The 71,672-nt window shown below is 37.8% G+C and overlaps 4 protein-coding genes, 2 long non-coding RNA genes and 1 pseudogene across 14 annotated transcripts in view; 3 read left to right on the forward strand and 4 right to left on the reverse strand.

Annotated features, from left to right (window-relative positions):
* The first annotated feature begins 8,284 nt into the window (after window positions 1–8,284).
* Window positions 8,285–11,102, forward strand: LOC114295153 (SNW/SKI-interacting protein A). Of its 2 annotated transcripts, none has more exons than XM_028239350.2 (2): window positions 8,285–8,551; window positions 9,061–11,102. In XM_028239350.2, exon 2 carries the CDS (start codon window positions 9,107–9,109, stop codon window positions 10,898–10,900), a length of 1,794 nt encoding a protein of 597 aa, XP_028095151.2. In that variant the 5' UTR covers window positions 8,285–8,551; window positions 9,061–9,106; the 3' UTR covers window positions 10,901–11,102. The 2 variants fall into 2 exon arrangements, with proteins under 2 accessions (XP_028095151.2, XP_028095159.2); XM_028239358.2 differs by having other exon boundaries at window positions 8,306–8,551; window positions 9,052–11,102.
* A 576-nt stretch (window positions 11,103–11,678) lies between these two features.
* On the forward strand, window positions 11,679–12,929 carry LOC145790981 (SNW/SKI-interacting protein pseudogene; annotated as a pseudogene). Its single transcript, XR_014330489.1, has one exon. The product of XR_014330489.1 is annotated as an SNW/SKI-interacting protein pseudogene (transcript).
* A 296-nt stretch (window positions 12,930–13,225) lies between these two features.
* On the reverse strand, window positions 13,226–19,693 carry LOC114295169 (Leucine-rich repeat (LRR) family protein). Of its 2 annotated transcripts, none has more exons than XR_014330488.1 (6): window positions 19,261–19,693; window positions 17,060–17,290; window positions 15,614–15,760; window positions 15,331–15,473; window positions 13,923–15,236; window positions 13,226–13,733 (listed from the first exon to the last, which is right to left on the reverse strand). XR_014330488.1 is itself a non-coding variant. In XM_028239367.2 (6 exons), the coding sequence occupies exons 1-6, from the start codon at window positions 19,567–19,569 to the stop codon at window positions 13,653–13,655; spliced, it is 1,026 nt and encodes a 341-aa protein (XP_028095168.2). In that variant the 5' UTR covers window positions 19,570–19,693; the 3' UTR covers window positions 13,226–13,652. The 2 variants fall into 2 exon arrangements, 1 of the variants encoding a protein (XP_028095168.2); XM_028239367.2 differs by having other exon boundaries at window positions 15,122–15,236.
* Window positions 19,694–21,589: 1,896 nt separating this feature from the next.
* On the forward strand, window positions 21,590–27,498 carry LOC114294642 (Tetratricopeptide repeat (TPR)-like superfamily protein). Of its 2 annotated transcripts, XM_082870426.1 has the most exons (5): window positions 21,697–23,350; window positions 24,832–25,138; window positions 25,285–26,113; window positions 26,244–26,335; window positions 26,824–27,498. In XM_082870426.1, the coding sequence occupies exon 1, from the start codon at window positions 21,917–21,919 to the stop codon at window positions 23,339–23,341; it is 1,425 nt and encodes a 474-aa protein (XP_082726552.1). In that variant the 5' UTR covers window positions 21,697–21,916; the 3' UTR covers window positions 23,342–23,350; window positions 24,832–25,138; window positions 25,285–26,113; window positions 26,244–26,335; window positions 26,824–27,498. The 2 variants fall into 2 exon arrangements, with proteins under 2 accessions (XP_028094574.2, XP_082726552.1); XM_028238773.2 differs by having other exon boundaries at window positions 21,590–23,350; window positions 24,832–26,113.
* A 6,056-nt stretch (window positions 27,499–33,554) lies between these two features.
* On the reverse strand, window positions 33,555–36,379 carry LOC114295178 (uncharacterized). The gene is made up of 2 exons (XM_028239379.2): window positions 36,174–36,379; window positions 33,555–34,706 (listed from the first exon to the last, which is right to left on the reverse strand). The coding sequence occupies exon 2, from the start codon at window positions 34,665–34,667 to the stop codon at window positions 33,900–33,902; it is 768 nt and encodes a 255-aa protein (XP_028095180.2). The 5' UTR covers window positions 34,668–34,706; window positions 36,174–36,379; the 3' UTR covers window positions 33,555–33,899.
* A 2,877-nt stretch (window positions 36,380–39,256) lies between these two features.
* Window positions 39,257–71,672, reverse strand: part of LOC114294376 (uncharacterized) — a 46,206-nt gene continuing 13,790 nt past the window's right edge. For 2 of the 4 annotated variants that reach the window (XR_014330492.1, XR_014330491.1), the window contains 3 exons: window positions 42,064–42,143; window positions 39,908–41,878; window positions 39,257–39,567 (listed from right to left, as the gene is read on the reverse strand). This is a non-coding gene — a long non-coding RNA (uncharacterized LOC114294376). Of the gene's footprint in view, window positions 39,568–39,907; window positions 41,879–42,063; window positions 42,144–42,235; window positions 42,741–71,672 lie in introns of those variants that run through there. The other 2 variants (XR_014330493.1, XR_014330490.1) reach the window with 2 other exon arrangements.
* Window positions 43,255–71,672, reverse strand: part of LOC145790982 (uncharacterized) — a 37,548-nt gene continuing 9,130 nt past the window's right edge. The window contains exons 2-3 of one of the 2 annotated variants that reach the window (XR_014330495.1): window positions 44,654–45,455; window positions 43,255–43,617 (exon numbers count right to left, since the gene is read on the reverse strand). This is a non-coding gene — a long non-coding RNA (uncharacterized LOC145790982). Of the gene's footprint in view, window positions 45,456–71,672 lie in introns of both variants that reach the window. The other variant, XR_014330494.1, reaches the window with a different exon arrangement.

The following is a 71,672-nucleotide window of genomic DNA, read 5'->3' on the forward strand; positions in this document are numbered from 1 at the left end:
CCAACACTTGGTTACAAAAAGAGAGTACTAACTCAATTACACTTTAAGCCATTGGCTTGAATTTACATGTAATACCAAAAGAGAACAACAACAAAAATCTATCAGCCTCAAAGCCTTCCAAGCTACGTCCTTAGAGGTGGCATATCACCTGAACCTGAAAATGATGTCCCATATAGGGTGAGCCAATGCCCAGTAAAGATATACTAAACCAATTATGAGAAATGACTAAAACATTAGCATTTGATAAATGATTAACACTTGTAAATCAACTTACATCCCATTCTAGTTCCATGACAAATATGTCCATGTTTCATTCCACTTTCCTTTACTTATCCAATTTTCAATTCATAAACATGGCTCAGAACCTAGCCAGCCAATTAAATGAGACTACAACTCATAATGAACACTTTCTTTATCCACAAGTCAAATGAGACCACATCTCATGTTAAAACACTTCCAATACTTCAATTATCTACGTTATGCAAACGTAATCAGAATTTCGGGACTTTCACCCTGGACACTCCAGCCAACTTAGTTATCAATGGAGTCCATCCCCTATCTCCTCCCAAACAGGTTTGAGAGTCCATCCACTATCTCTTCCCACAGAACATACATATACAATGTATATAAACACTTATCATATACAATGATCAATCAATACACATATTCGATGTATTATTTCAACCGTCATATTCAATGACATATTCAATGTGATTAGTTTCAGTTTTTCCTAATCAACATACAATGTCTACAACAATCAAGACTATCCTCCACCGATAGCCCAAAGCAGTTATCTCTAAACAGATAAAAAGTTTATCAAACAGATAAAATATCAATATTTTCATAAGTGGGTGATAAATCAATCCAACCACACCATTCTACCACAATTCCATCCAATTTCATGATTCTCAATCCAAATTCATATTTCCATATTTTTCCCAAATTAATTATGCAAATTAATTTATCACATTAATTAAGACATTTTTCCTTTTTCTCAAATATTGATCTTAAGACCAAATTCCATCAATTTGACCCACAAATTCACAATCCCAAGGCTTTATATGCACATGGAGCTTTAACACTCAAAATCTCTCTTTATATAATTTCAATATAAACCCTAACTTTCCCAAGTTACCCAAACAACACCATTTATACAAAATACACAATATCTATGTCAAAACTCATAGAAAGGAGTAGGTTATCCCTATCTCAAAAGAAGAGACCAAATGGAGAAGGTGGAGAAAACTCGAGATGCTCCAAACCCAAAGATTTTCGGATCAAAATGTAGCCCACACCAAGCTCCACCCTTTTTACAAAGGAACTAAGATAAAAACACACTAGAGCTAGATGGATTTGAAGAGAGAAGATATGTAGAGAGAGAGGGAGCAGCCGGATCTAGGGTTTGAAATGTAAAGAGGACGAAAAAGTGAAGTGTAACCCGCTGCTACCAACTAATATATTCGAGGCTCGCTCGAGCGAAGGAGTGGTCGCTCGAGCGACCAGACACAAAGAAACCTCGCTCGAGCGCAGAAAGCCTCGCTCAAGCCAACAATTCGAAGCTTCAGGTCTGTAACCTAGAAGCATGCTGGAGCGAAGAAAAGCTCGCTCGAGCGAAGAAACCCAAAACATACAGCTCACTCGCTCAAGCGAAGGAAAGCTCACTCGAGCCAAGAAATGCAATCTTCAGGTCAAAAAGAGACGCAGACGCAAGCTCGAGCGCAAGACTCTTCGCTCGAGCCACCAGACACACCACTTAACTCTCACTCGAGCGAAGGAACCCTGGCTCGAGCGAAGGAACCCTGGCTCGAGCGAAGGAACCAAAACACAGAGCTCGCTCGAGCGACAAAATCCTTGCTCGAGCGAAGACACAAAAAACTAGACAGCAACCATTTATTCCCAATCACAACGAACCTGTTACAAACCTGCCCAACACATCCTAAAATTCAAATACAAGGAATTAAAGGACGGGAAAAGAAGCATATACAACAACAGACATCTACGGAACTGAGTCCGGGATACAATAACCAATGGAGGGAAAACCGGGATCGCTATATCGGAGTTGGTTAAATTCAGGCGTAAATTCGGTAGATAATTAAGGATACACATTTGTAGTTCCTTTTTGTTTTCTTAATAGATTGTTTTGTAGTTTTGGCCCATGATATTTTTTTATCACAATTGGAGGCGCTCCAATTGTGGTTTTTCCATGTTAAATCGGTGTGTTGATTTGTCTTTGATTGTTTGATTAAGATTATTATTCGCTATTTAAAAGTGAAACGTAATCTCAAATCAACATCTCAGGGATTTTGGTTTTTTCAATATTCAAACAATATGCTTTATCTAATCCATCTAATTGGGGTAAAGTCGGAATTTTCAGTTCAAGACTCAGTAAAATTCTCGTGAAATTCATCGAAAATACAATAATAGTCTCATAATTCCATGAATAAGGAGTGAAAGAGATTGCAGAATGAATTCAGATTAGTCTGAGAGGTTGTAATGGTGATTAATAAACTAATTTTTTTTTTTTAAAAAAAAAAAAAAAACTAAAGATTTATAAGAGAGTAGTTGAGTTGGGTACTTGGAAATTTAAGGAGGGAATGAAAAAATAGGAATTAATCAAATACAATGCATAAACATACAATAACTCACATGATATTCAAACAATATGCTTAATCTATTCCATCTAATTGGGGGTAAAGTCTAAATTTTTAGTTCAATCAAGACCTAGTAAAATTCTCATGAAATTCATCAAAAATACAATAATAATCTGATAAACCCATGAATAGAGAGTGAAAGAGATTGTGGAATGAATTCAGATTAGTTTGATAAGTTGCAATGATGATTAATTAATAAACTAAATTGATTAGAGAAAGTTAAGAGAGAGAGAGAGAGAGAGAGAGAGAGAGAGAGAGAGAGAGAGAGAGAAGTGAGACCTGGGTTTGGGTTTGGATTGAGAAGGAGAGGAAGTAGAAGGAGGAAGATGGGCGAATTTGCTACCACGAGAGCCCTTCTTTCTTCATCTATGAGTCCCTCCATGCTTCTCTCTCTCTCTCTCTCTCCACCATTGCCTCTGTTACGGCGCATCTACAAGAAGTTTATGAAACAATTCTTCATAACAAGACGACGTCGTATTAACCTGCCTGCTCTTCTCACAAACAAGGCTTTGTTTGGGAACAAGCTAATTTTAGCTAAAATATGAGATTAAAAAAGAGTTAATTACCTAAAAGTTCTATTTACAAATGTTATGATAGTTCAAGTTCTATCTAAGATTTTTTGAAATAGTAAGTCTTATTTAGTAAAATTGATAATATTATCAATTTTTCTCAATTTTTAAAACTAAGAATATTATCAATTTTGCATAGTAATATTTCAAATAATTGTTTCACTAATTCATGAAGAAAAAAAATAGAGTATGCTATTTAACTTTTTTACATTTCTACTTATTGGTTTGATTCAACTATTTAATAAAACTGAAATATTATCATTTTTTTTTCTAATTTTAAAACTAAGAACATTATCATTTTTTAAAATTTTTAAAATTTTTTGTTTTTCAGTTTTGCACATCAATGTTTCATCATCATGCTCCTTTATGAACATAAAATTTGCAGTTTTGAACAAAAAATAATTCAATTTTTTCATAGTTTTGGTCTTTAGAAAATTCTACTTTTTTATTTTTTTTTCTTTTTCAATGATTTTTTTAATATTTTAAGTAATTTTTTAATGTTTAGACACACCTAACATAAATATACTTAAAAAGTATAATATTTGTGGGAAAAAATCTTTAAAAAATTCACTAAATATCAAAAATACAAAAAAAAATGAAAATTCATTACATTTTTTGTATTTTTGTATATTTATTAATTTTTAACATATTTTTTTATAAATATTTTACTTTTTAGATACATCTAAATAAGGTGCATCTAAAAAAATAATAAAAAAATTACTTAAAATTTTAAAAATATTCACTAAAAACAAAAAAAAAACATGAAAAATAAAAAACTCAATTTTCAAAAAACTGAAACCAAATACATTTTTTTTTTTTTTTTGCACATATTTTTTTTTTGTTTTTTCAATTTTAAAATTTTGAAAATTAAAATAAATATCAAATCATCATGTTCCTTTATAAATAATCATAAATGATGAATAATCATTATTTGAAAGACAATTCCAACTATGAAAAGCTTAATGGGACTTGAAGGTCCAAAAAATCTTAATTAGAATTTAATGGAGTATAAGTTTATAAATTAAGACTTATGTGTAAATGCCTCCAAAAAATAGTATATTTGGGATAATTTTTTAAATTATTATAAAAAAAGTGTAAAAAGTAAATAAAAAATAGAATTTTTGACTTATTTTTTTTATATAGTTTATTAACTTATAATTTTTGGCTAGGGTTTGTTTAGAAAGAACATTTTTAGCCTAACTCTTTGACTTTTTGCCTAATTTAGCTTGGCTAAATTAGTAACGTTTGAAAAGAATTTTTTTAACATTTTTGTTTTTTTTTTTTAGAAAAAAGTGAAATAATTATGGTTTAAATATGACATTTTATTTTATTAACTTATTTAATCTATTTTGTCTTTTCGTATTTTTTTAATCCCAATTAAAAGCCAATCCATTTGCCAAAGGGGAGTTAAAATTTAAAGTTACCAAATGAGTATAATTTTAAAGTCGCCAAATTTTAGATTTAGTTAAAATTTTGATAAAACTTAGATGTAATCTATTCATCAAATTTTTAATAATTATTTTTACTTAAATTTGATAAAATTATTAACAGATGAAGGATTGAAAATTAATTTTTTTTTTCATTGAACTTGTTAAATAAGATTTTTAGATGTGTTAGGTATTTTTAAAAATATTTGATGAAAATTTTGATTTACACTCTTGGAGCAAGTTTTTGAAGTGAGCTATATATCAAGTCGTACTTTTAATTTAAATTGTTGAATAAATTTGATGAAACAAAATATATATAAAGAATTGGAGATGTTGCAAGAATAAAATAAAATAATTATCTTATTATATTCTCACATTTAATTTATTAAAAAATTATTTTAAATAAAATAATTATTATAATCAAATTTTGTCAACTAACAACGAATTTCACATGGCATTAAAACTTTCCCGTTGAATTTTAATTTGCCTCATAAAGTATTAAATTTTCCCACAATGATGTTTTTCTGGTCAACAACCAATTAAACCACATTGGCCTAATTTGAATAATATTTTAATTATCAAATTGAAGGAAAAAAAATTAAAAGGCTAAAATGGGATTTAATCAATACTTTAGATAATGCAAATGTAATTTAACAAGCTCTTGGAACTCGATTCCAAAAAACAAAAAAAACAAAAATTTACCAGTAAGTCTCAAATACAAAATGTAAAATTTATCTAGTCCAAAAATAAAATATTTGTATTAATTAATTCAACGTGTTTTTAATTGTTGCCTAAAAATCCTTTTTAAAAAAAAAAAAAATTAAAGACTGTTATATCTCACTACCGTCGGACTTCAATTAGATGGTCACTAAAAATTCGCCGAAATGTTCAACATTACCTAAAAGTTGTCGGAGTATCATAGAAAATTTGCCGGAGTATCACCAAAGTATTCCGAACGTTACTGGAAGTCGTCGAAATGTCGAGAACATTCTTTGAACGTCAAGAACATCGTCGAAGACTCACAAAATGTCCAAAATATTATCAAAAAAAGAAAGAATAAATAGAGAAATTAGAGTGAAAGAAATATAGTAAAATGTACTAAATATTAATAAACTGAAAGGGGAAAAAAAACATAACAACAAAAGACAATAATAATAGGAAAAGAGCAAATAATCTCCAATATTAATTAACTGAAAAATAAGTTTTGAAACTATAAAATATTACAGTTTCAAAGCATAATTCTATTAAGCATTTATCTTTATTAATCAAACTGAATTCTAAAACTCGTTATGAAAATGTAAAATTTTACAATTTTAAACCATGATTTATTTTAACACCAAAAAAATTAAAATTGTAAAATTTTACAATTTCACTGCTTATAACTAAAACTCAAAAATAATTTGTTCAGAATTTGAAAATTTTCTCCATTAAAACAAGAAAAAAGAACTGTGTAATCTAAGAAAAGAAACAAATATAGAAAGGATTGTACTCTGACAACTATTTATGGTTTAGATTTAACCAGATATGGTGTAAATCTACTCACATCTAATGTAAATCTAAGTAGATCTACACATCTTATTCGCTAGAAACTTATCTCCTTCGCCATCAGTGAGGATAAAGCAAGAAGTCAAATGTCAGTGGTTACCGGTGAATCCCAATCGATGGTAATCACTGGTCGTTGGTGACTATATATCAAAAAGAGAAAGAAAAGATAGACATGGTCGCCGTTTACCGAAAATCAAGAAGAGAAAGAGACAGAAAAACAAAGACACCGAGAAAGAGAAAAGAAAAACATGCACAGGGTTTTTGGATATAAACAAAAGGTTATGGGACTAAATAGAACACACCTTTTCAAAAAGGAATTGAAGGTCATATGCCTTAAAAAAAAAGGATCGACAAAATGAGAAAAAAAAAATTTACAACACGAAGATTAACAACTGCAACATCAATCACAAGTCCATGAAATAAGCATAAGAACAATTCCGACCATCTAATATCCATCTCTGGTTTATTTTTATTCCACTCTTTTCTACCAATAATAGCATAGAAATGTCAACTGGTACTTAGTTTCATGGTGTTCACAAAAATGGCAGCTGTGGAAGCAACACACAATTTAGTCGAGATAACAATTTGGGAGATGAATAGAGTAGGGGGCAAAGCCCAATCCTTGCAATTTACAAGTCTCTCTATCTACCGTCTAAGATGGTAAAAGACCAGGCAAATATGCAAAAGGCTAATCCAATGGTATATTTGGGAAAGAGGGAAAAAAAATGGAAACAAATCATTGAGGGTGAGGAAGCTTTCCACAAAGGTACAGCAGTGATAGTTATAGAAAAACACAATTTGGGTGGAAAGCCACCATTACTAGCCCCTAAAGCTGTTAGTCCATCCACTAACTGAGCAAGAATCTGAAGATGTCGCCAATTGTTCTAATGCATTCTACACGCTTGCTGCCAGCCTCCACAACAATAAGTTGTCTAACCCCTATGAAGAAATAATGAAAAATGTAATAAATACTTGATTGAGATATATGAAATATTTCCTTTGGGATGATCTTAAAAGCCAAGTTATTAGCTTAAAAAACTCATTTTGATAAACAAAGCCGACTTTAGCCACTAATTGGCTTATTTCCTACCCAAAAGCCCAATGAACAAGTCAGCCCAGCCAATTTTGATATTTTCCTATTTTGGCCTTATCCCATCTTCCTTATTCCATCATTGGAATTCAATATCCTGGTCAAATTGGTCATTTTGTATTAAAAAAAAAGCCAAAATGCTAGCAAAGGTTACCTAATATACCTATGTTAAAAAATTATCAGAAAAGCCAAAAAGCTAGCAATGTGCCAATCAAACTAGTTTTTTTAGCAATGCCTTTTCTGTAGGTTTATTTTAATCAATAAGCTAGTTTTTTAGCTAACTACCAAAGAAAGTGGCATAACTCGGAGTATGTTGTTAAATCTAGAAAGACCTGCACAAGAAAACCATGTAATAGATATTTGATATTACACTTATCATTTGGAGTTATCCATGGCTACAGCTACACTACAAGTAAAGGTAGCATTTGGTTTAGTTTTAGAATAATGATTTGAGAATGGAGTTGTATTTTGAGTTTATGAGTTGTTGAATCATGATTTAAAAAGAAAAAATTTGTTTGGTTATTAGTTTTGAAAAAAATTTTGAATTGATTTTTGAATTTTTGAAATGAGTTTTGAAATAAGAAAAGTTGTTTGATTATAAGTTTTGAAAAGAATTTTCAAAACTTAATTCAAAAACTTAGAACTCATAAAGAAACACACAACTTAAAACTCTATTGAAAATTCTATTCAAAACTCATAATCAAACTCTTTTTAAAATTTAATTCAAAAAAATAATTATTGTATTTTTTATTTAAAATATTAAAAAATATATATTATTTTTTATTAAAAACAATATTCAGCTAGTGCTTTAAAATTATTTTGATTGTATATTTGATTGAAAATTTTATTTTAATTGTTTTGTTTTAAAATATTTTTTTATGTTTTAAAAATTATTATGACAAATTAATTTTTATTTAAATTTTTTTTTATTAATTTTAAATAAATGACCAAATAATTTGATCACATTATTAAAGTCATTATCAAAGCTCTAAATTTAAAACTATGAATCATTGCTTAAAAATTAATTCCTTCCAAACGAAGGCCACGGCCAAAATAAAAAGGCTTTCCGGGTCAGTTTCGGTGGGATCTGAAATGGTGAGTGTAGAACCCGAGTTACAAACGAGTCAGGTCTGACAATTATTTTTGTCATCAACTTTAAAAATAGATCCAAAACCAAAACCTAGTTTGAGAGCCAGACGTTGAAGAAGGACCTCACGATTCTGTGTTGCGTCTTGCCGTAGGTGGAGCTCGATTCACACCTTTCACCACGTATGCTTTGATTTCTCAGATCATTCATCTTTGGTTCAGTATGAAGATTATGTTTTTGATCTTAATATAGGGTTCACACCTCTAGCAACTGTCGATTCATGATTGTTTTTTTTCTGTTTTGATTTGTTTTCTATTTTTATTTTTTTTTGTTTTGAAATCGAGTGTTTCGGTTAGTTTTTTTTCGTTTGTGCTGTTTGTTTATACGGCTGTGATCGATTAGCTGTTGTTATCTTCTGGTTCTAGGGTTTGCAGGTAATGAAGTTTGATTTTCAGTTCATTCATATATGCATATTCATTGTTAGTTATATTTAGTTCAGTATAAAGATTATGTTTTGAATCTTAATTTAGGGTTTAGATTTCAGTTCAATATGCAATCTCTAGTGCTTTTGTACTGTTTTGACCTTCTATTTATTATTCGTGGTGTTGTTTTTTAAATTAATAGTTTTGGTTAGTTTTGTTATGGGAGTGATCGATTAATTGTTGTTACCTTCTGGTTGAAGGGTTTGCAGTCAGTGAAGTTTGGGGAATTTTTTGGATTTGAGGTTTGGGTTTTCGATGGCGGCTCTTAAGGAGCTTCTTCCTCCGGCAAAATCATCGGGGGCTACTCATTATGATCACTCCAACGATCCGTGGTTCAAGCAGAGGTACAGTGCTGCCGAGGCTGATCAATCTGTGACAGTCAAAGTCAATCTAGTGCCTCTGTATCGAAAGCGGGATGGCTTTCGACCCTCCAAGCCTGAGGATTTTGGTGATGGTGGGGCATTCCCTGAGATTCACTACGCGCAGTACCCTCTTGGTATGGGTAGGAAGACTGGTGCAAAGCCTGGACAGAAGACATTGCCTGTTACGGTTGATGAGCATGGTAATGTGACATTTGATGCGATTGTGAAACAAAATGAAAATGCTTCGAAGATTGTATATTCCCAGCACACGGACCTTGTGCCCAAGTTTTTGAAAAATGAGAAAGAGGAGGATGAAGAGGAGAAAGAGATTGACGAGACAACCCAACAGACGAAAGCAGAGCTTGAGAAGATTGTCAATAGGAGATTGAGCGCTGCTCAACCAAAAAACGTGCCAACACAATCTTCTGATTCGAAATTCATCAAATACAAGCCATCGCAACAGTCTGCAGCGTTTAATTCAGGTGCAAAGGAGAGAATTATCAGGATGGTTGAGATGCCTGTGGACCCATTAGAGCCTCCAAAGTTCAAACACAAGAGGGTTCCTAAGGCCTCTGGTTCTCCACCCGTGCCAGTGATGCACTCTCCGCCTCGTCCTGTGACTGTAAAGGACCAACAGGATTGGAAAATTCCGCCATGTATTTCGAACTGGAAGAACCCAAAAGGGTATACAATCCCACTTGACAAGCGCTTAGCTGCAGATGGTAGGGGGCTTCAAGAGGTTCAGATTAATGATAATTTTGCAAAGTTGTCGGAAGCGTTGTATGTAGCAGAACAGAAGGCTAGAGAAGCTGTTGCAATGAGGTCAAAGGTTCAAAAAGAGATGATGATGAAGGAGAAGGAAAGGAAAGAGCAAGAATTGCGTGCCTTAGCTCAAAGGGCGCGATCTGAGAGGACTGGTGCAGGACCCCCGGCTGCTATTCCAATTCCTTCTGACAAGAGTATGATGGAAGATGCTGATATGAGGGGGGATTATGAGCGTGTTAAAGAGAAGGATATCCCAAGGGAGAGTAAGGAGGAGAGGGAAGAGCGGTTGCAGAGGGAAAAAATTCGTGAGGAGCGGCGGAGAGAGAGGGAGAGGGAGAGAAGGTTGGAGGCAAAGGATGCAGCAGTTGGAAAGAAGAGTAAGATTACTAGAGATAGAGACCGTGATATCAGTGAGAAGGTTGCTCTTGGGATGGCCTCTGCTGGTGCCGGAAGAGGGGGTGAGGTTATGTATGATCAGAGATTGTTCAACCAAGAGAAGGGGATGGATTCAGGGTTTGCTACCGACGATCAGTACAACGTCTACGATAAGGGTCTGTTTACTGCTCAGCCCACTCTCTCAACTCTGTACAGGCCGAAGAAAGATGCAGATGCAGATATGTATGGAGGTGCAGATGAGCAGCTGGAGAAGATTATGAAGACTGACCGCTTCAAACCTGACAAGGCATTCGTGGGTACCAATGAAAAGGGTGGTCCAAGAGACAGGCCAGTTGAATTTGAGAAAGAAGCAGAAGAAGCTGATCCGTTTGGTTTGGACCAGTTCTTGACAGAGGTGAAGAAGGGTAAGAAGGCCATGGACAAAGTTGGCAGTGGAGGGACTATGAAAGCAAGTGCCGGGTCATCGATGAGAGATGGGCATGAAGGATCAGGCCGGACTCGTATTGGTTTCGAAAGGGGGCGTTAAAACAACTCTTCATCGGCTTCAGATTCCCTGCTTTATTTACATCTTTAATGTTGCTTCATTTGTGTTGCCTGAATTTATATAGGTTGGGCGGAGCTTAAGCATATGAAGTTGTATGTTTTGGGAAATGCTTGTACTTGTGTTTGGTAAGTAAGATTCTCTTTACATTTTACTGGTTACTGCAATAAACTATTAACTTTCTATAGTGCTGTTCTATAGTTTTTCTTGCAGTTGGCTACAGTCAATTATTTTTGTCTTTCTGCTATCCTGATTTGTGTGAGATCAAATTTACCTGCCATGTTGCTACTTCCATCCCCAACAAAATGGGAAAAAGAAAAACAAAGAAAAGACACGGCCCAAACTGATTATAAAAAGTGAACAATTCGGATTACTAAAATTGATCCCAAAATAGATCTAAACCTAAACTGTTCTCTCAAGTTGGATGGCCAACTTGAGAGAATTCAATGTGCCATTTTGGTTTTACAGATTCAACTGACTCAATTTTCACCCTTCATTTTAGATTTTATGTCAATTGGTTCAACTTATAATGTTGTTGGGATTTTTGACAAAAAAAATTTTCTAAAATTATCACTGACTTATGTGAGACTAATTCACTAAGTTGATCAAATTTATATAATTAGAAAATTATTATTAAAATTTTATATAATTTTGGTAATATTGGGCTTGATCAGCTTATTGAGTAGAAACGCTTAGTTTGCATTTGGTTTAGTTTTGAAAGTACTTGATTTAGTTTCGAAATCAGTGTTGGGTTTAGGATTTTTAAAAATAGATTTGAAAATTGAAAACTTATTTGGTTATAACTTTTCAAATTAATTGAGTTTTATATTTTGAAAATAATTTTTAAAAATTTTAAAAATTCAATACAAAGATCATTATGCTGCGAATAGATACCTTTCTGTTTCGTCATGGGTAGGAATACAAACGCTTTGAAAATTGTCTATTCGCAGCATAGTGATGTTGTGCCCAAGTACTTGAAGATTGAGGAGGAGTTGGAGAAGGTGATTTATGATACAACCCACAAGATGAAATCTGAGCTCGAGATGATTGTGAATCAAAGATTTGGGCATGACACAATCTTCTCATTCTCATTCAAAATTCGTGAAGTACAATCCATCGGGATTGAATGAGGGGATTGTTAAGATGGTTGTAATGGCGGTGGAGCCATTAGAGTTACCAAAATTGAGGGTTCCCAAGGCCTCTGGCTCTCCACCCGTGTCGGTTTTGCATTCTCCGCCTCAGCCTGTGACTGTCAAGGACCAACAGGATTGGAAGATTCCACCATGTGTTTTAAACTGGAAGAATCCAAAAGGGTTTACAATCCCACTCGACAAGTGCTGCCAGGCGAATAGTAGGGGAATTCAGGATGTTCAGATCAATGATAATTTTGCCAAGGTTTCAGAAGCATTGTACGTGGCAGAACAAAAGGCTAGAGAGGCTGTTGCTATGAAGTTGAAGGTTGAAAAAGAGTGATGAAGGAGAAAGAAGGGAAAGTGGAGGGATTGCGTGGTTTAGCGCAGAGGGCACGATTTCAGATGGCAATGGAGCCGGAGAAAAGGGAAGGGCAGTTGAAGAGGGAGAAAATTCACATGGAGCGGCGGAGAGAGAGAGGGAGAGAGAGAGAGAAGTTTGGGAGAGTAGAGAAAGATTACTAGAGAGATATAAAGGCATGTTGAGATTGGGAAAGTGAAGAAGAAGCTGATCCATTTGGTTTAGCTAGTTCTTGACTGAGGTGAAGGGTCAAGCATGAAGCTGTATGTTTGGGAAATATCCTCGTACTTTGTTTGGTAAGTGAAGATTTTACAAGTTCATTTAAAAAAAATCCGGGCCTTCCTTAAATCTCGGTGAAAAAAGGTTTCATGGTTTTTTCTTTATTTATTTTTTTCTTTTTTTTTTTTCCCACAAATTCTGAGAAAAGCTGTCAAAAATATTTCCAGCATTTAGTACTGTTCTATAGTTTCTTTTCTTGTAGTTTGCTAGTACTGTCACTTATATTTCATTTTTTTTTATGTTACTTTTGTGTGACATCAAATTTATCTTTGCTTCTTCCACCACCACTCCCGCAACAAAACATGAACAACAAAACAAAGAATTCTTGAGTTTTTGCTTATAATTATAGCTAGGTACATGAAAATGGTGGCAAATTCAGGAACATTACCAGTACATAAAATATTCTAAGCATGCTCCCATTTTGATGGAGTGTGGAAAATATTTCAGGGAATCAATATATAGATGATTGTATTTAAGTGTCCACAGATATGCCAGTTTTCCAGTTGTTACAGACACTAAAACAATAATAATAATAACAAATAAATAAAAAAACAAGATCATATCATAAAACTGAGGAACTTTTGAGTTCATGAACTTGAAATTTTCTGTGTATCAAAAAAGAGCTCCGAAACTCCACCAGGGACAGAAAAAAAAAACAAACCAACAAAATTCAAAAACAAAAGTGTGTTTTCAACTAGGAAGTACAATGGTGAAAGGGAAGGCCAATACTTTAACAGTCTGACCAGACAGTTAAAATTGCCCTGCTTGCATTGTCCCCTCAAAATACCGAAGTCAACTTCTAGGCTGAACTTCCAAACCACAAGCTTCACAGTAAGCTAATGTTTTGCACGAAAGCAGATTTGCATGATAAAATCAAAGGCAACATTTAATTTGCCTTATTCAGCTAATACTTCCCAGAATCAACTTCCTCTCTGCGGAAAAGTTCAAATTCCAGGCAGACAAACTTCTATGCAAATACTTCGGAATCAATTTGCTGAATATTTGGAAAGGCTTGTCCCACAGTGGTCATGTAATTCGGAGATTTTGCCTGCAGAGTGTTACAGAAATACAAGTAAGACGAAAAATTCAAGGAAGGGTTGATCAAGAGAAGATCATAGGCTTTTATTAATATACCATAACAATGCTACTAACACAGGAACTGAACACAGAATGAATCACAAACAATCACATAACTATAGGGCTGTTAGGTGCAGCTTAATTGAACACCTGACTACACCTGTTTGTGTCAAGAACACCACCAACATGACTGAGAGAGAGGGAGAGAGAGATGACTCTTATCATCACCAGCAGTACAATTGCTTCCTCATTCAACTCTGCCACCAGCACCAAGACAATACCTCCACCACCAATTCCTTAAAATTATTAACATTCATCCCCCAATAATAATAATAATAATAATAATAATAATAATAATTTCACATTTTGTTTTGGTAGCTAAACTCAGAGATGCAATCTAAACAAATTCAGTTGAAAGACATGTCATAGGGACAAATCTGTTTAGCCAGTTCAAGCACAGCTTGAATATTGTTATCATATATATCATTTGTTCACATTGAATTTGTTTTCAGAAATTTTAGCTTGTAAATATCCATAAGAGAGGATTTTCCATCACATCTCTAATACTCAAAAAACTGGCTGCTATAGCATTTCAAATCTTTTATAAAAGCTAGAAGATGTTTTTAATGTGTATATAAAAATAACAATAAAAAACGAATAAAAATTGAAAAGAAATTACAAAAGGAGCATACCACCCAGATAATTACAATATGCAATTATCACCTTTATACAGTCACAACACAAAATGAAGTAATTTTCTAATCCATAACAACTTGAAATTCATTCCCCCTGCATAACACTTGTATTCCTATTCAATTAAAATAGCCGAACAAAAATTATTGGAATCTTCTGAAATGTTTACCGATAAATTCAGTATAGGCTGCCTATCAATTCCCAGAACTGTCTAATGATGTATTATTTTCCCGTTCCATATGTTCTGAGGTTTCCTTATAAATTGACTACCCCAGGGGACTGAAAATAAGTACTACAAAAAGTAAAGTTGAGGAGGTTCATCAAACATTTCAATTTAGAATTCAGAAGAATTTTCTGGTTTGGTCCATTGCAACATTTTCAAAACATAAAAAATAAAAATTGAAGGAGGAAAGTTTGATGAGTATAGTAGTATAACTAGAAGAAAACAGATTTCAGATAAGATCTACATAAAAGAACCATGAAAATTCCACACAATCCTGAAAGGACCATAACAATTCCAAACCAGAGCATATCTCTCAAAAGAAAGCCACGTAAGAATAAGCATATAGAAATAGGAAATAGTTGAAAACAGAGTCAATGTATGCAGGTAAAGGTGAAAAAGGAGGCTGTAGTTTATAAGACCCATTGAGTATGAAATAACCGTACACATGGATTACGCTCAAGGTAGATGGTGGTGAGCTTGTCTCTTGAACCAGCAACTGCCTCAGCAATATCTTCGAGTGATGTTATTTGGTTGTCATTAAGCCATAAATCTTCTAATCTGCATTACAAGTATGCGGGGTACTGAGATCATTACAGTATAAATTGGATGACAAGATCAATCCATATGTATGAGAAGGGAAGATAATTCATACCGGGGAAGGTTTTTAATGTCATCAATTGCTGTTAGCTTATTTGATGACACATCCAAGACCCGGAGATTTATCAAGGTTGATAGGCCTTCCATTTTAGCAATACCATTGTGGCTCATGTAAAGTTCTTCTAGAGCAATGCATTCCTGGAAAACGGGGGAACAAGATCCCAAAAAAAAAAAAAAAAAAGACAAAAATCTTATCTGCACTTCTAGCTAAAAGCACTTTTATTTTCTTAATGAATCTCGTCTCACTCTAAACATCATTATATTTAACAATGAAATACCTCCAATCCTGCCATAGAAGTTAAACGATTGCTTTGCAAGCTAATCTTCTTAATGCACTTGAGCCCACATAGGTTAATAGCTCGAATTCGATTCCGACCTAACCATAGCTCTTGTAAATTTGTGAAATTTTGTAAATTCTCCATTACCTGGATAAACAAAGTACATCAAGATTGAGCACATATTCCAGTAAAAAAAAAAAAAAAAGAGAAAACCGTAACATATGCCCACATTCTTCCATTTTATTTTTGCCTCCAACTCTCCTTTTGCATAGATACACACATAACATGTGGTGAACGTTTTATTATTCGTAGACTGACATCATGCAATCCACAACCACCTAAGAAGCATGAACGCTTCATAAAAAGTGGCGTGTACGTGTCAGACTCATCAAAACGTGTCCTAATTTTTAAAGATTGTTTAAGATCCGGACACTCCTTGGGCACTTGGAAGACACACATATCCATCATTTAAACACACGCATCCATCGATTAGGCACACATAAAACTAATTATAAATTTGAACAAAATAACTTAGGAGATAATGATAAAAGAAAAACAATGAAATTTATAGAAATTAGTGTTATATTGCATTTTTTATTATTATCTATCAATACTATATTCATATATATCATATATAATAAATATATAAAATTATATATTTTGTACATGTCCACGTGTTGCGTCCTACATTTTTCGAAAATTGTTGTGTGTCCGTGTCTTGTTCGTGTCCATGCTTCTTAGACAACCACATATGAAGTAGAGATATGGATACAAGATAAGGGTATGACACGATTCAGACACTTTGATATGACAAATCTAAAAAAACTAGAATATGGGAATGTCAAGGATAAAGTAGTATATATGACATGTATGTATGTATTAAATATACTTTTAAATTAAAAGGCGAGTTTGTCATAATACATTCACAGCAAACTATTTGCTTTTATTTATCAATTAAATATTTTCAAGTTCAAACTTTTAATATATTCACACATAATAAAGATTAAGGTCATATTTTGCAGACACGATCTTGGACCAAACTTTACACACTTTAATCTTTTTGTTTCTAATTCTTTCATATTTCTCCTACCATTATTATTATTATTATTATTATTATTTTTTGATAAATATATTTCTCCTACCATTATACTCTAATACTACACAAAAACATACCACATCTCCATCTCAAGCAAGGTCATATTGCGGCCTAAATTATACGATACATCTTCAAAATAAGGGGAATTAATTATAGATAGTTAGGAAGTATCCAATGCGTAACCTCAGGTATTCAAGGAGTTGGTATTTTGATATGGACATGGTATTGACACAACTCCCATCTAAAAGTACTTGTGCTTCATGGACACCTAGAGATGTAGTAAACAGTTAGTATTTGAAACAATTGTTAGTTTGTAGCAGACGCATGCTTCAAGAGATCAGAGTTCTAACCCGTAATCTGTTTGAACCCAGTTCAAGAATTCGTAGTTCATGAAAGTGATCAATCTCCTCCATCTTAGTAACTTCATTTTTAGACACATAGAGTTCCTTGAGTGTGTTGGAGACCTTAGACAATCCATTCAATGATGAGATCTCATTGAAAGATATGTCAAATACCAAAAGCCTTCTGAATATGCTAACATCAGGTATTTTTGTTAGTTTATTATCCCTGAACACAAGCTCCTGCAAAAACAAACATCTTGTAAATTACTTCAACAATATAACTGAAATGAAAGCACAAAAACAGAAAGAAAGAAAGAAAGAAAAAATAGTATAGGACCACATTTGCCAAATTGCAATAGTACATATAAATATGGACATGGGTCTATTCATCATAGAATTTGGAAAAGAGATGCATATTGTCTCAGTCCATAGAATGTTCACTCCAATCAATAAACAACTCATCGTGCTTGTGTTCAAATAACGCAAGGAATCATTCTTACACAAACACTGTTTGGTGACTGAGAAAATTAAGGAAATGTTAACAAAGTTAATAGTAATACCACAGTCATGGTAACAAAGAATAAAATCTTAGCCATATCTTATTTCGTTACTTCAAGCAAGTTGAAACACCAAATTGGTCAGTGGCATCTGAATATCTCTAGTCTAGTGACTAAAATGCTCTTCCATTTTTTCAAATGAGAATAAATGCTTTGGTTTCCATGAATTCCACACGCAATGTGGCAAACTTATCCAATTTGAGTTCCAAGTCTCTTTTTATGTTTCTTTAGGGCTCCGTTTGGTATGGTAGGCGAGAATTTTTTTATATATAAGATTATGGTTTCTCATGAGAAAATAAAAGAAATGACAGTGGTTTCTCACCATTTTGTTTAGAATTATGAACAATGAATAAAGGAGGACAAATGTCGGTTTATTTTATTTGCTATGTTTTAGAAAGGTAATGTAGGTATTATAAAATTTCTACAAAGACTACATGAGTTTTAAGAGATTTCTCTTTCTCACAATTTTTCTTATTTTCTTACCATTTATCCATACAAGTGATGAGAAATCTATTTATCTCCATTTCTTTTCTTTTCTCACTAAACCCCTCCATCAACGGGCGGCAGTATCAAGATCCAAACTAAAAAGGAGTCCCAAAGTACAAAATTCATACATAAAACAAAATTTGTATTTACATTTCCCACAATATTTTCCAACAAATAAACGATAAACCCTAGAATAATACTATCAACAAGGATAAATTAACAGCATCAAATAAAGGATAAACAGGTAAAACATATAAAACTCCTAAACCAGTTCAGATAGTTTAATACGTTCAGCTGAGTGAATGCTTTTGTTTTTATGGGGGTCCTAATTCATAAAATTCACAGACAGAAAACAGCGATTCCTCTAATTTTCCAAAATTTTCTTGGCAACCAAACATCAAACCCAGAAAAAAACAATAAAAAAAGGGGCTAATTACATTTTTAGTCCCAACGTATATTATTTATCATTTTGGTCCAAATAATTAAATTGTCTTAATTTAGTCAACAATGTATAAAAAAATATTTCAATTTGATCTCCCAACCTAATTCCATCCATAAACACCATTCCTTCCAATTAAGGGTAAATATATAATTTTAGAGACTAAATTGACACCATTCACATACTTTGAATAATTTTTTTGGAAAAATTCTATTTGCACACCACAAAAAATATCAATACACACTATTATTCAGACAAAAACTTATGAACAAAAATAAATTATTCAAATATACATTCCGTTTAACTATTTATATCCGAACAGTTGCCTTTTGTTCAAAAATTTATACCCAAATGACAAATGGATTCATGTTGTATAGAGATTTTCTGTGGCGTGTAAACAGAATTATTATTATTATTATTATTATTATTATTATTATTATTATTATTATTATTATTATTATTATTATTATTTTAGGTGAGTTTTCGCATAGCATATTTTGGGACCAAAAAGTCCAAATTTTTAAATGAATTCCTACATTCATCCCTAACTTTAATTATAACTATTGACAGAGTTAGATTGGGAATCAAATTATAATATTTTTCAAACATTGCGACTAAATTGACATAGCTCAAACATTGGAACAACCTAAAATAAAATAAACCAAAAAAAAAAAAAACCATAAAATCAATAATAATAAAAATTAGGGTTTGAGATTGAGATTGAATACTTCAAGGTCCGAAATTTCGTGCCAGCCAGAAATAGGGTCGATCCCGGCGTCGTGGAAGAGGTTCTGGCGGAGAGAGAGCTTCCTGAGGTTGGAAAGGTGGGCAATCCGGAGGTCCAAGGTGGAGAGTCGATTGGCGGTGAGGTCCAACTCTGTCAGACTCGGTGGAAGCTCGACTGAGTCGAGATCGTGTAGCTGGAAGCTTGTGAGATCGAGGACTGTAGCCGATGATGATTCATCGTCCTCGTCCACCATTGCTGCATCCTTATTGGGCTCCGATGATGATGATGAGGGTTTCCTTTGATCGTCCATTGATTCGGTACGGAGTTTTCTATTTTGAAATTTCTCTCTCTTTTTTTGTTTTTGAAAACAAGGAGTATTTTTTTTTTTTTTTTTTTGATGATATTGGGATAATTTTATCTTAGGACACTATGCTTTGGTTATCATTTTTTAAAAATATTTTTAGAAAATTTTATTTTTTTATTTTTTGTATTTTTTTTCTTTTATTAAATTTTTTTAATATTTTCAATAATTTTTAGGCATACTTAGGCCTTGTTTGGGAACCCTCATTTTTAGTTAAAAAGTTACTAATTTAGTCAAAAAACCAACAACTCACACCAAAAAGTCAAAGATTCTATTTTCTCTCTACTTTTTGCACATCTTTTCGTAAAAAACTAAAAATTCATTACAAACATATTAATTTTTTTTAACTCATATTTTAGCTAAATATCGAAAAAGTTACTAAATTAGTCTGTTCCCAAACGAGGCCTTAAAATAAATATACCTAAAAAGTAAAAAAAAATTGAAAAAACATCTTTTAAAAATTTACTAAATACCAAAAATATAAAAAAATACGAGAATTCAGTACATTTTTTGTATTTTTATGTATTTATTAATTTTTAAAAATATTTTTTCACAAATTTTTTACTTTTTAGATACATCTAAGTAAGGCGCATCTAAAAACGTAAAAAAAATGTTTAAAATTTTAAAAATATTCACTAAAAACAAAAAAAAATACAAAAATCAAAAAATTCAATTTTCAAAAAACTTAATTCAAAAAACTCAAACCAAACACACTTTTTTTTTTGAATGTTTGTATCTCAATAGTATACAAGATATTCTTATATTCTAATAAATCCTATTATTTAAACATTTGATCTACTAAATCTTAATTTTCATATTTAAGGTATTTTATGAATATTTTTATCCTTATAAATATTTTTTAAATGGTTAACAATTTGGTGATATAAATATTCATATTTTACAATGTAAATATTCACATTGATAGTGTGAATATTCACATTGACATATTAATATTGATTGTGTAAACATTCACATTGACGGTGTGAACATTCACATCACAGAACATTCGCATTGACCGTGTGAATATTATTAGGAATATTTTGATAATTATATCACGCATTAGACTTACATAAGAAAATAACATGAATTAAATAAAACATAAATAGGTAAAAAAAATTATAAAAAAATACCTCTTTATTTTATAGATTAATAATTCAAATTTGTTCAGTCCGAATTGTCTCATGAGGCTCTTTCAGAAAAAGTCTCCCACGAATTTTTAAAATGAGAAATTCTTATAAAAAAAGAGTCACAATTCAAACATACTCATATGTATGTGGTGATGTAGCGATTATTTTTTTATATATTTATAAAATGACACCAGTTAAATTAGAAAAATTTTAACATATACTTTCTTTAAAATAACGTACCATATGCAGATTAGTTGTATTATTTTCTTTTTTAATTATGATTAATTTTTTTATTTATGATATTATTTTAGTTATAATTTTTAAATTCTTTAATTATATTCATATTTTTTTAATTATAATTCAGAAAATATAAAATTATATTCAGTGTGTTTGGTTTCAGTTTTTTGAATTCAATTTTTTGAAAATTAAATTTTTTATTTTTTATTTTTTTTATTTTTAGTGAATATTTTTTAAATTTTAAGTAAATTTTTTTTTAGATGCACGTTACTTAAATATATCTAAATAGTAAAATATTTATGAAAAAATATTTTTAAAATTTAATAAATGCACAAAAATGCAAAAAAATATACTAAATTTTTATATTTTTCTTATTTAGTGAATTTTTTAAATATTTTTTCACAAATATTATATTTTTTAAGTGTATTTAAAAATTAAAAAAAAAATACTTAAAATGTTAAAAAATTCATTAAAAACAAATAAATACAAAAAATAAAAATAAATAAAATTTCTTAAAAAGTGTTTTTTTTTTTTTTTTTTTTTTTTTTTTTGTGAAAATCAAAATCAAACAAGCTATAAAATGATACACCATAGTGTTCTCCGTCAAATTATCTTCAAAAGGTTAAAAAAGTCATCGTCCTACTGTTTCTTCAATCAATCCATGTTCCTGTTTTTGCCCAAAAATCACCATATAATTTTTCTATAAAAATTTCAAGTCACCCCATCCTAGGTTGTGCCACGTGTGATCCAAGTTGTCATTCATCAACTTTTGGGCTAATTACACAGATTTCCTTAAACTTTCTGATAAATACAAAACCCTCCTTGTAATTTTAATTTTGAGCTCTAAAGTTCGATTCGATGAACTAGTTATTAACTAACTTTGTTCTCTGCTTGATCCAACCCTCCATTTCTGTTAACCACACGGTAAACACATGACCTCGTCTCATCGTCCCATGCTTAGGCTGTGGAGAATCCAAGAACCCAAACACGTGTCAATTTCTCAGCATCTCAATCACAGTCTAGCTCCAATTACCACACTCAATCCTCAATCACCAACAAACATGGCATTCCTGAATTCTACCCAAGACCCAGCCAAAATCATAGCTACCCACTTGTCAAATTGCTCAAATTTATCACAATTGAATCAAATTCATGCCCATATCATTCGAACCCACATGCTAGAATTCAATTCTGCTCCATTTCACTGGAACAACATTATAAGATCATACACTAGGCTAGAAAAGCCTTCCAAAGCACTGTGTATATTCATTTCCATGTCTCGTGCCGGTGTCATGCCCGATTCTTACACATTGCCCATTGTTTTGAAGGCTTTATGCCGAGTTTTCGATATGGGTTTGGCTCGGCAAGTTCATTCGGTTGCCATAAAGCATGGTTTGGAGGCTAATGAGTTTTGTGAGAGTGGTTTCATTAGTTTGTGCTGTAAAGCGGGCGAATTTAAAAATGCACGTAAAGTGTTTGAACAAAATTGCGAAAGAAAGTTGGGTTCTTGGAATGCCATTATAGGAGGGTTGTCACAAGGCGGTCGTGCTAAGGAAGCAATTACCATGTTCACGGAGCTAAAGAAAAGTGGGATCGAGCCGGATGATGTGACCACGGTTAGTGTAACTTCGGCTTGTGGAAGCCTAGGAGACTTGAATTTAGCTCTTCAGTTACATAAATGTGTATTCCAAGCTAGGAGCTTTGAAAAATCAGATATTTTGATGTTGAATTCACTCATAGACATGTATGGTAAGTGTGGTCGGATGGACTTGGCACACAGAGTATTTTCAAGGATGGAGCAACGAAATGTTTCTTCGTGGACATCCCTGATTGTGGGTTATGCAATGCACGGCCATGTCAATGATGCACTTGAGTGCTTTCGTCAAATGAGAGAAGTTGGAGTGAGGCCTAACCATGTGACTTTTGTCGGGGTCTTGAGTGCATGTGTGCATGGTGGGACAGTGCAAGCGGGAAAATATTATTTCAATATGATGAAGAATGAGTATGGTATCAAGCCTCAGTTACCACATTATGGCTGCATGGTGGATTTGCTTGGAAGAGCTGGGTTGCTCGAGGAGGCTAGAGAGATGGTGGAAGATATGCCAATGAAAGCAAATGTAGTAATTTGGGGGTGTTTGATGGGCGCTTGTGAGAAATATGGGCATGTCGAGATGGGTGAGTGGGTGGCAAAGCATTTACACGAACTAGAACCTTGGAATGATGGGGTGTTTGTGGTTCTATCCAATATATATGCAACTAATGGTTTGTGGGAAGAAGTAGAGAGGGTGAGAGGCATTATGAAGGAGAGAAGACTTGCAAAAGTTCCTGCTTATAGCTTGGCTACAAGTTCAACTTGAATCAACAAGGTTTAATATATTCATGACATTCTAATTGTTATCCTCTTATTCTTGTTCTTTTTTGCTTCACGATTGTTCTTTTTGCTAACACCATAAAATTGTTTTAATCTATCAAAGGTTTTAGAGTGTTGTTAAATACAGATTTATCATAAAGATGATTATCAGTGATTGGTTTCTTGTTTATTAGTGGTAAGATGGAAAAATGGTTTTCTGTCTTGCTTATCAAATTTTAGGACAAAATCAGATACTAAATAAGATTTTAAGCTAGCAGCGAAATCCATTAAAAATTTCAGACTTCAACATTGTGTAATAAAAAATTTTACTCTACCTTATATCTTTAACATATGGATTCAGTCTCAAACTAATGCCAAAACTGAGGGCTCTTAGGATCACTGTGCTTGATACGTATCACATGAATATCATGTTGATTAGCAGGGGGAAATGGTTGATTTTTCAGATTTATACAGGCAAAACTAATTGATCAACATTCAAAGTCAAAGTCCATTTCAAAGAAAAGGATCAATTCTACACTGGTGAGCAAAGGCAATTCAGTGTTTGAACCTCTTGTGCCACTCCTCTTTTGCTTTCATTTTCTCCTCGGGTGCATCTGACTATTTTTGAAGTACAATTAAAGTTTTAAGGGTAATTCCACACCTTTCGGGGGATTTGTAGAAAAGAAATTATGTAGATGAAATGTTTTTCAAATACATGTAACGGTGCTATTATATGACGGTATTATCATTAAATAAATAATCTTAATTTACAATAAATATCACAACAATGTTGAATTAGATAAGACTTATTCTCATTTTGTAAATTTTTATTGGTTGATAACACTATTGTCCGGTGACACTATGTAAAATAATCTCATCTTACTTTCAATATATTTTGCCCAACACAGGCCCACTTGCCTGCCTAATGGGTACTTCAACAAACATGCCGTACCTATATTGGGTACTGGTACTTTGTATGATACTTCTTCACATGCACCGGATACACAAAACACGTATCTAAATTTTTTCTTATTAATTTTTCTTATAACCAGAGATACTTAGCATATACCCAAGCCGTACGTCAGCCGGAATAGTTTTTTCTTTTATATAGAAGTAACGTTAATTTCATTGGACTTTTTTTTTTATATATTTTTTTAATTCTTAGCATCAAGCTCTTGTTTGTAATTTATTTAATGTAATGACATTTAATTTTGATTTATACCTTACTTTTTATTAAATGTGAATTGTACTTTAGATCTTATCCAACTAAAACATTTAACTAATTTTTGCATTGCTCCAAATTAAAAAATAATACTTTTTTTATTTATGAATGTACCCAGCCATGTCCGTACTCTACTTTTTTTCTTCTTCAGATTTAACCATATCGATGTACCCCTGCACGTGTTTCATAGTTCCACACATACCGTTCACAATGTTCATTTTGACATTATACATAATTTTTGTCGTATCAAATATCATAAATTTTGATAATTGTAGGTATCTCCTACACACGACACATGTTCTGGGCAGTGATGTGTGGCTAACACGTCGGCATAAGAGCTACACATGTTAGCCTCTGAGGGATACATGTGCAGCCTGTGTACCATGACCGTGATACTAAAGCCCCTAAGCCAAGACGCAGGGCTTCAACACACTGATGTGTGGTCGGCATGCATCATGAGACCGGTGGTTGTTGTGACTTGGAGGCTAGAGACGGTGGTTATGCTCAGCATGGTGCCCTGTGGGACATCACTGCCTTTGCAACTGCATTCAAGATTTTCACATGCACACATTCTTTGTGGTTGTGAGTGTGATCCTCTTTTTTCTTTTTCCTTGTACTTCTAGTTTGAAGCACAAGGCTCACTTTTTTTCTTTAGTATATTTTTTTAGTAAACCCTATTTCATTTTATTAGCTTTGATTGTAGTCTTGGGTTATATCCTTCTTTGCAGATATGTAGCCTTGAAGGATTTTGAGCTACCATAAATTCAGAATACTTTGGATTGAAACAAGGCATTGTAACGCACATTATTCTGTTATAATCATGAGAAGCCTGAGTTTTCAGAACACCCTTTCAAGATAGCTTTCCAAATCAATGCACATTATTCTGTTACAATGTCTTATCTTGGGACAGCTTATTTTCCTTTCCTTGAAGGTTGGAAGGCTGTATTATTCTCCAGTGTGAAAAAGCAATATTCTCTTCTATGGATGTCTGAATTTTGTTTTTGTCTCTACCATCTGACAGAAAAGTAAGGAAGTGTGGGTGATGATGGAGGAAGCAATTTTAAAAGTTAAAAGCAAAAAATAAAAAACCCGCTTCATAGGTATTAAGAAATCTTGTATCCGTGTAAGCATACTAAAGTTTGATGAAGTTTTAAAGTCCTAGAGGAACTCAAAGAGTATGCCCTTGTGAAGATAGTGTGTATGCTTTGATGATTTACAAGTGGAGTGCATATTAAAGGCAAGGCCTTGCTTCATTTTGTTCTGCCTTGGAATTGAAATGAAACTTAATTGGAAAGCTTAATCTCCATGGTTTGTTCACTGTTTGGGCTAAGAATATCAACTGATTTCATGTTTTTGTCACATTTATTTAAATTTTTATTGGATTTGATTCATGGAGCAATTTAATTTTTGCCATACAATCAAATTTTCTCATCTCTCATACTTGCGACGTGTTGAAAATTGAGAAGTTACAGGTACCAGATGAAATGGTTGATACCTTTTGAATCTACATGGTACAACACCTACTTGATTCTGACATATTGCTGGGCTTGGAACAGGGTAAGTGAAATATTAGATATGTAGGTCAAGTTGTACTGTAGACTAGAACCGGGATTTTTTTAAAATTCAATATGATTCCCAGATTTGATTCTACCATTCCTGATTTAGTGTTCTATATTTCCTGTGACAGATTCCACACCGCATCCCGTGGTTCAATTCAAATGAAGAGTTGAACAATGAAATTGATGAAGTCCAATTTGAAACTACAATGATGTTGCTAAGGTAGTTTTTGGTAACGTTTTCAAAACAAACAAAAACAAAAACAAGAAATCATGTTAAGTGAGTTTCTGGGGGTTGCGGGGCTGCCAGAGGTGGTGGCCAGAGGGTGGGGGTTTTTGGAGGGGGTGGGGGTTTTTGGAGGTGGTGGGCAGCGGCGATTGTGGATGGCTGATGATGGTGGCCAGAAGCGACAAAAGGGGTGGGAGTGGTGGCCAAAGGGAGAGGGTGGCTGGAGGTGGTGGGAGGAGATGGGAGGGGGAGGAGGAAAAACCTTGTTTTCAACAAAAAGAAAAAAAAAAAATTTAGTGACAACACAATTTTTTGTTAACTGTTTACATTTTTTTTGGAGGCGATTACAGTTGCCAAACATTTTTCCGTTTACAGTTTACACATTATTTGAAAACATAAACAGAAAACATGACCAAATATTCAAACCTAATTGACAGTAGAAATAAATTCCTCAATTCGCTTTGCCATGCCATGTATTGCAGAATCATAGAAAACAACCAAATCCTCAAGCCTCCATCTTTCTACGGGATCCACAACAAATGAACATTCCATTTCGCAACCTTCACTGTACGACTCTCCAAAAGGAAGGAACTTCACCGTCGCAACAAATGAATTGAAATCAATATAGTTATCCAAAATCTCAAAGCTATAGCTCCAGGCAACCGGATGAATGGTTAGCAACTTCTCCAACCCCCATTTTGTAACCGTTCTTCGGACCTTGTGAAGGAGTTCTCTGTGGTTGTGCAGTACCGGACGCATCCGGGTTGACCGGATAGACCTTTAACTCGATAGCATGTTTCCATTGTTGGGACCAACTTGTGGAGGTTGAAGAAGTCCTCCAAACCGTGCAGCCGGTTATCTTGGCTTTAACTCAGCCTCTCAATTTGTTGTCTGCCTCAGTTGCCATGCTTGCTCAACTGTCGATGGAGTCTTGTGATTGACTAACAAGCAAAACCGAATGTCAAACGGGCGGCATTAAAATGGAACATTTTATACATTTTTGGAGCTGTTACACATGAAGTCTGTAATAAAATAGTAGTGTATTGGTCAACTCCAATTGCTTTCAAGTTTCTTCAACTTTGGCAACAAACTTCTGCTGAAGTGTATTCGGGAGAGAACTTATCAAGGTGACAATAAGAAACACTCGTTCTGAAGTACATTATCGTTTCAAAAATATTTAATGATTCAAACTAACCCAATTTTTTTTTCTTATGTATATATTCTTAAAAGTTTCCCTTTAGAAGCAAAAACAAAATCAAATATAGTGAAATAAATTATAGACGGGAGCTTTGGCATGACAAACTATAAAAAAATAATGGGTCATAATGCTCCTAGATTTATGTTTTACAATAATCACCTATTCTTATTGAATGTCTAATTATTAAATGGAACTTGATTGTATGGTGTTTATACAAGCCTACTCATATCGTATCATATTTTCGAGCATATAGTATATATGTTTTCATTCTTGTTTCTCGTGAATGATTGGTATTGAAACAACATGTGATTCAAAATAAAACACTGTATGGGAATGGGTTTCCCATTGACGACTGATGGTGATAATTACAAATAAAATACCAGAAAATACAAATAATAAAAGTTACAATAACTATTATAAGGGCTGAGGCACGGGAAATTTGCTCTCTTTAAGGAGATTCAAGCCCTCTGTGGTTAGGCAAAGTTTCACACCGGTGCAGCAGAAAAAACCTGGACTTGTCCCCCCAGGATACAACAGCCAGACTAAGTCGTATGGTGCACCAATACTGCATGCACAATTGGTTGAACCCAAAACTTTATCACATACACCCTTTTTATTTGCCTGATAATCTCACACAAAACATAATAAAGCAACAAAAAACTTTTTCTTCTTCTAAGATAAGAAGTTAGAACAATATATATAAAAGTGAAAACTTGTCAGGCAAGTGTTCTTGGTGAAGAAGTTTTCTGGGCGAAGACTTGACTTGGACTTGGAAGACTTGATAGGTAAACAAGAAGACTTGATTGGTGGGCAAGCAAACTTGGTAGAAAAGAAAAGAAAAACAAACCTATAACACATTATAATATTAAAATATCTGCTAACATTCCCCTACCTATTTTAATATTATAGGTAACAAAAAATTGAGATTATTAGGCAAATAAGGATATTATGCATCATGGTAGGTGTGCTCTGCATTGAACCTCCATTAGTGAAACAATAATATCTACTCTAGAGCCAATAGTATGCTCAGCATTGAACTATGACTACTTAAGGGAAATAAATAATTATTGCACACACATAATATTCCAAGTGTTCACATAAGCTTTAAAAGCTAGCACGTTACGGCCTTGTGCGATCCTAGGATTCATGAGTGCGTTTGAGAATTAGCCCAAATCTCATAGGTAGCGGCCCCACTACCACACTCACATAGGTGAATTCTGTCAAGGGTGCTCCTGTAACTATGACACCCCCACTCAATAAGAGCTACAGAAATTCATTAAGAGTTTTTTAATAACTCAACCTCTACAACGTTACGGGATAAATGCACTTATATCATATGGATGGGTAAAAAGTAATTTAGTGCATTTCTCACGGCCATCATATGATCGTTTTTCTCATTGAACCCAATTACAGGATCTCTGGTCCCTAGGTTGAGTATCCTCATACATGGCTCCTGCTATATTCAATGGGCTTCAACCCCATCCCTCTCAATGTATTCCAGACTCTATCTCTTGCTAAGGCCTTAGTTAATGGATCTGCAAGATTATCACCAGATTTAATATAATCTACATTTATGATGTCATTATTCATATAAGATCTCACAGTACTGTGTTTTCTTCTGATAGGTCTGGATTTACCGTTATAATAACGGTTATTAACTCGACTAATTGCTGCGGTGCTATCACAATGAATCAATATAGGTGGAATCGATTTTTCCCAACAAGAGATTTCATTTAACAAATCTCTCAACCAATTTGCTTCTTCACTAGCTATAGCTAAAGCAATAAACTCAGCCTCCATTGTTGAATTAGCAATAATGGTTTTTTTTTTTTTATTTCCAACATATAGCACCACCTCCCAATGTAAATAAGTAACCAGTGGTTGATAATGAATTACCTGACAAAGTATTCCAATCGGCATTACTGTAACCTTCAAGTACTGCAAGATACTTATTATAAAACAAGCCATATTTTATGTTACCAGATAAATATTTCATAATCTGCTCAATGGCTAGCCAGTGATCACTGTCAGGCTTGCTAGTAAACCTGCTAAGTACTCCAACTGCATAGGCAATGTCAGGTCTAGTACAGTCAATCGCATAACGCAAGCTACTAATCATACTTGCATATTCCTTTTGATTAATTGCATCCTCATCATTTTCAATAGGAAATAAACGCACATGAGGATCAAAAGAAGTAAGAACATGCTTGCGCTTATAAAACTTATATTTTCTCAAAATTTTCTCAACATAATGCGATTGATCAAGAAATATACCATCACAAGTTTTGGTAATTTTCATTCCCAAAATATAATTAGCCTCACCAAGATCTTTTATATCAAAATGGCTACTAAGCATATTTTTAGTTTCCACGATGATATGCAAATTAGAGCCAAATATAAGTAAATCATCCACATAGAGGTTAATAATGACATGTGAATTTTCTTCAGATTTATAGTAGATGCATTCATCACATTCATTCGTTTTATAGCCATTCTCAATCATGTAGGAATCAAATTTCTCATGTCACTGTTTAGGAGATTGTTTTAAGCCACATAGGGATTTAACTAGCTTGCACACTTTGCTTTCTTGACCGGGTTCCACAAAACCCTCAAGTTGATCCATATAGATTTCTTCACACAGGTCTCCATTTAAAAAGGCCGTTTTAACATCCATTTGATGAATCTTTAGATCATGAATTGTAGCCACTATAATTAATAATCTAATGGATGTAACTCTAGTAACCGGAGAAAATGTATCAAAAAAGCCAAGATCTGCTTGTTGTTTAAAACCTTTTGCAACAAGCTTTACTTTATATTTATCAATAGTTCCATCTGGTTTAAGTTTTTTTCTCAAAACCCATTTACCACCAGCCAATAGTTTTACAACCTGGTGGTAAATTTACTAATACCCAAGTTTTATTGGATAATAATGATTCCATTTCATCATTTACAGCCTCGTTCCAAAAAATAGAGTCAGGAGATGCCAAAGCTTCTTGTAAAGTTAATGGAGTTTCCTCCACATTAAAAACATGATAATCAGGGCCAAAATCTTTTTCTAATCTGGCTTTTTTTACTCCTTCTAGGTTCAAAAACTACAGTGTCTTGATTTTGTAAAAGAGAAGTAGAGGAACCAGTTTCAAATAAAACATTTTCTTGATAATTTTGACCCCCACCATTTTTAGATTTAAAAAGAAATTTTTCTTCATGAAAAATTGCATCACCTGATTCAAAAATTATTTTGTTTTCCATGTCAAAAAATCTATAAGCTGTACTATGTGTTGCATATCCAAGAAAAGCACAAGTGGCAGCTTTCACACCTAATTTAGGTCTTTTATGGTCCACAAGTCTAACAAAAGCTAAACAACTCCAAACCCTCAAATATCTCAAATTTGGCTTATGCCCTTTCCACAACTCAAAAGGTGTAACTTTTGTTTTTTTATGTGGCACTCTATTCATAACATAACATGCAGTTAAAATTGCTGAAGGAGCACATGCTTCAATTAGCATAACATTTGCTAAATCAGTTAAAGTTCTGTTTTTTCTTTCTACTACACCATTAGATGCAGGTGAATATGGTGGAGTAGTTTCATGGATTATTCCCAAAGACTGAGCAAACGAGTTGAATCCAAAAGATTCATATTCCCGGTCTCTATCACTTCTATATCTTTTAATCTTTTTACTAAATTGATTTTCAACTTCAAGAAGGAATTCTTTAAATTTCTCAAAAGCATCACTTTTATTTTTCAACAAGTATACATAAGTATATTTTGAAAAATCATCAATAAAAGTGATATAATATCTATTTCCACCACGTGTTAAAATTCCTTCAAATTCACATAAATCAGTGTGAAGTAATTCTAACAATTCAGTATTTCTCATCACACTTTTATGAGGCCTTTTAGTTATTTTTGCTTGACTGCAAACTTCACATTTCTCAAACTTATTTGTTAGTCTGGGAATTAATCATAAACTACTCATGACTCCCACATATCGGCTATTAATATGACACAAACGAGCATGCCAAAAATTCATAGAAGACTGCGTGTAAACAGAAACATGTGCTTTCTTATTCTCAACGTTTAATTTAAATATTCCATCACAGGCATACCTTTTCCCCACAAATATGCCTTTTTTAGTGATTACATATTGGTCAGATTCAATAGTCTACTTGAAACCAGCTTTGTTGAGCAAATAACTCGACATCAAATTTTTCCTCATGGACGGTATGTACAACACATCTTTTAAAACAAGCACACGTCCAGAGATAAAATTCAGCTCAACATCCCCACACCCGAGCACCTTGGTTAAACTAGAGTCACCAAGCATAATAGTCATCTCCTCATTAAAATGAGTAAAATCTTTGAACCAATCTTTATCATAGAAGACATGCCTATTGGCACCAGAGTCTGCCCACCACCCTTCCACAGATTGAACCATAAAATATCTGTAATCATTGCCACAAATGGTTCCTCGGTAACATTAGCATGTGGTTAAGACTATTGTTTCCGAAATTTGCAAGTTCGAGCAATATGCCCACTTTTGCCACACACAAAACATGTCACATTTGTCAGATCTTGTGAAAGGGGTTCTTGGTTCCATTTCTTTTGCCTCGGGTAATTTTTATTTTGTGGCCTTCCAGTATTTTTCTAGATTTTCTTAACTGGCTTCAAGTGACTATTTTTATAAAATCGACCTTTAGGTAAAGTATTTCCAGAAGTTAAATTTACCTTTGCAGCGAAATGCTTTTGTGTCATAAGCGCATCTTGTCCTCGTGCTTCCTCCTCCACCCGAATCCGTGTGATTAGAGTCTTCAAGGATGTCTCTTTTTGCTTGTGACGCATTGATTTCTAGAACTCCCTCCAAGATGATGGTAGTTTGTCAACAATACTTGCTACAACAAGATTGTTTCCAATTTTGATGCCTTCGGATTTAACTTCAACCACTAGTATCTGAAAATCTTGAACTTGCTCCACCATTGATTTTCCATCTATCATCTGATAGCGGAAAAATGGCTTGCAGCATATTTTTTAGCGTCTGCCTCTTCAGTGTCATATTTATTCCGCAAGGCTTTCCAAATTTTCTTGCCAGTGGTGTACGTAGTATCATAATAATCATAAAATTGATATGAAAGACAATTCAAACGATAGTATCAACATTTATACTCATCTGTGTTGTATTTCTCAATTTTTTCAAGATGAGCAGCATACTCCTCGTCGGTCATCTCTTCAGTGGGGACTTTGTTCGGATTTTTCTCGGTCAGGATATAGGCTACCTTGAGGAGACTGAGGTAGAAAAGCACCTTGCCTTTCCATCTCTTGAAATGGGTTCCCTTGAATCGGAAGGGCTTGTTGAGATCGCCGGTATTCTCGTTGGGTTTCTCCAGTACTAGCTCCATGACTTTTTGTTATTGAATCTCCTTAAAATTGATGGTGATAATTACAAATAAAACACCAGAAAATACAAATAATAAAAGTTACAATAACTACTATAAAGGTTGAGGAGCGGGAAATTCGCTCTCTTTAAGGAGATTCAAGCTCTTTGCGGTTAGGCAAAGTCTCACACCGGTACAGCAGAAAAAACCTGGACTTGTCCCCCACAGGATACAACAGCCCGACTAAGTCGTATGGTTCACCAATACTGCACAATTGGTTGAACCCAAAGCTTTATTACATACACCCTTTTTATTTGCCTGATAATCTTACACAAAACATAATAAAGCAACAAAAAACCTCTTCTTCTTCTAAGATAAGAAGTTAGAACAATATATATAAAAGTGAAAACTTGTTAGGCAAGTGTTCTTGGTGGAGAAGTTTTCTGGAGACTTGACTAACACTTGGCGAAGACTTGACTTGGACTTGGAAGACTTGATAGGTAAACAAGAAGACTTGATTGGTGGGCAAGCAAACTTGGTAGAAAAGAAAAGAAAAACAAACCTATAACACATTATAATATTAAAATATCTACTAACAACGATTGTGAGCATAAGTGCTCTTAATCAGCAAAGAAAATGTTAGATGCCTAAGAATGCATGACCAAATCAAGTCTTGTGTCCCAATAAATTGAAGTCAGCTGTGTCTAAGATGCATAAAAAATAAATAAAAATTCAAACTTTAACTACATTCTAAAATGCCATAAGTAATGGCAGAAATGCATCTTGTACTTTGAAAAAACATCAGAATTCAGTCTTTCTTCTCAATCACGTGAAAACATGCTGAGAGAACGAGAATTATCCGAGACTATACACATCTTTCTCATCCTTCTTATGAAGCACAAGAGCGATTGATGCTTTTCATATATCACCTCAAATGCCAATTCACAGGTTTAATCCCTTCTTCAGCTGCCTTGACAATTTTTGAGTCTTCAACGACACATAGTTATCGTTTCACCTTTAGTCACATTGTTTCCCTCTTTAGATCCAACCACTTCTTCTTCTCCCTTGTGCAAGCTCTCATTGACTTTATTGTGATCATTCAAACTCAAAAGCCCATTTTGACGCAAAAACTCTTTCTTATCGTCACTTTTCTCATTCGACATGGATTCCAAATTGTTGTTGACATCTTGTGGAACACCATTCTCATCATGGAAGGTATGCCCTCCGTCTTCCATTTTACTATGGCCCGAGATAGTGGCATTATCAATTCCACTTGAATTCATTGAAACCATCTTTTCAACAATACTACTTCCCTTGATCGCTTCATTTTCCTTTCTAGAAACTTCTTCATTATCCGACTTCTTGTTGTCATAAATTTGGAAATTGTCATTTTTTCTTTCTGGTTCCTTCTGATCCTGTTCCCCTCCATTACTCGCAACTTCCTTAGGGTAAGATTCTTCTTCAGAATTGTCTGTTTTTTTATCAAACCCATCGTATCTAGCACCTCCATCTTCAAAATTAGAGTCACTTTCCCCGCTTGACAATCCTAAATTCCCTTTACGCCCCAAAATGGAAGCACCGTGTTCTTCACTGAGCTTCCTTTGTATGTTTCTTCCATTGTCCTCTGTGTTATCGTGCGAGTGCTTGATTTGGTACAACAACCAGATACAGAAAACCAAGAGCAATGTGAATTGAAGGGCTCGCTTAACCTTGAACCCTTTGGGACGCGGGTTTCTTGAGGCAGACTGGTAATTCATCACGCTTTGTTCCGCGTTCTTCTGAATGTTATTAGTAATCTAAAAACCAATACAAAAAAAAAAAAAAAAAGAAAGAAAAGAAAAGGCCAAAAAAAAAAAAAAAAAACACAAATGACAAGTTAAAAGAATTTTTAAGACAAAAGGACATAGTTATGCGTACTTGAAAGTTTCAAAATCAGTTGTATAGAGTCTCATGCATTCAGTCACCATTTATTTATTATTATTATTATTATTATTATTATTATTATTTATTCGTTCTTGCTTTCTTTTTTCTACTTTCCATGCTTCGAATTTTACGGATATAAGAATCAAAGAATTATTAGTCTGATGAGAGTGAAAAGGTTTTGTTTCGCAGGTCAAAAATAATAACAATTATTGCTACAAATTTCAGCAACCAAGAGAACAGAGTATATTACTGAGGAGATTCATTTTAAAAAAATATTTCTCAAGCCTTGGTATGAATCTGATTGTAATGAAACCATTTGATCTCATAAATAAATAAATAAATAATCACAGAAACGTGCGAAAAAAATCAATGTGCAGCCTATATTCATTTGGGGTGTGGTCCCCCCCACAGCTAGAATGAATATGGGTATACATTTTTCTAATTTTTTTTTTTTTTACAAGTGACATTATTAAATATTTAAAAATAGAAAAACTTTAAACACAAATAGAAATACAAAAACAATCACAGATGTGAGATAAGGAGTGAAACCCACACACGATAAACAATCCCACTCCTTGAGTGTTTCTATATTTCAAATTCTGTGTTCCGAGCATTGTTGTTTGGAAATAGGTTTTATGTGAACTGATTTTCATCTGGTCTTTTGCTATTGTCTCTTTGGTTCAAAGACCATTCCAATTCTTATGGTTACTTTACTCTCTTTAAAAAGTCTTGTTTGTTTCCATCTATTAATTTCTCTGAAAAAGTTTTACTCATTCATTAAAACCTAGATAGTCTACAGACTCAATCACTATCACTTTATTTATTTTCTAATCTATCTTTCTTTTCTTCCTCACTTTCTCCAGAAAATCAAACAAAGGAGAGGATTCTATTTCCCTTGCCATTATTTTCTTTCCTTGCACTTTCACCAGTAACCGACCAGAGTTCACACAAACTCCTGCTATGTTTGGTTGCCAGGAAATATAAGAGGGGAAATTGAAAACTTTGAATCTTGAATAATTTAGAATTTGACTGTTTGTAATGAAAACGTTTAGCTTGGTAATTTTCAGGAAATCCAAACCACAAGAACTACAGGTCCCAAAACTTCACCTTCTGTATTGTTCCCCTTCATTTTCTCAGTAACCAAACAGACAGTAAAATTGGCAAATCAATTACAAACCAAAAATTAATCACACAAAACTTACTCCAGTTTCCACAAGTAATCAAAATTATTAAACCCACACAACGAATTCAAAGTACAATTACACAAAACAAACATATAAATCACAAAATCATAGGCAAAAAAACAGAAATGTATAGAGAAGAAACTGCAGAAAACTGACCTTTTTTCGAAGAATAAAAAATTGAAGAGTCCCAGAACGATAGAATTGAAAAGTACCCAAAAATGATAACAAAGTGAAGTATTTGAAATGTGAATTTTCTTTCACTTTCTTTCCTTTTCTTTAGCTCCGAGAAAGGGTTGGGCGTTGAAACTGAGGATATGGTTGACAATTCCAAAGCTGCGGTTAATTTCTATTCTTATATTCCTAAAATACCCTTTCTTATGGAAACAGAATCACTAAATTTAGAAGTAAATAAAGCGACATGTTAAGGGTAATTTTGGGAACTCGATTTATGGCTGTGCCGCCAGAGTCGCCTTCAGTAACGGCTACACTAACATGTTCACTTTAGGCTGTTGAGAGTTAGGCGTTCTTGACCAATACTGTGTTGCCACGTGGATATGTAATATATATATATATATATTTTAAAGAGGCAAGCTTACTGTTATTGGATATGGATTGGGTTGCTCTCAAGCAAGCCCAATGGCAGCCCTATTGTCCTGTGCTTTGTTTGTTGTGTTTTGTTTTATTTTTTTTTTCATTTTTATATTGTATAAACAAAATCAAGGAAAAAATTGAAAACACTCAGTCCTTTGTTAATGTTTACAATTTATTATTTTTTTTAAGTAAAAACTAAACAAGAAACTTATTCAGTGCACTCATATATTTTTATATATATATATATATATTAAAAAAAAACATAAAAAACAAGCAAGAGATAGTCTAATGGGATATGATGGTCAAAGAATTGTTGGTAGCTAAGAGATGGTAATAAAAAATGGTTGTTGTCTGTAGGAGATGGTTGTCAACCGCTAAAAGTGGTAATTGAAGTTAGTTAGCAGCGGCTAGATGTGATTGTTCACTAGAAGAACTAGTTGTCGAATAAGGTCATCTATAACAAAGGCAGAAGGTAAGGGTAGCCAAATGTGATAGTCAATGGTGATGATGAGTAATAGGTGGTGTCTTGAAGGCGGGTGAGGAGAAAAAATTGAAAATAAAAAAATAAAACTCTAAACAAAAAACTTTTCTTTTTTTTGTAATTACAAAAAATTAATAAATGTTGCAAACTATTTATAAGTTTTAAAATGAAAATAAGTACCAAATGAGTTTTTATTTATAGTTTTAATTTTTTTTGTAAATATAAATAGAAAACAAATTAAAAAATGAAAACAACCAATAAATTGCCTTCTCTTTTTTTTATAATAAAAGAATCCTCAAAAGTATAGATAATTTGTGAAATTTCTTGAATTTCCCTGGAAAATTTCCCTTTTGTAGTGTTCGTTGTTTATTCATAATCCCTTAGTGGGCTCAGCCCAAACCAATTTGAAAGACAGAGAAAGCTGGGTTGAATTTTCAGTGATAAGATTGGATTGATCTATGAAATTTCAGGGTTTATGAAACTAAACCCAATCCAACACCAAATAATTTGATGCTAACTTGACACCAACTTTACTATAGTGCAAGTAGGAATATATGAGTGGAGTTGAGTAATAGATTTTTTAAGTTTCACTTATTTACTTTTTAAATCGATCTGAAACTAGCTTTTTAATTGAACCAATCATAAGCTGTGCTTGAGTAACTTTTTTGTTTTTTTTTGTTTTTATAATTTTTATAATGCACATAATTGAATTCAGTCGAGTAATAAGTTTTTCAAACTTATCTTGAAAATTTAATGAACTTTAACTGTCCAAGTTTGATGTATTCACAAAACGAGTCAATTTCAAATAAATTTTTAACAAGTCGAGTCAAGTTGAGTGGTAGGTTTTTCAAGTTTAGTTTGTTTACCTTTCAAACCGATCTCAAACCAGGTTTAATTGAGCTAGTCACAAGCCAAGCCTAGGTAACTTTATTTTTTTATAATGCAAATAACTGAGTTGAACCGAGTCAAGTAATAAGTTTCCCTAACTAAGCTTAATTTTATTTTACGCCAATTAGGATTTGATTGCTTGCAATCCCTATCATTGAGTTACATTACCATTTCGACCAAGCTAAGCATTGAAGCTCTAGTTTTGACAAGATGATGGTGAACTAGACCTAATTAAGGTTGTAAATAAACCAAACTATTCATGAATAAATTCGGCTCAGCTCGGCTCGACTCAGCTCATTAAGGTTCGTTTAGTAAATGAGCCGAGTTCGAGCTCGTATAAGCTCGGCTCGTTTATCTTAATTTATAATATGTAAATAATATTATAAATACATTATTTATATATTAAATAATATTTTTTATTTAAATAATATAAATAATATTAAAAAAAATTATTGAGCCGAGGTGAGCTTGAGCTCAATAAACGAGATCGATAAGCAAACGAGTTGAGCTCGAGCTCAGCAAAGCAAAACTCGGCTCGACTTGGTTCGTTTGTAGCTCTAGACATAATGAACCAACAAAAATAGCCTTTGCACTCATGACACATGGCAATTTTTAACCGCTTACGACACGACAAAGCCTCACATAAAAGTTGTTGAAGTTTGGAGGATTAAAATAAAAGAGTCTTAAAATGTTAGTTAATATACGTGTTTCAATATTGAATTGTTTCAATGACAGATAAGATGATCATTAACAGAAGTTTACTAAGAAGAAAATTGGAAAGAACAAAGAAAATGACATGAAAGCAACATCCTCAAGTATATTAATTATCCAAAAGTTTGAGCCATCAATTATTTAGAACTCTTGAACCTTATTAGAGGGTGAAGAATTCGAATTTCTTCACCTTTATATATTGTATTTAATTTTTATTGATGTGGTATAATTATCATTTTAATAGACGAGATGTCTAATCTACAAGAAAAAAACAAAGAATTTACAAGGAAGAGAAGGAATCACTGCAAGAAAATCAAGCGTTAGCGGCGTTTTAAAAACGCCGCAATAGGCTAGAAAACGCCGCAAAAATAAAAAACGACGCTTATAAAATTTGTCGATGATGCGCCGTCATTGTATCTTTGTGACATTTTAAAAATACCACTAAAGACTTTAAACGACGTTTTCTAAAACGCCTTTAAATCTAACAGCTGTTAACTGTGCACGTTAGAGGAGTCATCTCTGATGTAATCATGACGACATTTCGCGACGTTTTTAAGAAAAAAGCCACCATTTCTGTCATTTAAAAAAAAAATGAAAGATCATAATTAATGATCTTCTAACTTTTGTTCAAACCAAACCTATATTATCCATTACCTTATCCATCACCATTCTCAAAATATATAAGCATTCATTTTTCAATTTTTCATAAAAAAATAAATAAAATAAATAAAACCCCTTAAAACACAATATGACAATACAAAAAAAAATAATAATAATAATCAGTGTGCTCTCCAAATTCTCTGAAAATAACTTCATCCACAACTCTCTTCAGCTTCCATCAAGTCATCCATCATCTTCACCAAAATGATGATTATATACCTGAATCATCCAATTCCATTAGCACAACTTCAATAAACTTGAATGATTGGAAAATCTACACTCTTGCATACCATGTCAAGAAGGCTAGAAAGATAAGAAATTATGAAATTTCCAAGTGCATGTAGAACGAAAACTTTTTTATTTATACATTGTATTCACAATATGCAATATAGATTGTGCACAAAATAAATAAAATAAAATAAAATAAAAACAGAAGAAAAGATGAGAGCTATAATAACCCTTGAAATACAATTCAAACTACATGGTAAATTGATCTGTAAGTAGGTATAATACAGAATGAGCATCCTAGGGAACAAAAGTGAAAAAATGGAAGCTTTACCTTTAGAGCTGCCACCATCACCCAAAAATCAAATGAATTAGAATCAACATCAGCACGACTATCATTAATTATACGCTGTAGATTTGAACGTGACATGCCAAACATGAGATAAAATTAACCATCTAATTATGTGCTACAGGTATGATTCACAGTTAATTACAGTAGGATGGAAGCTCCATAAGCCATATTTGCCAACTACTTAAAATTAAGAATTCTGCTCCTATAACATCAGGCTAAATTATTAAAATGTTACTTGCCCATAAAAATCAATTAAAAAGCATGCCCAAAAAAAAATCACATTTCCCTATCATCTTCAAGCGCAAAGCAGACTGCATAATACACACAAAGATGCTCATTGCATACTTTGAATGCACTAGGGGGGTCTGAAAATCTTTATCTGCCACATATTACAATCATGATTGAAATCTCAAAGCTTCTTGATGATTGGACAAAACACAAGAACAGTCGAATTTAAATAGAATAAAAAACTGCAAGGTTGGGGGACACTTATTGGAGGCAGACTTGCTAAACCAACTGAAAAAACAATGGTAGAAAAATATTTGATGAACCATGAGAGAAATGAAAAGTACTCAAGGTAGAATATAAACACAATTCCTTATCATTGCAATTGTAAAAAAGTAGGATTTATTCAAATAAGTTTAATTCTCATATTCTTCCATAATCTATAAGTTCAAAATACCAAGACTTGGCCAAGTGACAACTATTTTTCTCAATACTAGATTCCGCCCTAAGAGGGCTGATTGTCTATAGAAACAATGCAACAGGTTCACACTGACAGAGGTTAGCATATAATATATTCACCATGCCTCAACAACTATGCATGAATTTCTTCACACTAGTATCGCTCCGAATAAATTAGACAACATCCCTTACCAGCAAGTTACAGCTTAGTCCAGTGTCCAGGTGGCATTACAGGTGATGACTTGGCAACATGCAGAGAGAACAAACCAACTCAACTCAAGTGGGTTTAGGTTTGTTTCAAAAATTGTATTTTTGTGATGTAGATGGATATATAAAATTGAAAAGGAATTTAGACCTTAAAATATTAATCTATGTAGTTCTTATTTGGAAAACGTGTATAAAGTGCATTTAAATTTGTAAAATTGAATAAAAATATGTAAAAGTGATTTGGGATATTTAAAATGTATGTTGGGATTATAAATATTTTGGCATTATGTAGTTCTTATTGACAGACGTTAGAGCTGTCATTAGTAAGACCCTTTTCCAATTCCAATAAATTTTTGCATCAATTATATGTACCATATCAAGCCATTTTTTAAACCATTCTATAGCTGAATTCTGAAGATGTTAGATGCTCAGATCCTGATCTTTAATTAATTTATTTGCCCTTGTGTGGAACAAGAAAACTTCCCAAGCAAAACCATTTGAAGTTTAGAGTTTTCTTTTGTGTTAGGCAAGATTGATATTAGTTTCACTAGTTTTTTTTTTTTTTGGAACCTCATTGGCATGGGCCATCATAACGACAGCAAATTCAGTGATCAGATCAGAGGCCCACACTAGGCTTAAGGTCAGTCCTAATTGCGAGCCATTGATTGGCAGATTACATGCTCATGCAGATAAACAAGGGTAACATGCATTAAAATCATGTACTTACTAATACCCCGAGGAGCAAATACTTTAAATGACGCCTCAACCGCTTCTTTGTAGCTGTCTTTATCCATTGCTCTCATCCTGGCTCTTGTCAGTTCCTAAGATGTTCAACGTCCCAATCAAGCCACCGTAGCATACAACAATAAAACAAAATGGATAAGATGAAATGTGGGACTAAATGCGCAAACCTTGAACTCCTTTTTCTCTTCCCTGGTTGATGGAAGGCTTCCACCATGAGTTTTGGCCCACTCATCTGCCACTTTCAAAAGAATGATAACATATGGTGTGTGTTTATAGACAACAGAATCAGCCACATTCAAGTCAGTTGTTTCTGCAAAGCTATCATTGATAAACATGCAATCAGCTTCTCACTTAAGATGTAAGCTGCTTAGGTACATGGTAAAAAATAAAATCCATTAGCTTTTACAGTTCAGTAACTGATGTGCCAAAATAAAACACACAGAAAAACCAAACCCAGAGAGAGAGAGAGAGAGAGAGAGAGAGAGGGGTCTTAAGACCCATACCTTCTCAGCTCAGGCCATGGGCTATTTAGCAAGAGATCATCTAGAAAATGATCAGGCTTTGACTCGATCACTGTATGCTCCTGCCTCACAGAAGCAAAGTAATATTAGCACCTCCATTCTAGAGAAATTACAAATCTGATAATTGAGTTTTTGGACACTCCGTTTCTATTACATTATGAGGAGAAAAAAATGTGTGAATTGTGACAATCTCTCCGGATAAGCCACCATGTATTTCTCCAAATCAAGGTCCAAATATTCAAAATGGATATACCATTCATTTTTTATATTGCTTCATACATCCAGCAGCCTGTTAACCTAGCTTTTGTTAAGAAAGTATATAATCAAATATATAAAGTAAAAAACAAAGACATTGATTAGATTTTTAATGGGTTTTTTTTTTAATCAGAACTCCAAAGAAATAACTTACTTGACAATGTTTATGCGATCCATCTCTGTCAGCATTAAGATTTCTAGGATTGTTGTATATGGGACACCATTTTTGCAGTTAAAAAAAAGTATGCAGTCTCTTTATTGCTACAATTTGATTAGTCTCAAGATTAAGACCTTTGTGAACAATACCATAGGCGCTGAGTCCAATAACCTTTACCCAGCTTTTACTGCCAATTCAACGGCTTTAGTTTATTGACAACACACAACATATATAAATTAATTCATGATGATTACACTACAAGAAAATGTACTTTTGGTGATTAAAGTTTTAGTCGCCAAAAGTAAGGTTTTTAGTCGCCGAAGCCTTTTCCCGACTAGATTTGTCGCGGAAAAATGGTCGGAGAAGGTTTTGGCGACAAAAAAAAATTTAGTCGCCAAAAGTTTTCAAATAAAATTAATTTTCATTTTCAGCGACTAAAACTTTTAGTCGCCCAAAGTATCATTTATTATTAGCTACTAGATATTTAGTCGCCAAAAAAAATTAATTTTCATATTTTTTGTTAGCTACTAAACTATTTAGTCGCCTAAAGTCTCATATATTTTTTACTACTAAATTTTTAGTCGCTAAAAAACCTCTGGTTTGTTTTTGGCTACTAAATTTTTAGTAGCCAACAAGTTTTATTTTGTTTTTTTGGCTACTAAACATTTAGTCACCAAAAACTTTATTTAGTGTTATTTTTTTTTATTATTATTAATTTCTGCACAATCTGTATTTATTTCGTGCAACCTGCACCCTGTATATAAACAAAACAATACATAAGTCTATTTCTATTTCACTTTTAACAATCCAAAAATTTGGTCTTGTAACATCAAATTCTATACAAACCAAATATAATCCAACCCCAAAAAATAATTCCATACAAACAGATAATCATACAAAAATGATGTCCTTCGTATACAAAAAAGAAATATCCACTAGCAATCTATACCACCAGAAAATAACTTCATCTCTGTTGGATCAACAACTATTGCAGTAATTGGTAGTGAAAAAGCTCGAGTTTGTAAAAATCTTCCAATAACAAGGTCCCATACCTACAATATGAAAATAAGTCATTAGATAATTCACCCATCGAAGTCTACAACTTTTCCCAGACCTTAACAAACCTGAAAAATGAGAAAAAGAAAGAAAGGACGTGTGTTAAGTGTAAGACAAACAAATGCACGTTATGTATTTAAAATTGCTTTTTTTTTTTGACATTATGTATTTAAACTAGTAATGTATTAATTTTACCACCTTTTTCATCACTCAAAAGAAGTCAGTTTTACAGGTTGGGAGAAATAGTATATAATTATTTTTATTATAGAAAAGAATCAAAGCCATGCCCCAAGAAAGCTTACATGTATTTGAGGAAAGGTAAGAACAACCAACCCATTCATCTGAATAGATCAACTGCCATTCTTAACACTCAAAAAACTCGGACAACTTCAAGGACGTTTAATGATTGATATAAGAATCATCACTCCTCATTACAACTAGTGTCATCAAATAAAGTTGGAGAAAAACCAAAATATTTTAATCACATTTTTTTTTAATGAATTGCATTAGAAGTTAAAATTCAAAGAATCAACAAAAGCTCACCAATAATCAAGAAAAATCATCAAAAGATGTAATTGATGTCGAACAATCTAAGATCATCCATATTAATCATACAGCAGATTGTATATATATTACCAATTTGAATTCACAGAAACCTGAATAAAATTTCCATGGAATATCTAGGCATCCACAAAAGTATAGCCAAGTAGAGACGAAATGGATACTGGACACATGAAGTGGGAGAATCAACAAATAATTTTGAAAATATATGCATCATTTCATAAGATGCGAATCGAAAGACACTACTACATATACAAATATTTTTAAAAACCACAGAAAATAAATTATCAAGCAACACCTTCCTTCGCCATTTCTTCAAGAACATTTTATTTATATATTTTTCTCCATCCCCAAAAGTCTGCCATACAGTAATTAATAGGAAAAATGCAAGAAAGTATTATGAACCAGCTTGACCAACATTTAACTTAGTGCTATTTAACAAAAAATAATAAACTCACAAAAAAGATAGAAACCATCTGATGCTAAGAATTTAAAAGTAAACTGTAAGCAATTATTAGTAAGAGAACCAGATGGCTTTCATACCAACGTTGTTGCATCACTTGAACATTTCAAGAGAGAGTGTGGGGCAATATCCTTCAGTTCATCACGGTACCTAGCTGCATCTTGGAAAAAAGGAAAAGTCAAAAACAAGAAAACAGAACAGTAGAAAGTTAGCAGATGCAAGGGCCTCAAATGAACATGCATCAGATTATAAAACATATGCTAAGTACATATTTTCTAGAACTCAAAAAATTGTAATGTAGTTCGTGTCCCCAAACAAGGGTTGCAGTTAAGAGTCAACATTTGGTTGCATGCTCAGCCAGATTGAATAAAGATTAAAGAGTGATACTACGAATTAAGAGACAAAAATATTGACATGTTTCAAGAAACCAGCAATTTATGCAACTTCATTGCTGCAAGAAATGATATTCTAGCAAGATGTATAATTTAAGAAAGAAATTAAGAGACTGAACCTCCAATTTGTGTGCATCACCTCCAAAGAGACTTAATCTCATTGTGTGCATCACTTGAACACATTAATTATCTAAAACTAAACCAAACACTGCAGTAAAAAATTTCTCTAAGTAGACCTTTCCAATCATAATTAGAGCATTAAAAATGAAAGTCCGCTATTCAAATGCCACACAATCAAATTGTTAATAAAAGAATGATCTTTGCTGTACTTGAAGAAAAATGGCATTAAGGAATCATAAGCATACGATACCTCAAACCTCTCATCAGCAATGGCCTCATTCATCAACCTGCGCATGCGTAAAATCGGCTCCTCTTCCTCAAATAATCTCAGTGAATCATGAAGTCTAGCAGCCTCGTGATTATTAAATTCCTAATAAAGCTTAATAGAGCAAAGATATCCAATATGCAGAATGCCCAAAATAAAGTTTATTAAATCGGCTCCTCTTCCTCAAATAAAGTTTAAATTCCTAACAAAGATATCCAATATGCAGAATGCCCAAAATTGACTTCTTTTCATATGATTAAACTAACCAACTGTAGACACCCTATTTTTGACCGACCTTGAGACTCAGACGTCACCAGTTGAGCGCTCGGTGATACTGCATGTCGTGCTCGTTCAGAAGTTTCAGAGTCTCAGTTGCAAGCCTTGCCTCCGGACTTCTGGACTCTTTTGTGCTTTGCCTCGGTTTGCGAACCAGGCTCGATTTTCTCTGTTTTCTCTTTGCGAAGGGAGGGAGAGGTCTGGTAGATCATCTCTCAGTGACCGTAGGCTACGTTTTGTGGTCGTAGGCCACTTTGCCCGTTTGGAGTCCGGTTTCCTGTTTTTCGGAGCCGTTGGCCGTGTGCCTCGGTTCGGGACCGCTTAACCACCTCCATTTGCTTCGGTTTTTGGCATACTTCTTATTTGCTCCCTTTTGAGGGACACTATGGCCCGGGAAACCGACTTCGTGGTCAAACATCACTCTCGGTGCCTAACAGCCAGTTTTCGGGGCCTCGAACTGCGTGTTTCGGCCCCCGAACCTTCGTTCTGCATTGGTTTTGGTTCATTTTTGGCAGGGACTTCTGTTTCATTGGTAAGCAGGCCGTAGGAGGATGGGAGGCCAGTAATTGTTCTGTCAGCCGACTTTATCCCTTCATCGCCCTCCGTCGCCCGATTTTCCTCACTTCAGAGCCAATGTTGACCATCCTTGGACCATCTTCTTGAACTTTTAACCACATATTTGTGATGTACACACCTGGGAGGCCACCAATATTTGGTGGCCGGCCAGTAATCTCTGTTGACCCTTTTGAACCCCTTTGAAAAATGGGTTGTTCTCTCTCCTGGTTCACTTTTTCCAATGTTCAACCATAGGGTTGTGTTGTGCACACATGGGAGGCCCTCTTTTTGTGGTGGCCGGCCATTAATCACACTTGACCCTTTTGACCCTAGCCGGCCGGCCATGGGAAGTAGCCGGCCGGCCACCTGCAACCAAGATAACTGGCCGGCCATGTTCCTTGCATCAGCTACAGTGCAGAAGTGCATTCATTTTCCCCCCAGATTCTGTATCCGGGGGGCTGCATTTTGGAGGGAACCTTGGCATGTTTTCCCTCCATTTTTTCCCCCCATTTCCCCCCTCTTTTTGCCTATATATCAGAGGCTCCAGCTCTGATATTAGGGTTACAAAATTTCCCTCTAAGGCCCTTGCATTATATCTCTCTCGCTCTATATTTTCCAAGCTAAAACACCCTTAGCCCTACACCATCTCTTCACCAACCCATAGCCCTACCCTTCCATCCTCCATTCCAGCAGTTTGAGGGTGTTCTCCAGAGCTTAGGAGTGTTGCATTTTGGTCCAAGAAGCTACCAAAGTTTGGTCTTCAGGGGTGAGTACCATTCCCACTCTTTTAAGCTTATTCTTGTATCATTTCTTAGCCATACATGCTTACTGTTTTGAGCTCCGGCCCTAACTGAAAGTGGCATTTTTTTGAGCTTCTTTTCACTTTTGTTTAAGGGCCTCTCACTGTTTGAGGCCTCCTTGTTGCACTTGCTTCATTATCCCTCTTGTATGCCATTATCTTGTGTAGTATTTTTGGCTTATGTATAATCTGTTTTGAGAAATGTCATAAACTGAAAAGTTTCTTATTTTGAGCCCTTCTTCAACATTGTTGAAGGGCTCATTGCCATTTGTGGCCTCCATTTACTACTTGTCATTATATCTCTCTTTTGGCCATATTTTTGCATGATTTGTTAGCCTCGGATGCTTCTGTTTTTGGGCTCTTTTCAGAACTGAAAACAACCTTATTTTGACCCATTCTTCATGTTTCATTAAGGGTCTTTCATGGTTTGAGGCATCTTTTATATACTTTGTGTTATATCTCTCTTTTTGGCCTCATTTTGCATAGCATTTTGAACATATTTGCATACTGTTTTGGGTCCGGCCATCAACTATAAAATGCATTATTTTTGGCCCCTCTTCAACATTGATGAAGGGCTCCTTTGTGTTTAAGGCCAGAAACCACTACTTGTTTCTTTGTCCATCTTTTGGTCCATTTCTTGCATGAGGGTTTAGCCATACCTGTGTTGGTTTTTGTGGTTTGTTGTGTACTGTAAAATATCATATTTTGGGTCCCTCTTCAACATTGTTGAAGGGCCCTAATCTGTTTGGGGTCAGCAGCTGTGAGTTGCTTCTTTATCTCATATTTAGGGCCATTTTTGCATGCTAGTTTTTCCCTATTTTTGTTTGCTGTTTGGCCTCACTTAGAACTGAAAACATGCTTGTTTTGGGGCTTCCTTGAATCTGTCTTCACATGTCATGATCAAATAATGCATGCTTGAGATAGCTACAAGTCATTTCATATGCTTAATCTTGCATTTCGGGACCATTTTTATGCATCGGGTGCCATGTGTTTATGATTCGGGGCTGTTTTGGGTCATGTTTTGCTGCTGGAAATTGCATGTTTGCATATCATACTCCATGCCTTGCCATGTCTTGGTAGAGTGGCATTCGGTGCCTTAGGGTCGGTCTTCGGTTTGCGTGCATGTGTGCACACATCTCGAGTTGTTTCATTTCCATGTAATGGCCTCTTATGTGAGTGTGGCTGAGGTCCACTCATGTTAGTGTAAGCCCATTTATGCATTGTGTATGCCATTTTATTTCATAGCATTGCGTATGCTAGGTTGTATGTTAGCGCATTGTGTATGCCATGTTACCTCGTGCATCGTGTATGCCATTTCATAGCATTGTGCATGCTAGGTTGTATATTAGTTGCATTTCATGCATATCATGCATATTGCATCGTGCTCGGGGTAGGAGTTAGCCCGGGCACGGGAAACTAGGTACGTTTCGTACTCCGAGTGACAGAACGTGTCTCAATTCCCAGTCACCGACACTCCGGATTATCCATGATGGAGTTAGGTTTTAGTTGAGTTTTCATGTGCATTCATTCCATATTGAGTTGCACAATTCGATCCCTCGGCCATCATGCATCGAGATGCGTGATTGGTGGCATGAGGATCGAGGCATGCATACATTTGTGAAAATACATTGCTATGCCCCTTTTCTGCTCTCTGTTGCAGCAAATCAAGAATTAGCAACCTTTCGGAGCTTGGCGCGCTTTCCAAGAATAATTGTAAAACAGAGGCTAATTGGGGCATCCCAGTGGATTTCCGCGCAAGGCAGCCCAGACATGCATCGTTCATCAGAGTCAAGGCAGTCCCTGGCTTGCATGCCAATTTATGGCTTTCTTAGTTAATTTGTAAATTAATTAGGAATTTGTTTATATTCGGACTGTATTATTTGGGACTGTACTTATTCACTCGGACCCTCTGCGCGAGGGCATAACTGTAATAAGTGTGCGTGTGTGTGTTGTATGTCTTCCAACCCCACGTCTTTCTCCCTTTTATTAATCCGCTTATGATGGTTAGATTAGGGCATGTTTCAATTAGCATGTAGTATGATAGCATGTTTGCATTCATTCATCTGTTTTGCATGCACCGGGCTCGGCGCATCATACTAACTGCATTTGTATTTCAATTTCAAAGTTGAATACTTGTTGGCTGTTGCATCTCATATGCCATGTTTAGAATAGCCGAGCCTGCTATAGTTGCATTTTGCATGTGTTGCATTAGGCATTTCTGTACAATTAGGATCAAGCATGGATTTCTAATCGGTTTCTGTTTTGGCTTGAAGTACTCGGTGAGTTTTATGCTTTAGCATCCTTGCATGCGTGTGAGTGACTGCCATGAATAGCATGCTTACCATGAGGCTATTTGCTTATGTGATATAACTGCCTGAATGCTTGTGGGTGAAGGTTGGGTTATCTGGATTGGAACAAATCATTAACTATGAGTTTTAAAGCCCACTAGATAGTGGCAAAACCACCTTTTCTTAAGCCCACCTGAGGGTGGCGAAATCTGCATTTTAAGCCTACTTGCGAGTAGCAAACCATCTTTCAAAAACAAACATGAAACGTTTTGTTCCAATTCAGGCGATCCAGTCTATACTTGTATGTTGTGCGCATCACATAGTAAATCTAGGCTAATAACCGGAATAAGAACACATAATGTTTTCAAAAATAGATATCATGGTTAGTAAAGGCCGATCTTTGATCGGGCGAGCGGGGGTGCTCAGGAAGTGACCTTCCCCAATCGTACCCAAGTTCCTGAGCCGAGGCAACTTTGGTGATGACGGACACGTGGCCTTAGGCAAACGAGTCAGGGTTTCCTAAATTTCCCAAAATAAAACATTTAGGTGGCGACTCTGTATCTGGCAAAGCAGTCCATGTTTGGCACTTCTTTCAAAACCTATTTTCTCAAAACGATTTGCTGGATTTGGACTCTTTGGTTCAGATTTAGAACCGTGACAATTTTAGAGTCCTGAGCTGTAGTGACCCCAATATCGAACAGAACGGGACTCACCCTCCCGGGGCGTTCGGGGGACGTCTACAGTTTCTAGCGACTCCGCTGGAGATTTAGAGAACTTGACTCGAACTCATGATATCTTGTTTTGACTACACTTGTGTGTTTCTTTGCATTGCATTCGCATTGGTGCGCCTAGGACATTGTGTTTGCCATCTGCTATTCCTGAACAGTTTGCCGGAGGCTTGTCTTGTCAAGACATGACCATAAAGCTGACCGGTTGTGGGCTCTGCCAGCATGGGAACACAAACCCCGGTTTTACCGGGGCACCCTTTTTGACCATTCGACCTAGTGCATATTCGGATCCGTAGTGACCATTCCAAACTAGGACAGGTTGCTTACCCGTTTATAGGTTGTTTGAAAACCGCTGCGTGCGTAGTGAAACCCTAGCTCCTGACAAAATAGGACAGGGAAACCCTACCCCAACATAGGGGTGTTTTGGCTCTCACTTACTTGTTATGTGCTTTGGGGTGCGTCTCCATATGAATGCATGTATCAGTTTACAGGGTTTGGGCATCAGGCCTGCGGGCGTCAGTTCAGTATTGTGGGTATCGGGCCTGCGGGCATCAGTCAGTATTTGAGAGTCAGTTATCTGCGGGTATCAGATTCAGTCTTTGGGGACAGTGATTCGGGGGTAACAATCAGTGATTGAGGACAGTGTGTATTCAGCTTGTTGACCGTGTGTTATTATGTCCGGCTGTGTGTCATGCATTTATTTTAAGCTGTTATGCTGTCCGTTTATCTGTTTATTTATTTCCTTTTCGCTTTATTTATCTTTTGCTAGGGCAGTTCTAGCACAATTGCTTCCAACCCAGTAGATATTTCCCAAGCACTTTGGACACGAGGTCGTCGACTCAATCGATCTGAGGATCTCATTGACGGACAGCCAGTGTTCCATTCTCTACCCCCCGTTGTCAGAAGGAAGCCGAGAAAGCGCAGTGTGTTAGAACAGAGGTTGTCAGAACAGTGGGTTACTCCATCAGAGGACAATAGGACTGAGGTCTCGATTGTTGCTATAGAAATAGACATACTAGTTAGTCGGATGGATCAGCAAAATACATCAGGGATGGAAGCCCTAATGCGCCAGATGCAGGAGAGCATGAGACAAATGCAAGAGGATGCCACCCGTCAAGCGGAATTCTCCAAACAGCAGGCCGCGGTCATGGCCCAGCAGGCCGAGCTAATTACCAGACTGCAACAACAGAATGCGGCATCTGCTTCACATCAAGTTCCTCCTCCGCCAGGAGCTCCATTACCCGAGCAGGCACCTACTGTTCAGAACGCTCTGCCTAACACCCAGAACACCGTGCCAAATATCCAGAACCTACAAGAGGACACGAACCTTCCAACGGGGCCAGCTCCGCCCCCGCTTCCGCCTCAACTGTCCAAGACCCATACACCCAACCACCCGGACTCTCCCTTCGAGTTCGAAATCGACCATACATGTGAGAACCCGAATATAAAAATTAAGTAAATAATTAAATAATAATTTTACAAATCTCAAATATTTTATTATGAATCTTTAAGTGCAAATTAAATATTATTGGAGGATCTTTTAATTAATTTTAAACCTAAAATAAATTTATGGTGAAAGTCATTGATTGAGAAGCAAGATTTATTATTAAAAAAAAAAAATAGAGAAGAGGGTGTGACTTGAACTCTAGACCACAAAATTAATAAGTTAGACTCTTACCATTTGAATTGCATGTAACTTATATATGTATTTTGTATATTTATCTATCTATTTGACCTAAGTGTGCCCACCACTAGTATAAAATAAAATAAACACAAACCCCAACTCTTGTTATAATTATTTTCCACAACACTAGCAGCCGTGGGTTTATGAAGAAAATAGAGGGGTTTTTCAATCATCAAGATTATTGTTGTAGCCAAGAAGGAGAGCTTTGGGTGTGTTGTGCTGTGTGGCCTCCTAGGTTTTCTTCTCTTCTTTCTTTGTTCTTCATCCTTATTCTATAATTATTTTATTCATTCATGGAGAGGTTGTAGGTTTATGTATTTTGTAAATATATGTATACACTGTTAAGAAATCTGAGGAGCTAAATTTATGTGTAAAGAATGGGTGTAATTCTTAGTTCAAAAATTCTGCACACAATCACAAACTTTAAAAATCAAGAAACCATATCAAATGGATGAATTTTAATCTGAAATTTTTAAAGTAGATCAATTACATATTGAATTGCATATCTGAAGTTTTTCATAATTTTTGGGAGTCAAAATCCATATAAATTGAGGTATTCAAATCTGTCCAGGAAACCAGTCCGAAACAGTAAATTCGGGATTGTTATTTTCTTTGGGTATAAATCCAAAAATTATCAAATTAGTGTCATTAGAACCGGTTACGAGACTAGTTTCGTATGTTTTTGGCCTTGCATTGATTGCTCGTGTATATTAAGAGAACCGTCAATTTCTTTAAAGTGCTGCAGAAAATAACCTGTTTGGATATAATAAATTGTAGATAATTATTTTGATAAGCAAATCAAGTGAAACCAATTGGGTTTGAAACTTAGGATATATTAGATCATATCTGGAGGTTATTGGAATTTTTTGAATAGCGTGGAGTGGGTTTTGTAATTTTCAAAGTTAGCGAATAGATTGGGAAAACTTGTTTAAAACACTGTTTCATCTTAAAGTTATTTTTAGTTAAGTTTCAATCGGAATCTATGTCTTGGGTGATTTTAGACCTTGAAGAATATGAACTTAGGTAATATTTAAGAGTAACGGTGTGTTGGGTTGAGCCGTGTTAGTGCGCTTTAGTTGAGGTTACTTAGTTCCTATTTTTTTAGTATTTTTAAATTAGTTGTGACGTGTAGTTTTTATACTTGGTTCAGGGCACTAGTTGGACTTTTACACTCTATACGAGGATTATATTATTTCGTTTTCAGGTGAGTAGTTTCGTGCTACATATTTTTTATAAATGTTCTCCTACCCTGAACTATTGGAAAATTAAATTGTTGTTTCATGATTAAACTATTTTGATAAATTATTATATTATCAATTGAATCAAATTATTTCTGAAACATGTGTGAACTTGGCATACTGTAAACTATTTGTTTTGGTCTCATGTTTATAATTATGAACTACCATGTTTTGCAAAACTGATGTGTATTGATTATTGGGACCATGTGTGTATTTAGTCCAGGGAAATTATTCCACTGTGTGTGGTGACTCTGGCCACTAGGGAACAGATCCGGGTTGGGCCGTGATGACTCTAGTGCTCAACGATTGTAAGGAAAAGACCTTTAAAAACAACTAGGTGACCTTCAATCGGATCGTCTTTGAGAAAAGGCCCAGGTGCCACCCTGAGGATAACTCTTAGTTCGGTATTGGATCCAACGGGGCTTATAGCCTGAGAAATGTGTGGCAGATTATTTGTTTTTATTGGTACCCAGAAAATTATTGGTGTTCATGTTATAATCTGTTTTAAGTGAAAAATGTCGTTTATCATGTTCTTGCGAAACATGAGTATTTTAAGTGTTGAATTGTGGAACCTTCTTTTTGAAACAGATTGTATTTACCAAACTGTATGCCAATCTAGTTTCTGTGATATATATCTTATTTTGGAATTGAACCCTATTTTCAAAACTGTATTTACTATCCATGTTGCTACTCACTGAGCTATCAGCTGACTTAGTTTTTATCACTTCCAGGTGTTAGAAGGACTTAGAGTGGACTCATGGCATAGCGGGGACTCAATTGCATGGACCTCTAGGGCATTCCTTTAGTTTAGAGTGTTATGTCAAGTTTGTGCATATTTATATTTATTCTTATCGAAGTTCATTTAGGATTATTTTTGATATGTGGGTTGTTTATATCCCATAAGTTTGGATGGTTTTTTATTACGGTTGATTTTGCCGTTTATAATTGTGACATGTCTGGATTGAGTTTTGGTTATTTATTATTGGACTATTGTTCAGTTGTTCAATGTGATTGGATTCGTGTTTAGGCTTACGTGTGCCTTGGGCTAAGTCCCTGTGGGCCACGGCCGGTCATGCCCGGATTTGGGTGTGACAATACAGCTCTAAAACTGAGCAAGCTTGAGAAGCTCTTCAAGAAATCCCAAGGGGTAAGGGCTATTCCGGATATCGAGGATGGATATACCGATGTGGCCGTGACATTGCCCGATAGGTTCAAGATGCCGCAAATTGACCGTTTTGACGGGTCCGGCGACCCCATGGTCCATCTTCGGCTATTCTCAGACATCCTGAGTCCAATGGGCCTAACCCGACCACAGAAGCTTTCACTGTTCGGCCGAACCCTGTCGGGTGTGACCGCCATCTGGTACGCGAAGTTAGAGGATGAGGTAAAAAGAAGCTGGGATGAAATAACTGAGGCCTTTGTCGCACAGTATTTGTACAACACCCAGATCGAGATTACAACTCGTGATCTCGAAACGACAAGGCAAGAGCCCAAGGAAACTTTCTTAGATTTTGTAACCCGGTGGAGGGCAAAGGCGTCGATGATGACTTTGAGGCCCACTGATAAGGACCAAATCCGGATGATTGTGCGCAATCTCCAACCAAAGTTGATGCAGAAAATGATTGTACTCCCCTTTCTCACTTTCTCAGATTTACACGAGATGGGGGTACAAATCGAAGACGCGATGAAACAAGGTCTGATTGACCAGGATAGGGAGCAACCAAGGAGGAATTTCAACCGTAACAACAATTCAAGCCCGAGTGGCGTTGCAACTACAAGAGCTTCGGAGGTCAGTATGGTCACCACCATTCCCTCTCCCCTTCCAAGGCCCATGGCAGCCACACTCTTCTCCGGTGCATCCGGAAGCAATACTCAAACCTCCAAATACCCCCCCAGAGGCCAAAGAACCTTCACCCCACTATACATGCCTTTGTCTAAGGCTCTGGGGGTCTTGATCAGAAAGGGGCATCTGAAACCCCTAGAGCCGAGGCCATTGCCGAATCCACTCCCTCCCTCTCACAACCCAGCCAAGTACTGTGCATATCACCAGCAGCACGGCCATGATACCGACCAATGTTTCAGGCTGCGTCACGAGATTCAAGACCTCGTTGATAAAAATGTGATTTTGCCACCAGAAAAACCCAACGTCACAACCAACCCCCTCCCTACACACAACCAAACTCCACCTCCCAAAAGAGTCAATCTTATCCATACTGGGGTCGTGTCTTACGATCCTAGCATCTATATTACTCATACCCATCTACCTAAGCCGGAGGTGTTCCTTCCCGACTGCACTGACTTCTTGTGCATGTTGGGCATCTCCACAACCCAACCAGAGCCGACGGTGGTGACCATCGAAGATGGGGCAGGGCAGACTTCGGAAAAGAATGGGGTTGTTGAATCTGGGACGGGACAGAGTTTTGTTGGGGAAGTCTATGATCCGAGTGAGTACATCTTGTCAACAGACCAGATTAGGCTGGGTATAGAATTGCCACAGACAGGAGAGCTGTGTATGATCCGGGGGGATGGAGTTGGGCAAGGGGCAGATGATCTGACAGCTATAGAGGAGGACTTTGCCAACCTACAATTTTTCGATGACCAAGAACCAGGGGACGCGGCAATCAACTGGTTCGACTATGAGGAATCGACAGAGGCCACTAGATGGCTCGACGATCAACCAGATGTAATGGGAGAATCCCAACCAGAACAGGGCCCGGCAGGGGCGAGAGTATCAGCTGTGGCCGGAAGGGCCAGAAGTCAGATTACATTGCCAGAGAGCGCCGGTACAAAGAATTTCGCTGGGGACGGAAGCATTGTGGATGCAAGAAAGGCTGAACAACAAGCTGCACTGACGCAGATAAAACAACAGGATTCTGAGAGAACCGGGAAAGCCAAGATCCATGAAGGGATCGAAAGTGCTGCGCGCACAAGAACAGAGGATGCTGTGGGCATGCAGACTGAACGTGCTGTGAGCACAAACATGCCCGAACCAGACGGGTGCCTTTTGAATGCCAGCGGAATGTGGTGGGAAGACGATGACTTATGTCTTGCCCACACAGACGAAGACTGGGGAAGCAATCAACCGGATGACACTTGGTACCTCGATGAGGTTGATCACATGACAAGAAGCGGGCGGTACTTCAAGTCCCCGCACCTAGACCAACCCGAGGCGTCCGGGAAGAATAAAGAAGCGGAGAAACAGAAGGAGAAGCAGATTGAAGAGAAAGCTGTGCTGAAACAGCTAAAGAAGATACAAGCAGACATCTCCATCTGGGGACTGCTTATGGCATCACGAGTGCATAGACAAGCCGTCTTATCTGCCATGGACAAGTCCAAACTCTCCATAGATACTACACCAGAGCAGCTGGTTGGGCTGGTTTTTCCGGGAGGAGGTTCCCCGGTATTAACCTTTTCGGACAAAGAACTACCGCCTGAGGGCACAAATCATAACAAACCCCTCTATATTTCCGTGGAATGTAGAGACAAGTGGATACCGGTGGTACTTGTTGATACCGGGTCTGCTATCAATGTCTGCCCAACCAGAACAGCGTATGCAATAGGGTTGAAGCCCGCGGACTTCGTCCCAACTACTCAAGTAATCAGAGCATACGATAACACTAGCAGGGAAGTGATGGGGACTGTCAAAATTCAAACCAAGGTTGGTCCAGGACAACACAACATTGAATTCTATGTCTTGGACGTTCCTGCAACCTTCAACCTACTTTTGGGGCGACCGTGGTTGCACCAGGTCAGGGCAGTCTCTTCCACTTTACATCAGATGCTGAAGTACCCTCACGGGAAGGGGGTAGCGATTATTTTTGGGAATTCATCAATCCATCCGCCGCCGGAAGTGTCCACACCAGTATTGGAAATCGAGCATGGCACTGAGGATGTGTTCTTATCAGGGTTCACTTTGGCTGAGGCTTAAGTGGTACAGAATGTTATGGCTGTGAATGAGGGGGTGTACGTCAGTGCTCAATCCGTTTACCTCATGAACAAGTTACAACACATCCCCGGAATGGGATTGGGAAAGAGCGGCCGGAAAGGCGTCGCGGCATTGGCCGAAGTGCCACACAACCCTCACACCTTTGGATTGGGTTATCTGCCCACCAAAGAGGACTGGGTGAGGAAGGGTAAAGAGATGGCCGGAAGAGCCAGAGCAAAGAAGGCTGGAAAGCCTTTCGAATTAATGCATAGGGCCATTCAGGGTACCCTAAACGGACGCTTCGTCCGGGAGGGGGAAGACTTTCCATTTTGCGGCTTCCCAGATCTATGGCTGAACGCGGAGAGGAAGCGCGTGCCTGGTTTCGAGATCTTCTTCGACCTGCAACTACCTGGGGATGACGTTGCCGAAGCGCAGACAGACCCATCAGCTGAGGTTGAGCAGTGTAAGGCAATGGATTCTGAGAGCACCGAACTTGAGATGGGGGTAGCGCTAGCGTGTCTACTTTCAAATCCTTCGATCGATCAAAAGTGCTTAGGGGATAACTCCTCGGTTTCCATGATTGGAGATGAAACAGCTGCAGGCCTTCCAACGACTATCTTGGATGCATCTATCGCACCCTCTCTCACTTGGCAGTACGATGAGGGATTTTTGTCCAGCAACACTGGGTCAGGTAGTGAGCCGGAATCTGATTCCACCGAGTCCTGTGAGTCGGAATCAGGTTCCAGCTTGACTAAGTCTGAGTCTGGTAATCCTGGGGATGATAACCCGGATGCCACAGTTATGTCCAGGTCATCTTTTTCTTTCTCATTTGAGTCTGTTGTAACCGAGAATTCGGGAGATTTGGATGAGCTTAATGAGAATCAAGTAACTGTGGTTTCTGAGTACTTTTCTGTGCCCTTAATTTATTGCATAAATTCAGACTTTCAAAATTTTGATAAAAACGACGAGGACGAAATTCCTCCGATTTTGCAACGTCTAATTGAGCAGGAACAGGAGAGATTTGTCAAACCCTTAACGGATGAAATCATTACCGTGAACATTGGTACTGAGGAGGACCCGCGGCTGGTCCAGATCGGGTACACGCTGTCTTCGGAGGAACGCGAGCGCTTAGTCGCTTTATTAAAAGATTTCAAAGATGTTTTCGCGTGGTCCTACGAAGACATGCCTGGGATTGATCCTGAGATTGTACAGCACCGAATCCCCCTTGACCCCGAAGCCCGACCTGTTAAGCAGAAACTCCGAAGGATCCGCCCCGACTGGGCTCTCAAGATCAAAGAAGAGGTCACCAAGCAAATCGACGCAGGCTTCCTGCTGGTATCCGAATACCCGACTTAGTTGGCCAATATCGTTCCAGTGCCGAAGAAGGATGGCAGGATCCGGGTATGCGTGGATTTCAGGGATTTGAACAGAGCTAGTCCGAAGGACGACTTTCCCTTACCGCATATTGATGAGTTGGTGGACTTCACAGCAGGACATGCTTTACTTTCATTCATGGATGGCTTCTCAGGGTACAATCAGATAGTAATGGCACCAGAAGACAGAGAAAAGACTGCATTCACCACCCCGTGGGGAACATACTGCTACAGAGTAATGCCATTTGGATTGAAGAATGCCGGAGCTACTTATCAACGGGTCGCGACCACAATATTGCACGACATGATCCACAAAGAGGTTGAGGTGTACGTGGACGACATGATTGTCAAGTCCAAGGAAAGAGAAGGCCACTACACCGCCTTGCAAAAGTTCTTTCAAAGGATCAGAGAATTTCGGTTGCGGCTAAATCCTCAGAAGTGTACGTTTGGTGTTACAGCGGGAAAAATACTGGGGTTTCTGATTACACAAAGGGGCATCGAGGTCGACCCTTCAAAAATTAAGGCCATCTTAGAAATGCCACCACCAAGGACTGAAAATGAGGTGTGAGGCTTTCTGGGTAAGGTGCAATTCATAAGACGGTTTATCTCTAAATTAACCTTGACTTGTGAACCACTTTTTGGTCTCCTGAAGAAAGGCAAGAAATTCCAATGGGACGGCCGATGCCAAGCTGCGTTTGAACAGATCAAAGAATATCTACAGAACCCGCCCGTGTTGTCGCCACCAGAGCCGGGGAAACCGTTGATTTTGTACCTTTCGGTGACTGAGACTACAATGAGCTGCATGCTCGCACAAGAATCGGAGGATAAGGTGGAGAGGGCCATCTACTATCTGAGCAAGAAGATGTTGGACTACGAAACCCGCTACACTCCGCTTGAGAAGGCTTGCTTAGCTTTGGTATGGGCTACCAGGAAGCTGCGGCACTACTTGTTAGCTCACTCCGTAATGTTGGTTTCACGACTGGATCCCATCAAATACCTTTTCGAGAAACCGGCACTTACGGGTAGGCTAACTCGCTGGCTGCTGTTGCTCTCCGAATTCGATCTGAAGTATGTGACACGCAAGTCAGTCAAAGGAAGAGCAGTGGCAGAGTTCTTGGCCGATCATCCAGTCGAAGAAGGTGAAGCAGTTGAGTATTTATTCCCAGATGAAGCCATTTTGCACATCGACGACGAATATTGGACGATGTACTTTGACGGAGCGTCAAATCAGTACGGGTATGGGATAGGAGTGTTGCTGATAGCACCCGACAATTCCCGTATCCCTCTAGCCTTCAAACTCCAGTTCAAAGTCTCGAACAACGAAGCAGAATATGAGGCGTGCATAGCCGGCCTAGAAGCGGCCCTGGAACTAGGGGCAAGACGTTTGGACGTCATCGGGGATTCGAACCTTGTTGTTTCTCAAGCAAACGGAGACTGGAAAGTCAAAGAAGAAAAGATGATGATGTACCATCAGACCTTGGACTTGCTAATCCCTCGGTTTGAAAAGCTAAACTTTACTCATCTTCCAAGAGAAAACAACAAGTTTGCAGATTCTTTAGCAACTCTATCTTCCATGATAGACATCCCATTTGAAATCCGGATGCGTCCAGTCGTCATTGACCAGAAATTTGTGCCAGCATATGAGTCGATCGCTGCTATAGATGAGGTTCAGGACGAAAACCCCTGGTATTTTGACATTTGGAATTTCTTGGAAAAGGAAGCATACCCGCCAGGAGTAAATGCCAAGGATAAGAGGGCAATCAGAAGAATGGCCGTCCAGTTCATCATCTGTGGGGGTAAACTGTATAAGAGAGGTCATCTGGGAATGCACAAGCTGTGTGTTGAAGCCGAAGAGTCAAAGCACCTGATGGAGGCCGTCCATGGAAGAGAATGCGGTGCGCATATGAACGGAGTAATGCTAGCACGAAAGATCCTCATACAGGGTTATTACTGGTCCACAATGGAGGAGGATTGTATTAGTTTTGTTCGGCGATGCCACAAGTGTCAGATTCATGCAAACCGCATGAACATCCCGCCGTCGAAGCTGTACAACATGACTTCGCCATGGCCATTTTCAGTTTGAAGAATCGATGTGATCGGGGCCGTCACTCCGAAGGGGTCAAATGGGCATGAGTTCATCCTGGTTGCGATAGATTATTTCACGAAGTGGGTCGAGGCCCAATCATATGCGGTGTTGAAGGTGTCACACGTTGCAAAGTTTATCAGAAACAACATCATTTGTCGTTATGGGGTCCCAAACGAGATAATTTCAGATAATGGTTCCCACTTCAAGAAGGAAGTGATAGACTTGTTGGAGAAATACAACGTGGCTTTCCATAAGTCATCTACATACCGGCCGCAAACCAACGGAGCGGTCGAGGCCGCCAACAAGAATATCAAACACATACTGCAAAAGATGGTGGAAACCTACCGGGATTGGCCAGATAAGCTGCCATTTGCTCTGTGGGGCTACAGGACTTCAATCAGAACTTCTACCGGAGCGACTCCGTATTCATTAGTTTATGGGATGGAGGCTGTTCTACCTATCGAGATTGAGGTTCCGTCGTTACGAGTATTGGCTGAGTGCCAAATAGCCGAAGCAGATTGGCAGCGGAGCAGATTTGAGGAACTCATGCTTTTTGACGAGAGAAGACTGAAAGCACTGTATCATATTCAAGGCTATCAGCGCAAAAATTGCCCAGGCTTTCAACAAGAAAGTTAAGTCCAGGAATCTAAAAGAAGGAGATTTGGTGCTCAAGGACAACCGAGCTCCCATCCACGACCCAAGGGGCAAGTTCAAACCCAATTGGACTGGTCCTTACATCATCAAAGCTATCTGGTCAGGTGGAGCTGTGGTTCTGATGGATCTAGATGGCCTGGAGTTCTCCCAACCGATTGTAGACGTCCCCGAACGCCCCGGGAGGGTTAAATCCCGCTCTGTTCATTTGGGGTTACTACAGCTCGGACTCTTAAAATGTCACGGTTCCTAATCTGAACCAAAGAGTCCAAATCCGGCAAATCGTTTTGAGAAACTGATTTTTGAAAAAGTAGTGCCAAACATGGACTGCTTTGCCAGATACAGAGTCGCCACCTAAATATTTTATTTTGGGAAATTTAGGAAACCCTGACTCGGTGCCAAAAGGCCACGTGTCCGTCATCACCAAAGTTGCCTCGGCTCGGGAACTTGGGTACGATTGGGGAAGGTCACTTCGTGAGCACCCCCGCTCGCCCGGTCATAGACCGGCCTCTACTAACCATGATATCTAGTTTTGAAAACATTGTGGGTTCTTATTCCGGTTTATTAGCCTAGGTTACTATGTGATGCGCACAGCATATAAATATAGACCGGGTCGCCTGAATTGGAACGAAACATTTCATGCTTGTTTTTTAAAATGGTTTGCTACCCGCAGGTAGGCTTTAAAACATTTGATGATTTATTCCAATTTAAATAACCCAGCCTTCACCCACAGGCATTCAGGCAGCTATATCACATAAGCACATAGCCTCATGGTAAGCATGCTATCATGGCAGTCACTCACACGCATGTAAGGATGCTAAAGCATAAAACTCACCGAGTACTCCAAGCCAAAATAGAAACTACATTAGAAATCATGCATGATCCTAAGTATACAGAAATGCCTAATGCAACACATGCAAAATGCAACTATAGCAGGCTCGGCTATTCTAAAATGGTATATGAAATGTTACAACTATCATGTATTCGACTTGGAAATTGAAAGTACAATGCAGTTAGTATGATGCGCCGAGCCCGGTGCATGCAATACAGATGAATGAATGCAAACATGCTGTCATACTGTATGCTAATTTAAACATGCCCTAATCTAACCATCAAAAGCGGATAAATAAAAGGGAGAAAGACGTGGGGTTGGAAGACATACAACACACACACGCACACTTATTACAGTTGTGCCCTCACTCGGAGGGTCCGAATAAATAATACAGTCCCGAATAAAAGAATATTACAGTCCAAAATATTACAAAATCCTAATTAATTAATGAATTAACTAAGAAAGCAAATAAAACTGGCGTGCAAGCCAAGGACTGCCTTGCTTCTGATGGATGATGCATGTCCGGATTGTCTTGCGCGGAAATCCACCGGAATGCCCCAATTAGCCTCTGTTTACACCTGTTCTTGAAATGCGTGCCAAGCCCCAAAAGGTTGCTGATTCCTGGTTTTGCTGCAACAGAGAGCAGGAAAGGGGCATAGCAATGTATTTGCACAGATATATGCATGTCTCGATCCTCGTGCCACCAATCACGCATACCGAGGCATGATGGCCGAGGAGTCGAAATGCACAACTCAATATAGGACGAATGCACATGAAACTACAGCTAAAACCTAACTCCATCATGGATAATCCGGAGTGTCGGTGACTGGGGAATTGAGACACATTCCGTCACTCGGAGTACGAAATGTACCTCGTTTCCCGTGCCCGGGCTAACTCCTATCCCGAACACGATGCAATATGCATGGTATGCATGAAATGCAACTAAGATATAATCCTAACATACTCAATGTTATGGAAATGAAGTGCCTCGAAATGCGTGCACGCAGGCACGTAAACCGAGAAAATGACAGAATACGATAAAAATGAGATGCCTCGAAATGCGTGCGCACGGGCACGCAAACCGAGAAGAAGGCAGAATATGATGAAAATGAGATGCCTCGAAATGCGTGCACACGGCACGCAAACCGAGGCAATGACGGAATGCTATGAAAATGAGGTGTCTCGAAATGCGTGCACACGGGCACGCAAACCGAGGCGATGACGGAATGCTATGAAATGACATGGAAACATGATATGGACTTATACCAACATGAGTGAGCCTCAGCCACACTCACATAGGATGCTGGTGAATGAAAATGGGGTGCCTCGAAATGCGTGCACACGGGCACGCAAACTGAGGCGGTGGCAAAATGCGATGAAATGATATGGAAATGACAAATGGGCTTATACCAACATGAGTGAGCCTCAGCCACACTCACATAGGATGCCGGCGGATAAAAATGAAGTACCTCGAAATGCGTGCACACTGGCACGCAAACCGAGGCGATGACGGAATGCGATGAAATGGCATGGAAATGACAAATGGGCTTATACCAACATGCGTGAGGCTCGGCCACACTCACATAGGATGCCGGCGGATAAAAATGAGGTGCCTCGAAATATGTGCACACGGGCACGCAAACCGAGGCGATGGCGGAATGCGATGAAATGGCATGGAAATGACAAATGGGCTTATACCAACATGAGTGAGCCTCAGCCATACTCACATAGGATGCCGGCGGATAAAAATGAGGTGCCTCGAAATGCGTGCACACGGACACGCAAACCGAGGCGATGGCGGAATGCGATGAAATGGCATGGAAATGACAAATGGGCTTATACCAACATGAGTGAGCCTCAGCCACACTCACATAGGATGCCGGCGGATAAAAATGAGGTGCATCGAAATGCGTGCACACGAGCACGCAAACCGAGGCGATGGCGGAATGCGATGAAATGGCATGGAAATGATAGCAATCATTCTAATGGAATTTCAGCAGTAAAATATGGGGGAAAACAGCCCCGAAATGAGGCGAAATGACATGAAATGCATGGAATTGTCCCGAAATGTGAATTTAGGTACCCGAAGTGACCTATAGCTATGCCAAACATGCACAATATGGACATGCAATGCAAATACAGAAGCTAGACAGTCCCAAAAAATGCACTTTCTCAGTTATAAACATGGCCAAAAAGCAAGCATAGGTATGGCAAAAATAGCATGCAAGAATAGGGGCCAAAAGAGGGGTAATGAAGCAAGTGATACAAGCAAAACCCAAACTGAAAAATTTCCTTCTACAACACTGAAGAGGGACCAAAAATATGAATATTTACAGTTTATGGCAGCCTTAAAATCAGTATACAAACATGCTAAAAGTGTGATGCAAAATTAGGCTCAAAAGTGGCTACAACATGAAGTATACAAAATAATCGCCAAACAGCCAAAGACCCTTAATAAAACATGTATAATGGACCAAAATAAGCACTTTTCCAGAACTGTAAAATGGCCAAAAACAAAAGCATGGTAGGCTAACTAAACATGCAAGAATGGGGAATAAAAGAGGGATATAACATGAAGTGACCTATGGAGGTCTCAAACCATGAAAGGACCTAAATGAAAAATGAAGAATGGACCAAAATAAGGACTTTTTAAGAACTGTAAAATGACCAAAAACAAAAGCATGGTAGGCTGCCATTGCATGCAAGAATGGGGAAGAAAAGAGGAGTATAAAGGTAGGTACAACATGGAAGTCCCAAATGGTGTTGAGCCCTTCTTCAATGTTTAAGAGGGGCTCAAAATAAGCCTAATATCAGTTTACAACATGCTCGAAAATAAATTGCTCATGGGTCAAAAATAGCATGCAAAACTATGACATACAAGAGGGTCAATGAAGCAAGTGTGTCATGGAGGGCTCAAACAGGGTTGAGCCCTTAATGAAAAGTGAAGATGAGCTCAAAAGAGGGCCCTTTTCAGTTAGGGCCGGAGCTTGAAACAAAAAGCATGTGAGGCTTACAAATAGATCAAAAAAAAGGGTCAAAAGGGTAAAAGTATTACTTACCCTTGAAGACTCAAACTTTTGTTGCTTCTTGGATGAATTTGCAGCTTCTTTGGCCTTTGAGAAACCTTCCTTGTTGCTGGAAATGAGGTGGTGGTGGTAGAGCTTGGTGGTGTAGAAGGAATGATGATTAGGGACTTAGGGTTTTTCAAAGAATTGAGAAGGATGAAGATGGAGTTGTGTATGGAGGCTTGAAGGAGAGTTTTTCTAACCCCAAAATACTACAAGGCTTGCTTGCTATATAGGCCAAAGAAGGGGTGTAAAGGTGGGGGAAAAGGAGAGTAATATTCCCCCACGAAATATCCCCCAGATAAAGATCTTGTCTGGGGGAAACAGCTCCACAGCTGTAAAGTGTACAGTGCAAGGAAGCAGGCCGGCCTGGTACTTTTGTTGCAGGTGGCCGGCCGGCCACACCCCCTAGCCGGCCGGCTAGGGGTCAAAAGGTTCAATCATATTTTCTGGCCGGCCACCAACTGGTGAGGTAATCCTATGTGTGTACAACACAACCATGTGGTTAAAAGTCCAAGAAAGTGGGTCCAAGGGGTTCAACATTAGCTCGGAAAGAGGGGTTCAAAAGGGTCAATTTGAATTAATGGCCGGCCATGAACTTTTAGGGTCCTCTCATGTGTGTACATCACAAATATGTGGTTCAAAGTTCGAGAAAAAGGGTCCAAGGGGTTCAACATTAGCCCGGAAGGAGGGGGTCAAAAGGGTCAAGTTGAATTAATGGCCGGCCATGAACTTTTAGGGTCCTCTCATGTGTGTACATCACAAATATGTGGTTCAAAGTTCGAGAAAATGGGCCCAAGGTGTTCAACATTAGCCCGGAAGTACGAAAAACAGGCGCCGGAGGCCGTCGGAGGATGTATAACTGGTTGCTGCAACAATTGCTGGCCTCCCACCCATCAGTGACCTCCCCGGTGATAAAACAGAGGTACCTGCCAAAAATGAACGAAAACCGTTGCAAAACGAATGCTCGGGGACCAAAACACGCAGTTCGGGGTCCCGAAAATGGGCTGTTAAACATCGAAAGTGGTGTTCGGCCACGAAGTGGGTTTCTCAGACCCCAGTGTCCCTCAAAAGGGATTAAATAAGATGTATGCCAAAAACCGGAGCAAAAGGAGATGGTTAAGCGATCCCGAACCGAGGCACACGGCCAACGGTCCCGAAAACCGGGAATTGGACTCCGAAATGGGCAAAATGGCCTACGGCCACCAAATGTAGCCTACGAATATTGAGAGATGGTCTACGGGACCTCTCCCTCCCCTCAGGAAAAGAAACAGAGAAAACCGAGTCTGGTTCGCAAACCGAGACAAGGCATAGAAGAAGGTTCGGAAGTCCGGAGGCAGGGCTCACGGCCGCGACTCTGAAACTTCTGAACGAGTACATTATGCAACATCGCCAAGCACTCAATCGGTGACGTCTGAGTCTTAAGGTTGGTCAAAAATTGGGTGTCTACACCGATCAACATGGACAAGTTGAAGAAATATTACCCTTGAGAGTCTTGCTAGGCCGAAAACCCGAAAGGGCGACCTAGGCAAAAGTTAGAGCACAAAAAATTAGAAAATATAAAAATTGAGCTCGCAAGGTTGAAAACCCGCAAAGGGCGACCTTGGCAAAAGTTAGAGCGTAAAAGAAGAGTGAAAATACCCGAGTGAACCTAAGCCTGCACTACGTAAGGCTTGATTCCCATCTTTGGGATACGTAGGCAACTTCACCTTGAAGTTCAGCCATAAACTTTTTCCCGATCAAATTTGTCCATTTTGACCATCTCGGTCATCTTTATCCATCGGCATTTATCGTGATCTCCGGTGCAGTGCTATTCAGACTAGGGGCAACTTTCCGTTGCCGCGACGGTGCAGCGCTATTCAGACTAGGGGCAACTTTCCGTTGCCATGCAGTGTCGTGGTACTCTTCAAACTAGGGGCAACTTTCCAGTTGCAGGGATCTGGGGTTGTGCATTTCAGTGATAGATGTTCGGCGTGTCCAATTCTGATCCATATCGAAAATGGTTTTGTAAAGTTTTAATAAAAGTTGACTCTGTTCAAATTAATCTCTTTACAACTAAGACCATTTTTGGACCAAAGCGGAAAATTTTCAGTACCACAACCTTCAATTTCATTGATTTCAAAACAGAGTTCTCCTGCTCTTGCATACAATCGAAGTTGCTTTTTATTACATTCATAAAGAAAACTTGAAAGTACTAAATAGAGCAATAAATTCGGGGCATAGTCAAGTCAAGTATCCCTACGCCCCCTCCCAGAGCTAGTCAAAGCCTTTGACGCCAAGCTAGGCCCAACCTGTGCCTCATCGTTGAGCCAATCCAAGCACTCGTCAGACAAAGTGCAACTGAAAGTGAAAGCAGGAGCCAGGAGCTCTCTAGTCCTCCATGCTGTGGCATATCGGGCAAGCTGTGCACCTCGGACTGGGAAAGCAGCCGGATACTCAATCCCCTCTGGTGGGCAAATCTGGTCATGACCGAACTGGCGTAGGAACTGGAACGGAAAGTAGAACACACAGTGGGTTAGACCAATCAATTGGATCCCGATCAGCCGGGACATGCTATAGCTGATTGCCGGGAGGTTGAGCCAAGGACAACGCCAACCAATGCGATCTGCGGACAGATTGCACATCCAGTCAAACCACCATCTTTCATCGGGGGCATTGACTAGGCGCTGTCGAAAGAAATAGCCTCGAGCTGAGTAGGCTGAGCAAGAGTCCACAACCTGTAATTTGTCCATTAACCATACCTGGGGAGGGATGGAAAATGAGAGAATAAAGAATAGAGAGGTGTACGATAAGAGAAAAGTAAGACAAGGGTTTTGTGAGAAAAACCGAGCCTGAGAGCCGAGTGATGTGAGCAAATACATATGTAAGATTGGGTGGGAAACATTACCTGCAGCAGCAGTGGACTCCCAGCAAATCTAGTCGTCTCCCGGTGATAGACAGAATCCAAGCCCATCAGCGTCTCGGCCAAGGTCATGGCAATGCAGCTCTTTCCTTCTCTCAAGCCTTAAACAACTTCAATCAGAAGAATACTAGCTCCGCCGAAGCCCGGGGAAAGCAGAAAGTGAAACAACAGACACAAGCAAAGGGCGTGTTGCCGGAAACCTTGCCAATAATGGTCGTTGCGGTCACCGGTGTCAGAAAAACGATGAATCAAACCAAGGATATCCAGTTCCCCATTACAGATCAGAGACTGAGCATCATGAGCGGTGAGTCCACACATCCGCCCTAAAGCCTAGGCATGGCCAAAGCGGAGCTGGGGCAAGATCTCTTCATGACATTCAGACTCCATCAAAACCTGAAAATCTTCAAAAGTTGGACATACCTCTTGACCACCGAAGCTAAAGACGTGCGTCACCGGGTTCCAAAACCTCGCCGTGGCATGGAGAAAAGGGAGATGTAGCGGAGTGCGACTCAGCGTGAATAGTGCATTCAAGCCAAAACCCCGGAAGTTCAACTTTTCCGAGCCATCTAGAGAAGCGATCCAAGCTGTGAGATTTTCAATGAGAAACGCCTCCATCTTTGTGCAAAACTAAGATGAATTGAATCAAAACACGGAGCTAAGGCTTTTAAAGAGGGAAAAACACTATTCAGGGGGACAAGTGTCAAAAATTGGGCGGCTGCAGGGTTAAGTGGCCGGCCGGCCACTTTTTCTGGCAGACCGGCCACTTCTTGTTACAAAAATGGTCGGTGGCCCCCTCTCTGCAAAAAAACTGGCCGGCCGGCTCCCAAAAGTGGCCGGCCATGCTCCAATGTATGCCTTTGGCCCTGTTTTATCCTCCAAGGGAAAGTTTCAAGCATTTCCATGCAATGGATGTGCCGAAGGCCTCTATTTCCCTTTGTTTTGGATGCGTTCCGTTGCCCAGATCGTCCGAAGTACACTTCGTTTTGTTAAGTCTTGTTTATCGAGTTGTTTTTTTGCTTATCGAGTTGTTGTTTTGTTTATCGAGTTGTCGTTTTGCTTATCGAGTTGTTTGTCGAGCTGTCGTATTTCGTGTTTTTGAGTTGTTACTCTTTGTTTAAGCTTTTTTGTTTAAGTCTTGTTTATCGAATTGTCAACATTATTGCATTTTGTTTATCGAGTTGTAAAGTTGCTAAGGTTTTGTTATATCTTAGAAAGTTAAGTTGTTGCGTCGGTTCACTACCTAACTGGGCAAAACGCACAACACACATTTCCATTCAATCTCATGCAGAATGATGCGATATGATGCTAAGTGTTTTAAATACAATACTTTTTTTTTTCAAAAGCTGTTTCATCCCATCATGTCTCGCTTGTTACAACATTTTACAAACTAAGGCACAAGTTTTACAGAAAATAAAACTGCCCGATAATGTACAATGTGTTACAACTACTAGCAAAAAGATAAATAAAACAGGAAACAGCCGCATCTGTGCTCTCAAGAGCAGTGATAAGAGGCCCTCTTCATCCTCTTCTGCGGAACAGACTCTCCGCCACCATCGCCATCGCCATCATCTGAATCGGAGCCGTCATCCTCGGGATCCCCCTCGACCTCGCCTCCACTCCCGGAAACAAGGCCGGAGCCGTCATCTCCATCAGCAGATGTCTCCGACTGACGGTCTGCAACCTCCTCCTCCTCATCCTCGTCGGGCTCCTCCTCCACGACATGTGCTCTACGCTTGCGAGACGACCCCTCCCCTCGAGAAGGCCTGGATGGCCCAGCTCCTCGGGAAGGCCTGGATTGCCAAGCTCCGTGAAAAGGCCCAGATGGCCCAACTCCCCGAGAAGGCCCAGGTGGCCCGGCCTGCGGCTGAGCATATACCGGAGGCATCTGAGGACAAAGAGTTCAATTTAAATACATCAGTCCAAATATGTACATCAGATGCAAATACAAGCAAAAACTACATGAAGTGGGTGCATGTAAACACAGTGTACAAGTGGGGTGTGTGTCAGATGTGCTCTACACAAGTAGCCTATCAATGCAGTAGAAATCAGCATGTCATCAGAAGTATGATAAATGCCAGAAAACTAAAGGGTACCTGGAAGCCCACGATAGACAACTGTGCCTCCCTCCGCAAGACCATGCCCTCGAGTGAGGCCACCAATCCGATCACCTCCTCCATGTACTCTCTGGGTGGCTGCAGATACAAGCTCAAATCATCAACGAATAAAGGAGTGTCTAAGCATTTGAATGATAGATGAAAAGCAGTAGAACATACCGGCGGTGAGTCGGGATCAATGACATAACGATGACCGGGCATCGGAGGCTCTATCGGGAACTGAATCGGAGAGGTAGTCCCAAACTGCCACCCCATCAGCTCAGTCGGCATATCCGACCACCCAGGATGAGGAAGAGTCGGAGGAATCGGGGGAACCGATCCACCCCCACCTCTAGATGTACCAGCCCTGCTAGTGGAAGGGGCGTCTGCAACTCGAGCCTGGGCCTGGCTCGAGGATGGCATACCAGCAGACCTCCTCATCGGAGTGCGAACTCTCGTCAATGGAGGCATCAGGTATGTATGACGGTAAGTGGCATAGTCCCCCTCCTCAATATATAGCAAAGCATCAGTGCCCGGCATAGCATTGACGACATCCCGGGAAATGAGTATATCAGCAATCCGCATATCGGCTGGAGGTGCTGAAGGAGGATCCTGAGAAGTGTACCCCCAGACCTGACGCAAGAACCGCTCCCCCAGAAAAAAGGCCCTACCAACCGGCCCTTCGAATAGGAGCCTGTACCGGGAGGCACCCCACCCTCCGGCAAACTGGAAACGGAGACCCTCACCTAAGGGCGCCCAGGGCTGCCATGTAATCTGCAGATAACAGGTGCATAAACCAAGCAGGAATTGGAGATGTACAGGATAAATCAAAGATGAAAACAGAAAGAACTGAGAGTTCTGAAGTACCTCCGATGGGCGCACTGTGTCAAAATACTGTCGCAGGTAAAGGAGAGACTCTAGAGGTCTTGGCCGATGCCGGCCTTCGAACACAAGTGAGTACGGGGTCATGAGAGGTCCCGCTACCATCATCTCCGGGGCCAATGTCGGGAAATATGCATAGACCCACAACTGTAGAGAACAAAGCAGAATGTGAAATGCTGAGGGCAAAATGCACGATACAGAGTATAAAGTGCGCCGTGCGTGTAATGTGCAAGTAATGAGGAGCAAAAATGTAAAACAAGAGGGCAGAAAGTACCTCCCAGGCTCTCCAGTAGCCGCCGAGTAAGTCCCCCCGTCCGCGAGAAGTCGCGCTCATGTAGCAGTAAAGGGTGGCCAAGCCGGCACCACCCCAGTCGTATCGCCTGACCTGTGATAGGTCCACCAAGGCACTCAGCAGATAGAGCCCAACGGTGTTCCCTCTATCAGCAAACAAGGTGGTCCCAAACAGGAACATCAAGAAGCCGCGAGCATACTGCGCCGCCTCATCAAGAGTTGCGGGCTCCATCTCCACCCGCCGAAAATGGGAAGACAACCAGGTATATCGGACTCTCCCCAAAGCTCTGTCAACAGGCGGGCGAGTCCCTAGCAGATATATCCAAGCGGCCTCCCACTCGCCCATGTCCTCATCATATGGGATCGCCCAGCCTCCCACATCAAGGTCGGTCAACACAGCAAAGTCAAAGGGGGTCATAGTCATATCCTCAGTGGCAGAGAAATGGAAAGAGTTGGTGGTGTCCCACCATCTCTCCACCAGGGCGGCCATCAGCGTCCTCCTGGCAGGACAACGGGACAGTCCAGCACAGAAGGGCCCAAACCCTGTCAAGTCGACCAAATCCCGAACGGCCTCCGGGAGCTCGGCATACCAGTCTCTAGCCGCGGTGGAGCCATACCCTCGCACGTTGCGAGAAGTCACCTGCATTCAGAATG

Source organism: Camellia sinensis, chromosome 5 (assembly GCF_055761805.1).
Source record: "Camellia sinensis isolate YWXY chromosome 5, ASM5576180v1, whole genome shotgun sequence".
NCBI lineage: Eukaryota > Viridiplantae > Streptophyta > Magnoliopsida > Ericales > Theaceae > Camellia > Camellia sinensis.

Bases quoted from the DNA above. Each gene is read 5' to 3' on its own strand.
- LOC114295178 (XM_028239379.2), bottom strand. From the start codon at position 34,667: ATGAATTACCAGTCTGCCTCAAGAAACCCGCGTCCCAAAGGGTTCAAG.
- LOC114294642 (XM_028238773.2), top strand. From the start codon at position 21,917: ATGACCTCGTCTCATCGTCCCATGCTTAGGCTGTGGAGAATCCAAGAA.
- LOC114295153 (XM_028239350.2), top strand. From the start codon at position 9,107: ATGGCGGCTCTTAAGGAGCTTCTTCCTCCGGCAAAATCATCGGGGGCT.
- LOC114295169 (XM_028239367.2), bottom strand. From the start codon at position 19,569: ATGGACGATCAAAGGAAACCCTCATCATCATCATCGGAGCCCAATAAG. The intron at 15,474-15,613 runs GTATTTCATTGT...CCCGTTTTCCAG, and splicing joins CTTCTATGGCAGGATTGGAG to GAATGCATTGCTCTAGAAGA. The intron at 13,734-15,121 runs GTACGGTTATTT...AACACTCTGCAG, and splicing joins ACCTTGAGCGTAATCCATGT to GCAAAATCTCCGAATTACAT.